This window comes from Ooceraea biroi, chromosome 11, assembly GCF_003672135.1.
Source record: "Ooceraea biroi isolate clonal line C1 chromosome 11, Obir_v5.4, whole genome shotgun sequence".
Taxonomy (NCBI): Eukaryota; Metazoa; Arthropoda; class Insecta; order Hymenoptera; family Formicidae; genus Ooceraea; species Ooceraea biroi.
Window position 1 is genome coordinate 6,011,015 of NC_039516.1, and position 60,948 is coordinate 6,071,962.

At 47.8% G+C, this 60,948-nt stretch overlaps 1 protein-coding gene across 1 annotated transcript; it reads right to left on the reverse strand.

Moving 5' to 3' along the window:
• Positions 1–4,189: 4,189 nt before the first annotated feature.
• On the reverse strand, positions 4,190–55,867 carry LOC105275855 (T-box transcription factor TBX20). Its single transcript, XM_011333014.1, has 6 exons — positions 55,090–55,867; positions 45,059–45,464; positions 34,325–34,598; positions 21,945–22,112; positions 21,532–21,608; positions 4,190–6,134 (listed from the first exon to the last, which is right to left on the reverse strand). Exons 1-6 carry the CDS (start codon positions 55,271–55,273, stop codon positions 5,657–5,659), a joined length of 1,587 nt encoding a protein of 528 aa, XP_011331316.1. The 5' UTR covers positions 55,274–55,867; the 3' UTR covers positions 4,190–5,656.
• Between the last annotated feature and the right edge of the window lie 5,081 nt (positions 55,868–60,948).

The window sequence follows — 60,948 nt, forward strand, 5'->3', positions numbered from 1 at the left end:
AAATATTTTTGCACCTAAGCGTTTGTTTGCATCGCGAAGATTAATAATTCTCGTCCATGAGAGAGATGCGTTCAGGACGCTGAGGATGGTGGTTTAAATATAATTTAGAAACTCTCGGATCTCTCTCCCATCCAGAGCGTCTTCGCGGCGATCTCGTGATCGACCGTAATCATTTTTTCCGACATTTTTCTCCAGTGATATTGTGTGTAGAGCGGGCGAACCGCGGTTGGTGGCGGTATTAGCCGGATGCTGGTGATGGTGATGCGTATGTATATGTATACATACAGAGAAACGCGGAGGACCCGATCCGGACGCGGTCCCGCGCGCCGCTACTTACTGATATTTATTGCGCCCAGAAATGTGTACGGGCCGCCATAAATCTCCGCATTCACACGGAGTTTCTAATTTACATATTCCTCCGTCGAGTGCTCTCTCTCTCTCTCTCTCTCTCTCTCTCTCTCACTCACTCTTTCTCTTTTTCTTTCTTTCTCATCTTCTCTTCGAGGAAGAGAGTGCCCTTCTTCTCGTTCTCTCATCCCGATGTTGCATTTCTTTTCCCTTCTATGTGTCACACTGCGCTGCATCGTTTTCTTACAAGTCTTCGAATTTTCTTTTCCTGTATACGACCATGCAGCATCGACGCAAAGTTATTTCGTTTAAGTAAAAGGCCCGTTTGCGAGCTCATGAATGGGTTAAAATGTTCCCTAACGTGTGAGCTAATGACACTAAGAACATTTAGGAACCATTTATCTCGTATCTCTATGCGACTCTGTTTCTTCTGATTATTCCTTCATGGTCATTTTTCAAAATCGTATATCTTCCTTGGACCACCAAAAGTGGTGAAAAATTGTCATTTAGCGAGAAAGGATGACCGTAATGGATAAAGAGGAAACAAGGAAAGCAGGAATACAAAGACAGACATTCCGAGAGATGGACAACAACGGACAACACAGATACCGCCTTCCGTAAAGCGCTTCTTAATGATGCATTAACCTTTGCCGGCCCTCGAAATAGCCCGTTCAATTGCAATTAAGGTATCGATCGTAAATTCGCTCGCCCCCGAAGAACAACTTGTAACGACGCGAAACGAGCAGCCCGTAAGAACTCGCCCCCTTCTCGAGGCTTTCTCCGCCTCGGAGATGTCAGAAGCGGCGAGACTCATTTTTACAAACCGCTAAGTCGTTACCAACTTTTATCACTGTGCGCGTAATTGCACGTCGCTCCATCGGACCTTCGTTCCGATCCTGAATGCTTTCAATGTTCATCGATCAACCGCGCATGGCTTTTAATCTCTTCCGTATTAACTCGCGTATGTCTCGCATTAAATCGCGATCCTAACTTTTATCAAGCTATACGTGGCTGTACGTAGTTGTACGTCTTTTTTCTCAAATGCCTCATATTCGCGTAATGAACAATAATATTTCGTCTTCCATCTAATTTTGTAACGAGACGTTCGAGTGATTAAGTGCCATAAACGCCCAACGATTACGAATATTCGAGGACACCGTGTGCGTGTAAAGGCACGTTTCGCGTGATTTATGAAACTGCTATCAGCGTAAAAGTAGGAAACGGCTGTTAAGTTCGTCGTGAGCTTCGTGTTACATCGATCTCATCGCGATTTTATCGCGGTTAATCATCGGCATTCGCGACGAATTAATCCCCCCCGCACATGCTACGCAGGAGAATGAAAACGCGTCTCTCTCGCGCGAGGTACGTTCGAGAGATGCCAAGCTGGGCAAGGGTTAATACCTCACCTCCATCGTTCCCGCCGAAATCATCGCGAAACGAGGCGTGAGAAAACGATTATACCCGGCAAGACCGCTCTTCCTCTCTTTCCCTCTCGCTCTGTCTTCTTCTCTCTTGCTCCCTCGTTTCGAGGGCACCCGCCGATACATTATAATGCGTATTTATGCGTTCGATATGCACGCGTATGCGCCGCACGCGTGTGCAGCCGAGAGAAAGGGAGGAATAGAAGGAACGCGCGAGAGGAAGAGATGAAGCGATGCGAGGGGGGGAGGGACATATACAGCGACAAAGAGAGGAGAGAGAAAAGAAGAGAGAGAGGAACGGATGCAGGACAGGCTGCGACTACTCGGGGGTGGGAGTGGACGCAGCGCAGCGGGTGGAGGAGCATCTTCCCCGAGAGCCTCGTAAAATGGAAATCAATTACATCTACACTTAACCACTTAAACTGGTTTCGCCACGGTCCTAAAGCCCGGTCCGCGGTCTCTCTCTCTCTCTCTCTCTCTCTCTCTCTCACTTTTTCTCCTTTACTTTCTCTTCCTCGCTCTTTCTCTCGTCGCGTGGAGATGAGCAATGCGCACGGGTGGATGCACGGAGGAGCGTACACGCAATGTCAAGCGAAGAGAGTCGAGGAGAGGAGAAAACGAGGGGAGAAAAGTATCGTTGAGCGAGAGAGGCAGAAGAGAAAGAGAGAAAGAGAGATGAAATGTGGGGAGCATGTATAGAGCAGCCGGTAAGCATCGCTAGAGGCCTCGGCTTCTCTGCTTCCTCCTCCTCTTTCTCGTTCTCCTGCTCTTGCACTTTTCTTCTTCTTCTCCTGCTGCTCTTCGTCGGTCTGCGGCGAGCCGCAGATCATTCGTATCAACATAATTACAAGCTCGGGAGCCGCCTCTCTGTTTCTCTCACCTCGCTCCACCCATCACGACGTAACACACGATCGCTTTCGCGCCCCGGTGAAACCTTCGTCGTCGTCATCGTCTTCTTCTTCTACATCCTCCTTTTCCTCTCTCTCTCTCTCTCTCTCTGTCTTCGCGTTTCTTCTGGCCGTGGATTCCTTCTACCTGGCCGCCGTGGCCCCCATCGTGGATTCAACGGATCCTTAAGAGACTCTCTCCCGAGTACTCGGCGAGTGTCTTTGGCGAGCGATTGGTAACTCCTCGCGTGCAATTTGGGCGTTTAACCGTGGTGTTTCTGTTTTTGCGAATGAAAAGGGAGCCATTAAACCGCTCTTGAAGACTGGCGAGGATTTGAGATTTGCTCATTTAACAAGTTCGAAGAAAAGCACGCCGGGATCATTATCTTTACAGAGACGTAAGAGAGAAATCCTTTCTCGACGCTGAATTTATTCGACGAAACAAATCATTCACCCTCGAATATCATTTTATGCCAATATTTTAAGAAAGTAGAAAAACTTCATATTTTCAACCGTTTCAAGAGTTCCTTAATCATTCTTCTACATTTTACGTTTGTGTAACGTATAACAAAACGTTAAGGTGAAGCGTACTAAATTATGCGATATGTTGTACCGATCTATCGCTCCCCGTGGCTCATTATCGAGCAGTCTCGTTTTTCCACCTCGGTTAGCTATCGTGCCCAATCATCGAGTATGCATCACGAAAGACTGTGTTCCCGCCATTGGTATATCTAGTTTAGCGCTTTATTACATTTCGCTTCGGTCGAACAAGGGCCAAAGGGCATCGCGTGTCGCCGCGGCTGCGCTCGATCGCGCGCAACAGTTGCGGCGCAGCGACCCGGCGCGCCCAACGGCGCGACGCGAAGCAGCCATCGTCACGACGAGGAGAGCTACGACGCGATACGGGCAATAGCGACGTGCTCCCGGTGCTGGACCAAGAGAGAAAGAGAGAAATATACAGAGGGAGAGAGAGAGAAACAAGGAGGTGTTAGTCATGGAACGAACCGGCGTCTTAAAGCGGCCGCATCTGAGAATAATTGCTCGCTGACAGGCCGTGAAATGAATTTATTTAATTTCAGATAGGTATAACAGAATTACACGGCAGTTGGAGGTGTGATGAAGCCTGGGTGGCGTGGCGAGGACGTATATCGGGTGAACGGAGGGCGGAGGGAAAGAGGCACGCGGTGGAGCGTCTCGGTTCATCCATGAAAGAGAGAAAGAAAGAAAAATATGGTTGTATTATATATACACAAAAGATACGGGAATACCCCCCGCGAAAATTAGACGTTGAGCGTGCAAGGAATGATATCGACATGGTAATTTCTTTGTGAAACGTAAACATTCAACAAAGAACATATAAAAGAAGAAAGAAATGTCTTGTCACTACTGAATTATAAATATAAATCCTAATTAAATGTTCCGCGTAATAATGGTGAATAATTGATTCATGAAGATATATACATAAAATATGAATAATGAAGGAAACAGGTTGGTAAGAAACGTAAATTGCGGGTGAATGGATAAGCAAAATCGTTTAATGAAAATTCATTTATTTTCGTCGTAAACATCAATCATTGAACTACTCACTATCATGAAAGATTTCTTTATGTACAAATTACATCGTCCTGTGTAAGACGCTTTAATACTATCGCGGTATATGATACAATTATACGCATCAATGTTACATCTCTAACACTCGCACGTACTCTCACACATACGTTCACATTTACATATTCGGAGACGTACACGGAACATGCACCCACACACACATACACATATACACATTTGCAATTGTTACATTATGATAGAGCTTGCTCATTCTAACGCGCGTGATATCATTTACTATTTACAAGTCGAGCGAGATCGGAAACAGAATCGGAAATTCCGCGCGTACTCGCGCGGCTTTCGTCTCTTCTGGTACTCTCGAGCAACCTACGGCGAAAATCAGAAAACGGGAAAACGCTTCCAGTTCCTGCATTAATATTGATGAAATGTGAGACATGTACACAGAATTACATCTAATATATTATAAATATCTACGTGTTATACGGTCCGCGATTAACACTGAGCACTAGGGATAGTTCTTTGGCTGCACCTGGATATTAAGGAGAAACACGGACGCAAGAATGCTGAATACGGTGCTTAACTCACCGTCGCAATCATCGCAATGTACCGCGGCACATCGCTTTCCGCACACGTGTTTCGCGATATGGTACCAAGTGACACTCGTCACGAATCGAGAAACGTGACGAATCAAGCAGCTCGAGTTTCAGTGCGTGGCGGATCTACATCGATCTCGGATCTACGTCCGACAGCCAGAAGCTAATATTCCCGGTTTGTCTCCAAAACCCAGCAGTTCACGAATATACAGTTTATCCATTTATTATAATTTATTAACAAAAATTGCTAATATATCATTGAAAATAAAAATCAACATAAAAAGTATTTAAGCAAAATATCACATGTCATAAATAAACTCACACGAATAAAAAAGTATGAAGAACACAAATTTGTGCAAATTTAACACATTATTAATTAACAAAATATTAACATATATAAATAAAAGAAAATCTGAAACAAAAGCTGTAACAGCTACTAGTAGATGCGCCACTTTTAGAGATAATGATAAAGAATTAGAAAAAATTTTTATTGAAATTTTATAAAGGTACGTTCGACCTGTCATACAATACAATATCATTTTTACTTGCATTTCATTGCATATCATTTATCTTATACAGTGTAGCACCTATGCCGCTAAGCGGAAAATGTCATTCAAATCTGCCGTTCAGATTCAATTTAATCAGCAACAGGCAACAGCCCGAAACTGCAACGAAATGCCACTTACTTCCACATCGCCTCGTCCGCGATCCGAATCGTCCGACGAGGCGAAAGCCCGTCGTCGGGGACACATGTCCCGACTCGGTCCCGCGATCACAGACAAAGGGAGGAGGAACGATGATAACGCCGCGGTTGGCGAGTCGCTAACGCCAGAGGGGATCGCTAATTGGGGCTGGTCGGGCGTGCCCGCAACGGCGGGGGTGTGCTGGCCGTCGGCGGGTAGGGCGCGTACCTGAGGCTGGTGGCAGTGGGGGGCGACGACCGTCGCGAGATCATCGCTACAGGGGGTGGTGGTTGCCAGGGCCACGGCAGCGCCGCCGGATACGGAAAGCTGGGGGCGGCGGCGGCAGCAGCGGCGGCGGCGACGACGTTGGAGTAGGGTGAACCTGTCCTAGTGCCGTATAGAAGCGTCGACGGCGACAACCAGGGCGACAACGCGTTCTCGTGCTGTTGTTGTTGCTGTTGCTGCGCGGATGGCTGATGATGTTGCTGTTGCTGCTGCTGCTGCTGCTGGGCGCCAAGAGCGACGGCTGCTGCCGCGGCCACCGCGACCGGCGACGACATGGCCAGGTGCTCGTAGAGCCTCACCGAGGGGACACCGCATCTCACCAGTTGCTGCTCCATGAGCTCCATGGGATCTCTGGAAAAATCGAGAGAAAAAAAGGGTGTCATTGAGTGATCTACGGAACGAGTAACTATACGAGAAATACGCGCAGAATTTGGTAGGATTCGAGACGCCTCGTTGGTGAATCGTGAATCACGTGGAAGGATTATACCCGAAAGTGATGTGCAAGAGTGCACCTTCGATTGGAGATATTAGCCAGATGAGAGAGACATTCCTGCTCCGTCATTAATAGTATTAGCGAACTGATCTAATGAACAAGTTCAATACGAGATATATTTATAATATCTGAGATACATATAGACGTTTTAAGATCCGATGCTTGTGCTTGACATCGATATTGGAGGATCCGGCGCGGCGCCGTGCCATCGTGCTCGAGAGGTCGCGATCCTGCGGCGTTCGTCCCAACGAAACGGTGCAGAGATCGAGCGAATAAATCCTCTGAACCCGCGGGAACGCGAGACAGCGAGATAAGATCGTCCGTCCTTAAGGCGAGAGAGGCGGCTCACGCCGGTCGGCTGATTAATCGATCGACGTTATCGGCATTAATGGCACTCTTAAAGGGGAGTAAATCAATGAGATTCCTTCGCGGACGCAGTCGACAGACACACAGAGAGAATGGCGGATAATTAAGACGAGCTTTTCTCTCTCTCACGGAGACGCGCCAACGAGGCGGGGAAATGACGATCGCGAGACTCTCCTTCTCCTTCCACGTCTCCCTCCGCCCGCGTCATTCCCTTGGACAAACGTGATGGATGATTTCGTGCGTTAGGCGCGGGCTTAATTAGGGTTAATTACAGGCGATTGTGCGCGGACGCGCCTTCGTTGCTTCGTTACTTATCGCGCGGCAGAAACGCTAACGAGCGGATTATTGGCCGATCGCGGGTGAAAATCGCGTCGCGCGCGGCACGAGGGGAATACGTCTCGCCATCTCTTTATTTCTCTTTACCTCCGTCTCTTTCTTCGCGCGCCGACGGGTAATTAACGACGCAGTCTCATTGCGCACGGAATCAACGGCGAGTCACTTCCTACTTTCGTGATTACGCACAGGAGCGGCGCGTAAGGACACGCCGATTATCGATCGATCTATCTCGATTATTAAGAGCTCATTACGATATCGCGAGGCGAGAGACGGGGGCACTTTAATTGCTTTCGATTTCAGGCTCGCCGCGGTGAGGCCGATTGCATAAGGCGGTCTGAAGAAGCGAATCTGAATGCTTGATGGACTCTCGAAGTCCCCGAAGGAGTATTCCGCCGCTTCGAAGCGAACGAGTCGAATCGTTCTCGATGCTAGAAGGATCTTACTTAAATGCTCGTTATTCGCGCCCGATTAGTAAATTGCAGATCAATAATCCGCTTCGTTACTTAAATTTCACACTTAACCAATTTCCTGTAATCTCTTTTACGACGTTTCACTTTTGAAGGCATTAAGAGTCAAACAGAACGGAAACGCTGATGAGCACGGAAATTTAAGAGGCATTTCTTGGTATTTCCACTCTCAGATTACATAATTTTTCATAATGCCATTAGTTTCTCGCGCTTGATCGTGAATGAAGAATAATCTAATACAAAGTAATGCAGCTCTCAATAGCTTTAGCTTAGGAGAGATATAAGGGGATGAATCGGTTACTATGAATGTCCCGAGATATTTTGGGAAAAGCTACAGCGGTCTGAGATTTCCTCCAACGAACATCTCATATGAAAAGATGACGGAAACGGGTTCTTCTTGTAAAAGTCAAAAGCTACATCTATTGAGAAAAGAAAAATTCTCGTCCTACGCGTTTTTCGGCATCTTTCGAAAGTTCGCCATCTCGTTGTCTATTTACTCTCAAATCTCGAGGGGAAAGGTAATAGTTGATGGATGGCCGCCAGATCCTCGCGCTTCTCGGAAGTCAAGTGGTCACGAGACAACTTGATACTAGTATCTTGCTGGATAATTTGAGCGCGGGGCCGCCCACGCGAGTGATACCTTCTATCGATCATTCGAGTTCCGCGAACTGGCAGCCCCGCATCGAGATGTTAGAAGAAAGAAAGAGAGAAAGAGAGAAATGTGTGTTCGCATCCAATAACTCGGTGTTTCAAAATAATTCAGCGACTTTGCATTACAGAGAGGCAGATTTCGGTCATATATACGTATATTTATCTCCACTCTTACTTATAGGTCGCGCTTTCGATCTAATGAATGTCAGACTGGTGCTCAATTCATACACTTTCGATACCAATCGATCGTTCCAAGCACTTCATCATCCTGCATCGACCGACGTCGTCGGCCCTATACAATTCAATCCCGACAGGGTTTCGTAATGATTCTGTCCCCGTGGACCGGAACCGGGGGACTGGCTCTCGCGGGTCTAGTTACCCCGGAGGTCACCAGAGCAGGCGACACCCGGCCAAGGCGAGTAGGGTCAGCCTTTCGCGCGGTAGTTGCGAGCCGACACGTCGACGACGAAAACCAAGACTCATAAAATCGTAAAATCGTGGGTGTGAGGGCGAGACGAAACCATCTCACAGAGTGCAAAAAAATATAAGAAAAAGGAGCAGAGTTACGAGGAGGCAAGCTCGCTATGTCAGAAAAGAATCTTGACCTGCTTTCGACGAAATGCTCGGTCGTTCTGCAAACGTACCGTACTTTTGACATTTTGCAAAATGAACAAAATTCAGAATTTCGAAATAACTTCAGGAATTTCTCGAGAGAAAAAGAATGTTAGATGTAACAATCGGAAAATTAATATAATTATGTAAAGATGATACCTAAAGATGATAACTAAAGAATTAAAGCTCTTGTATTAGTGTTATATACTATTACAAGATATTTAATTGGAGTGTATACTTATCGAGCTATACGATCATCGATCATATTCTTATAAAATATCAATAGTTGTCGGAAGTTGTATTCATATCCGGAGCTGCGACATTCCATGCCGGTTGAATATAAGAATTGATGCCCAATCGAATGAAGAAATCGTGAGCAAACGAGATGGCAAAGGGCAGCAAGAGAGACTCGGATCAAGAGGTCCAGTTCGCCCGAGCAGACCGAGAAGCGCGACGAACAAGGCCGGGGGAGGACGAGGGATTGCGGTGGCTGCCGAGGGAGTAGAAGGGAAAGGGCGTATATAGGAAGGCCCGGGAACAATGGGTCCGGTGTGCAGTTTGCGCGTCTCGGTTACCGCTCGGCTGTACCGCTTAGCACGTAACACGACACCCGAGGAGGCGCATGGGCACACGCGTACACACACCCGCGCATCGTACATGCACACGCGCGTGAATGCCTGAGATTATAAGCGAGTATGGCACATAGATATGCGTGAGGGCGAGCGCGAGCGCGCCTTAAGCGGAAAAGAGGAAGAGGATCTGGTGGAAGTAGGAGCCCAGGGCCTGGAGGGTGAAACCGACGACGGGGAAGGAACGAAGGGAGAGAGGGATTAGGGGGCCCGGGGCTAATCGCCGTCCACTCTCGGACGTGTTCAGACCACACACCGACCGCGCGTTCGTCCGCCATTCCTCCTATCGTTCTTGTGAAATATCGCTGTCAAGGGCCCAAACTCTATTAGCCGAGTTCCACGAGTGTCCGGGCCTACATTGATCAGTATCGATGCGCTCGGATCGATTGCGATCTTGCGGATAGATGTGGACCTTAAAAAGAGGGTGGACCAGTCGGTGATTTAGGCGGATCCTCGATCTGCTGGATCTCCAAATCGCGATCGTGAGTGCAGGCCTGGTAGTCCTATAAGAGCGCGAGATTCTGGAAGAGTCCGTGCAACACTCTGTACATTCTCGCTGTGATTTAAATGCATAAAAAATATGAATGTTGCATAAATTCTTTTTTTCGTATTTCCGAATATAAGAATACACAATTAACTTTTACATTTCGAGTTTACACTCTGTGCAACTTCATCCATTTACCGACGCGAGCAATGCCGCATGAAAGAATGGCAACTATGATAGTGAAGCAGCAGCTATCTCGATCATTTCTCCCATAATGAAGTTCCCATAATGAAGATCACGTTGGTTTTGGCATCAGACAAGCAAAGCACGGAGATGTAAATCCAAAGGCGCGAAAGACGTTACGCGCGCGCTACCATCCTCCAGCAATGTTCTACATCTACCTCTCTCTCTCTCTCCCTTCCTCTCTTCTTCCTCTTTTTCTTTCTCGAAAATAGCTTAATCACGTGGCTCGCTGAAAAATCCAGAAATCAAATTACACCGTTCGTTCGCCGGCACAGAACAGGTAGGCAGCCTCGCCGCGCTCACGCCATCGCGCTCGCGTCCATACGTGCGTGTGTACGCAAAACGGAAATGACGCAGCGCATGCGGTCTCTCCTGTATGCATTAAGAAGCCAAGCTGCAATTGACGGCGGCGCGGAGCGCGCTAGCGCGCGCGGTGCCTCTCCCGGCCTTGAATTATATCCTTAATGTTTTCATAAAGCTTCCTTATGTACAGACAATAAAAGCCCTAATTACAGTCGTTCAGCCGGGCGTACGGGCGAGAGAGAGCGGCCTCCGGGGCCAGCCGCCTATTACTATTCGCGCTATGCCGGGGCTCCCGTAATTGTTACACCGCGATAAATATTCCTCATCGATCTGACGAGTCTGCGTTTTCCCCCGTAATGGCGCGGTTACGGTCGAAACGTTCTAATTAGAGGCCACCGCCGTTACCCATTAAAATGTCCATGACGTTTCTCGCGGCTACACCCCTCGAATACTCGTCATCGGTTCGAGAGAAAGAGAGAGAGAGAGAGAGAAACCAGTCTCTATAAATATAAGAAAGAAACGTCCGGCACAGTCGATTCGAATTTTTACATTGGCTGCGTTCGTGTTCGGACAAATTAAATCTATTAAAAGAGTGATCGCCGTCGCTCTAGAGTGGCTCAACGACTTGCTCGCGGATCTCGCCGCGAACTTGATGACAGGGCGTTTTAAACGAACTCGGGTTATTCCTCGGGAAATGTGTCGACGAGGCTAATATTCGATGTTCTTGAAGATGCAAAGCTCTTGTTTTGCATAGTAATTTAACTCTACCGTATCCTCGTAATCCGTAATCAAATGAAGCTCATCTGCTTCTCGGAAATTTATTCAAAAGAAAACTGAGCTAGAGATGAAGCCGTTCAAATCTTTTTAACTTGGAAGATACAGTTTTCTCATTTTAGGTGATAATTAATTAATTTTAGATAATGACATTCATAGTTAATTAACAAATTCTTATTTCTTACATCAATATTGACAAGAGATCTCACTTTAAAGAACTTAAAAATTCAAAAAATATTCTATTTTACAATTTTATTAAAGTATGACTATCAAGTGTACATATAAAATTCAGAAATAAATTTTTATATGTACATTAAGCTAATACATCTGACAAATGTCTCTCACCTTTAGCCGGCTGACAAAGATTCATTCATGTCAGTATCAAATTAACCAACTGACAACTATCATGTTGAAGAAAAAGAACGCAATCACCTCGCCACAATATACCCCACCTTTTATGCGCGATCGCGCATGCATTGCATGCGATCTATCGAGGAAAAGAGAGAATCGATTCGTGGAGGGTTAATTGGAGCAAAACTGACGGCATCGTGACGGCTTTTAGCGGTTAATGGCCGCGTCCGTAATTTTCGAGCGTATCTGCTCCTCATTTCTCGAAGCCGCTCTGACAAGGAAATATGGTATCCTCGCATGACTTAATGTCCCGTAATTTCTTCGAAGCTCTTTCCTCGGCTGTGGTCGGGCCCATGGTGCCACTCAGGATGCTGCATGTGCATCGAGGGGGAGAAACGGCCCTTCTTTTCGGGAAACGAAAATCCGCCGCGATTCTTTCTCACGCGAGCCTCCTTAGTCATCCTAATCGTCGCGAAGGGCGGCTGGCGCGGCGATGCCCTTCCGCGCGCTTCGTCCTCCACGCGTCGCGTGATAAGTTCCCGACGTAATTCAATTAGCGATTCAATTATACGCGGTGCCGCGCCTCTCGCCTCGGCCGCACAAAGATCATGCATATTTACGCCGATAATTCGCACATAATATTTGCACGCTCGTTCCGTGAGCGCGCAAACAACGGAGAGTTACGCCCGGCCGACAAGAATGCGATTACTTATACGCGCCGATGACCGCCGTCGCCGTGCCGATGTTAATTGCCGGGAATCGCTACCGGTGATTATCGCGCGCCAAGATTATCTTCGGTTAGTTACGCAGGTAGCTGCCAGCTAAAACGCGGCCCTCGATTTTCAAAGGGCGCTCTCGAGTGCGCGTTAATAGAACTCGATCTCCTCGATCGTCGGCGCTGATACCCGCGTTACGCACGCACTGCTCCGCGTGCACGGGCGACCTGACGCTGATATCTCGCTTCGAATCATGGTCCTCTTGTGCAGCCCGGCGAGACAATGTCGTCACAGGAAATCAATGCAACGTGCGTTAAAAATAGATTCGAACGGTGAACGATTTTCTTGCGATGTGATTGATAGTCAAATAATGCAGCGGATAGCATCCGCGTTCTTCAGGTATGTACATGACCAAGCTACCTTGTACGCCGCGATGCAATAAATTCCTTCATATTTCAAAAAACTCCTCTTAATTGATCATCATTCTGACATGTTGGGATCGATAAATTTCCAGAAATCGCGAGCGGTGCATTCCGGCGACGTGAAACTGCTCGCGATAATAAAGCGCGAGGAATTCCGCGTCGAATGGAGAAAGAGAGAGAGCCTGTTATTCTCCTCCGCCTATCCTGGGGCTGACACAGGGCATTAGGTAAGTGGTAGATAATAATAGGTTACACCCATCGCTGATGGCCGAAGGTAGTTCATCGAATGCTGCGGTTTGGCCCATCCCGGCTCCTCTTGCACGCATCACACGGGTACTATCGAGCTCTCGAGAAATACCTCGGCGTCTCCGGTGATACCACCATGTGACTCTAAAAATGGAAACTAGTTTGCGACTGTATCCCCGACAGACTTCTTCGATTAAAAGATTCATTGCAAGGGTGTCTTAATCATATTGTTTTTCTTCTTGAAAGATTAAAATGATTAAAATTTCATTTAAGTTTAGATTACATCTCATAAAGTTAATTAATGCGTGAAGTACAGTGTTTTGAAAATAACAAATGCTGTATGACTGTCTGTAACATAAAATAAAGAATCCTAACAGAAAAGAAGCCATTGTCATAGTCAAGACAAATTACTCTGCTCGAGTCAGCGAGCGAGCTGTCGTCGCCCTACGCATCCCTACGAGATGAAATTCCGCGATGGCGGAACGAGAACAGAGACAAAAAGCGGTATCCACGAAAGAGAACATAGCTCGCGGGCGCGTTGAGTGTCTCTGGAAGCGAAAAATCGCGTGAAGACTTCAGTAAAAGAAGAAACCGACGACGACCGGAGGAAGGGTGAAGAAGTCCCGCGGATTCTCTTCGACGTGGAATGCTGTTAAAGGAGGATATTAGGAGGTAGATGAGAAAAGAAGGGGAGGAAAGGTGCAGCGAAGAAAGAGGGCAGAAGCCGACAGAAAGAGACACTGGGGCGGAGGGGCAGCGAGAAAGAGAGAGAAGGAAATGGCGCGAATTGAGGGGAGAGGCAAAGAAAAGAATCACAGAAAAGGAGAACGAGCCAGTGGGACGGAGATAAGGGGAGCGAGACGATGTTAGGGAACGAGGTGAAGCGAGAAAGGAGGCGGTATGAGAAGGGGAGGAGAGGGTGACGAGGGGGTAGAAGGAGCGAGTGTAACAGCGAAGAAATTAATAGCCATAAAATATGAATAGAAATTAGCAGGTTCGGGGTGGCGTGACGCGTTTGCTCGCTCATTTCCTTTCGGCGCGTTGAAAAACAACAAGACAACACAAAATACGGTCGAGCCTGTAATTTACCCGGCTGCCGCCGAGCGGGCCGACGCGCGATCACCGCCGCTCCGCTTGCTCTTGCTCGGTGTGTGCGAGCGTGTTCGTGCGCGAGCGTACGCTTAACACACGCGGACGGACGGACGTGCACGTACACGAGCGCGAATCACACGAAGACACGAGGCGTTAACGCCGAGAAACGGAGCTCTAGCCTGTGAGCGTGTGTAAGAAGGATGTGCGTTGCGTATATATGGGCGAGAGGGCCTGTCGGTGGTGCTCGCGAGTCGGGCCATCATCGTCGTCGCACGGTAGGTATGGTAGGTAATGATCCGGTAATGACCCTGACGCCTCGGATAGGCGGCCGATACAAGGCGCGCGAGACGCATGTGTGTACATGTGTGTGCGTGTCGGTTGGAGCGCCTTCTCTCCCTGTACCGCCTCCTCCCTCCGTCGCTGCGCTCTTTCTTCTTCCCGCGGATCCCCTCCGCGCAACCCCTGGCTGGGCCTGAAGTCCCGATGATGCACGGCGAGACCTTTGTTTTTGCGTTTTAAACGGCGGTTATTAGCTCCGTAGCAGCCACGGCCACTGATGCTGCCTCTCCACCTCCGGTGTCTTTCCCCCTCCAGCTGTTGCTTCCTCTTCTTCTTCTTCTGCGGCGGAGTCTTCTTCATCCTTGTCCGTCGCCATGTCCCGCGACTCGCTCTGTCCGTTTCCCTCTGGCACTTTGATAATGCGGCCCGCTAATGGGCCCGGCGAGGGGAGGACCAGCGGTATCGGTCGAAGGTGTCTGCGTTGTCGGGGTTGATGCTGGTAGTTGTGTCGAGAAGCGAAGAGAGGGGAAGGGAAAGAGAGACAGAGATCGAGCTGCGAAGAGGTGGAGGAAGGCCGAGCGAGACGGAAAAGATAGAGAGACTTTGAGGAGGGTAGGAGAGGAAGGGGAGGAGAAAGAGGGCCAGAGCGGCAGCGGTAATGACAGGCCGTCCGCTCTCGAAGCTAATATAGATGAATGCCCTGCCCTCCTTGCCCTCCGGAACCGGGGGAACGTGGAATCGCTCTCTTTCTCCTGCGTCCCCGTCGCTCGTTTCTTTCTCCGAGGCGCTGCCACGGTGAGCCGCGAGCTCAAACGACCGGGTCCAAAACTGCGACTGCGTGTGTGGAATCGTGCGCGAATATAGCGACGAGAATGTACAAAACGTACCGACAATATTTGTAATTAATGATATCTCCATATGGAAAACCAAGCAATGCGTAATGGATGGTTGATCGTTAAAGACATTGACTATTCTAAAACATCTATTCATATCGATCGATGCGATGCGATCAACAGCTGGTTTCTTCGAGTTTCGACGAGGTTTGAACTTAAAGACTGCGCAACGCTCAACGAATCTAAGTATTCCCTTGAGATGCGACATTTTCAAGATGATTCTGACGAACGTCCAAGACAGAGGGAATCGAACGTGCATGATTTCTTCTACGTTTTCTCCCAAATGGATACGATTTAAAATCGTCTGTTCAGGCAATGTGCATAACATCACGCGGCTCTTCGAGGGCAACTTTTGCCACATATCTTAACGACTTCACCTAAACCTGAACCATCAATCTGTACCGCGGAACAGCACCACTCAGCCGCCGCCGCCGCCATCGCGTTCTCGCACAGCCGCAGTTTCGCAGTCGCTGCGAGGCTGCTCGTGCTGATTCCCGGCTGATGTTTTCACGACGTTGACGGCGATGCCGTGTGCGCGCGCGAGCACGTACGCGCGGAGGGTTGTACGGTAAAGGGAGAGCGAGAGAGATGGGGGCGGAGGGAAGAAGGGGAAAAAAGAGAGAAAGAGAGAGAGAGAAAGACGGCCGGAGGGGCATCTATCTATCAGCGCCGGCGTGAAGTGGGCGGGTGCATGCGCCGTATTGCTCCGTACGGCCGCTCTCTCATTAACTCCGGACGCCGCCGGAGCGGCGCATCCGCGCAACAGCCAACGTGCTGGATGCGACTGCCGGCGTTCCCCATCCTGGTGAGGGTCCGACCGGGGCCCCCTTCGCGATCGGTGTACGTGCTTATCTGGACCGGCAACGACCGCCTGGTCCACGGTGACGTCTGGAGAACGTGATGCCACAGTGTGGAATGATGCCCGTTAATGGGTACAACGCACACGTAGATTTCCGCCCTCGCTTTCACGATATTCGCGATAGTCCTCGACCACGATTGACATCTCAAGACGATTTTGGTTTTCCGCGCCAATATATTGATCGGAATTATCGGTACACGGATTGGATTTTGATTGGATTGATTGGGGTTCTATATTGTGCCTGTAGCTGATTGGATTTGAAGATTGGTAGATTCCTGATACCGCGCGTTCTTTCTATATCGATCGCGTTTCGCGAGTTTGTATAGATCTTGAGATTGGATCCGCCACCTGGAGACTGAGAATAACTTGATTCATAGATCGCCAAGTTCCTGATGCTCATATATCTTTCAAGTATACATCACCGCAGTCAATCTTCGTAGATTGTTGGACGATACAAGCTTGCTGTACTGTTCATTTATAAATCTTTTATATTTAATTTGATTATTAATGATAAGCCGATCCCAGACGCATTCGCTTAATACCTGTCGCGAAACAGAATCGCGTTATGCAATTATCTCAGGGTTTGTTAAAGTCCTGCATTCTGCGGTAACGAGTGTTTACCAAACAAGCGAGCGGCGCAGGCGGGTGAGATGACGTTGCAGGAAACTGATAAAGAACCCGCATGAAGCCTCCGTGCTCCAAATTAGTTCCGCGATAACCCGAGCGCTCGGAATGATCTTCGCCTATCGATAATTTCTGATCAGCTATGCGTGCGCGCCACGAGTGTTGCTGAACCGAAGCGGAGTTTAGGAACTCGAGCGGGCACTCGCCAAGAGCGACGGCGTTATCGCCGAAGCGTTAGTGACCCTAGGAGATTTTATCGGCGGTCCCACGGTAGTCTATCTCGAGCGAGTTTTACGGGGATGTTTCCACGCGCGGCAATTTCGGAAAACGAGGGGGATCGTAGTAGATAGGGAGGTATCGATAGTGGAGCGAGAAGATTCGATGCGGCGTCTCTTCACGACAGCGGAATGCAAAGCGGCGAACCGATCGACTTTCCGATAGAGAAAGAAAGAAAAAGGGAGAAGAGAGAACCAGCTGGAGGAGCTCGTAATAGTGACGAGTCAACGAACGAGTCTTAGAATGACGGTGCGGGATTTAGATGGCCGCCTGTTAGGCAGGTGCTGATTTGGGGAGGATCGTGGTGTGGCAGTGATTCGAGAACGAGATCATGCACGGTGGCGCAACCCGAGACGCGAAGTCATCGAAACGCACACCGCTTTCTGCTGGTCGTTGTTTGACTCGCCGTGAAATCGCTCTGCCCGAGTTGAATGCGTGCGCAAACATGTCGATCCTTGAATCAATTTGAGGTCGCACGCAATCATCAAAAATTCCATCACTGGAATAAACGATGAAAAGAAAGCTTAAATATATAAGTTTCCGAAAACCCGCGGATCGTCACGTTTTAAATATTCGAATATTAGAAGCCTTCGAAACAGAGATCAAGGATTCTAGCACATTCAGGGGCTCCAGGAGCCATTATCATAAATTCCTCGCGACCTTCGGCGTTTGCATTCCGCAAAGCCGCGTTTTCCCATCGGTCTCCCACGCACGCCTCTCTTTTAATAGCGAACCGGCATAAATTCACTTTGATATATGTCCCGGACGGTAGCAGCGCCCGTGCATGAAAATATCGCGCGGCTGGAACGTCTCGATCCATCATGGAACTTCTCTCTGCGCCATGCGCGATCGCTCGGCCGGCCGAAGCAGAAGCGAGCGCGCCGCGCGCTCGCGCGAGGCGAGCAAGCCGCGAATATGGGAGACGGCCCGCTTCGGCTATTAATAATCGTAAACGAGAAGTTCGCGTGTTTTTGCCACGCCGTGCTCTCGCGCGACTTAATTTTTTAACGACCGGCCTCGCTGCTGCAACGATGGGGGCCCGAGGGGGGGCGGCCGGAGGAGACACCGGGGGCGCGAGCGAAGAGGAGCGAAACGCGCGAGACGCGATAATCCGATGTGCATACTTGACAATAAACGCGGCACCGCGCGTATCGCTTTAATATGCGCTCCAAGGGCGCGCAGCGGGACGACGGTGCTGAAATCGGTCCGTAATTAAAAGCCGCGTTAGCTTTTTATCGTCCTCCAACTTCTCTGCCTCGGCAGCGTGTAAGACTTTTCTCGACCGGATCTCGGTTCCTTTTTTGGCCCCTTTCTCCACCTCGAGCTGCGAGCTGGAGTTGTCCGCGTCAGCGACGATTATCGAGTCGTTCGGGCCCTTATTTAATAAGTAAGAACGACACGCCGATAGCCGGGCGCGCGCAACGACACGAGCACGCCCACTAAATTGTTAACGGCGACGACTCGCGGCGATCTCGCGGGATCGCGAGATTTTATGCAAATCGACTAATGCGCATCCGCGAATCGATAACGGTTACTCGATAAAGTCATCTTCTCTCTCATCCTGACGGCGAGGCTTCCTGTGCTCTCCTTCGCCGTGCCGAGGTCTTCGATTTCTTCAGCTTCTTCTATTTTTGCATTATCCGAGGCAACTCTGTTGCGTAATCTTTGCGAGATTATCCACGTTGCGCTAACGTAACGCAATGTCGATTAATCTTGCATGCAGTGCATTCGCGATAAATTATTACATTGTTTACACATTGAGCTAAGTGTGAAGAAACGAGAGATCGAGGTTTATCGAGTTGAAAAGGAGTTCCACATTCAAGTTTCACGACGTTCCGATGCGCGGCTGAATTAAAGCGCGTGTATGCGAGATTTAATATTCTGGTTTCGTGGGGTACACGCCTGGGAATTAATAACTGAGAATTAAGACTTTACGCACGAACAAATCTCCATTGGAAATTATTCTATCTAAATTATCCGTTATCTGAAATATTGTGCATGTTCCCCGAGAATTAAGTTGGGCTTAGAGCATTAATAAATTCTCCCTTTCTCTCCCCTCTGCTTCCCTTCCTGCCTTACTCGATTGCTCCCGTTCGTCTTTTTCGTTTGCTCTTTTCGTCGCTCCGGCGCGGCCGATCGCGGCGAGAGAGTGACGGCGGTGCCTGTCGTGCGACACCTGCTTGGCGATACGCAATTAAATTGTTTATCCGATCGTAATGAGGCGGTAATCGCGACACTTAAATGCGCCGTTAGGGTTCGGTGTCGATGGAGAAAGTCATTAGCTACGATAACTACGGCCTCCTGGCAACGTGGCGGGTTTCCGAACGGGCCCCGCGGATTCCCTCCGGGGCCCGCCGAAAAACACGCGCGCCTTAATCGCGCGAGTTACGAGCGGCGGCGCTCTGAAATACGAGCTAATTAATCGCGTACGATCTCACGCGAGATAGGCACCTCCGCGGACGCGGCCCGAGTTTTTCGTGAAAGTTGGCGTCCAACTGGCCCAGCTGCGATCACGTGCAAATTGGAAGAGGCGTGACACGAAGTCCTGCCTCGCTTAACGCGCCCCGCGTTCCTTAATATATTTCCGAGGATCGGTGGGCGGTGCGAGGGTACCAGACGGTTTTTCGTAAAATATGGTACCGAATCCAAGACCCCCGCGACCGAAACCCTTACCTTCGCTCCCTTCTCTCCTACATCTCTCTCTTTTGCTCTTGCGGGACGAGCTAATCAATTTTTAAACGCAAACCTGCGGCCAGACCTGGAAGTCGAGCATAAAACTCTCGATCTAGATACGGTGGTGTAGTTTATAACAGAGCGTGGAGGTGTGTCCGCGCGTCTTAGTTTCGTAGTTGCCTCCAGTTCCTGTGTAAAATTAATCGATTAACCGTACTAATTTTGCAATTCTGTCTCTCTTTGGCATTTCAATATTGTTATATTTTTAAATCACTTCAAATGTCTGATGCCAAAAGTTCTCTTTTTCTCTTAAAGTATTTACGTTTTATCATCTTGCTTGTCATCATGGAATAATATGTTTTCCGTAATTTGCGCATTCTTCGCGATTTTGAATCAAGAGATCTTAATCAATTGAAATCCAAATTAATTCGTTCTTTAAATAACATCAGTTCACCAGTCATTCTTAATATTTATTTAAGTCGCAAGATTCGAAGATGTTACCGAGATATGTACATACATATTGACAAACGGCACCAGGTGAAAAAATTAAAATGCACTTTCTCATGTAGGCTCGATGACGGGCGATAGGCATTGATAATCGATTAATCGTAGGCCACCGGTGCCAACAACGTCGGCATTAACAGTGATCCCGCGACGATGGTGACATTGAATGAGAAAAGGAACAATACATATTCATACACATTAATATCATTTTCTGTCACGCGTGTATCCGCCTCAATCGTAAACGCCAAGAAGAAATAGAGAGAAAAGGAGAATGCACAGGCAGGTGCATCGTCATTCATGCAGATAGATGATCGCGGATAACTCGAAATCGGCCGCGTGCGCGCACCCATTTCGGCGCGCTCGAATGAACGCTTGATCTTGCACTCGACATTTAACGTTGTTGTAAATTTCCACCTCGAACGAGCGAGATCTAAGCGATAATTCGGTCGGCATAGCGCGCGATTAAAGTGCCGACGTTCTAATGAGATGTAATGACCGTCCGTGACGTGCTACGATCGAGGAGAACCGCATGTCGATAGGTCGAACGTTGCAAAAGCGAGGTAGAAGCGAAACGGCACAGGGTCTAAAAAGATCCGTCACGAAAATGTAGAATGAAGGATGATGTAGCCGACATGCGATGTGTAATATTAATATTACGAAATAAAGCGAACGTTCAACAATGATGAATAATAACAGGCCAGGATAATAAAGAAGAACTTTAGTGTACGACAATGAAATTGTCGACACGTTTATTATTTATTATACCCTATCAAAGAGTTATATTTGCTAATATCCAAAAACTTTTTTCCAAATATGTTCATTAATTTAATTTTAGCAACGGCCAATAATTAGCCCTCGTCACACGTCGGACCTTTGTTGTCTGATCCGGCAATTTCGTTCGAGTCGTTTTAGACAATAATTAATCTGTTTGGATCTGGGATAATTCGCGCGAGAAGAAATCGAAGAAATCCTCGGGGACGGATGACGTATGCGCTGACACTCTAATCGCGTTTTAATTAACCCCTTCCAGTAGGACGTCGACGCCGTGCCGAGACACGGGAGTTATAGATATTTCATTCGAAAATATAGGTTTTAATTTAGTGGCCGCTCGATCAACGTCCGGCCGTTATAAATGGCTGCTATGATTGCTCGTTACACCACTATGCAGAAAAGCGTTTGCCGCTCGGCGATCGGACGGTTCGAAACAGCCGTGAGGAGAGACGAACAGCACAGAAACAGAGCTCTAGTCTAGCAGCTTAAGTATATTTTAATCGAGTTTTGAATTATTATTCGATCGCGGCTACCGATACGATGCCGCCGCGAATAATTACGGGTTTCGAAGCCGGAAACGTTTTATTCAATCTCCTTTCAGCCCCCGATTCGAATCTAGATATCTAAGAAAATATTACCGTCGTATTTTCTCACGGAAATCGAGTATCACAAGATTGAACTTACCGATCGAAGTCGGTGAGCCTTGACGAGTCTCGGAAACCTTTGGCGAACGGGTTACTATCGATCTTCAGTCTCGTTATCTGCAAGTGTAATGTCATTCTATTAAAAATTAATATTCCGTTAAATCTGACACATTCTTCGCGGAATCTTTGAATAATACAATCAAAGTCTGAGTATCAAATTTTAATTAAATAATTAAGCAATTTTTGTGTGTTAATGTTACATTTTGTATCAGAAAATTCAATATAATTGAGAATAAAAGATTATTTCTCTTTAATGCAATAAATCGAAAATTAATTTTTCTAAAGTGAATTATTTCAAATCTTGTAACTAATTCTTTCGATTTAAATGCTCTTCTACTTGCCGAGTTAATGCCACGCATAAATCGACTGTTATTGCGAGACGTCTGCACTCACCAGCTGATTCTGATATGCCGTGACGGCGGTGAAAATGGCCTCCGGGAAGATAAACGTCTTGTGCTCCTCCTTCTGCAGGTCGGTGATGTGCAGACCGCTGTCGTCGGTGTGTCGACAGCGAACCAAGTGTATCCTTGGCTGATACCTGTGCATCGAGTTCAGGACGATCTGCAACAACGTGGCGGGGAAGCGCCGCTCGATTATCGCATCTCGACAGGATTAAGCGCGAAAAATTGATTCCACTTCTCTTAATGAATTTCACGAGCGGATTCGCGGGAAGATCACGATGTTCCCGATAATAATAAAATATGATTATCGGCGCGATCGGCGGGGCTGTTCCGCACGAACGCGCGCACTTTAAGTCGCCGATTATCGTAAGTTATCGCGTAATTACTTAGCGTATGTGTCTCTGTACCTAATTGCGCGCCAACATATTTCGTATCCCGACGAGGGATACTGGCTCTGATTATCGCAAGTAGATTAGCGGCGGAAAGTAAAAAGTATTCTTCCATCTTGCTCGCTTAACTTTTATGTTTTTTAAAAATAGGTCACAGTAATTTAGTATAGTGTAATCTTCGTAACGGGTATTGGAGGAAATGATCTCTCTCTCTCTCTGTCTCGTCACTGCACAGCTTTTTTCCGGGATACACTGATACGCGAAGCGTGTCGCTCGGGGAAATCGCGCGTAGATATGTGCGGGTTAAAGTTTCAAGCGGGAATCCCACTTCCGCCGAGAAACACCCTCTGCCGCAGGTAGGTGCCATAGATAGCGCGCGGCGTTACGGCCGGAGGGTGAAAGGGGGCGAAGTCCCGTATCGATTTCCTGTCCGAAACAATGTGGCGCGACGAAACAAATTCCCCGCGACGGTATCGTCGTAACGCGCGAGCAACCGCGCGCGCATCCGATATCGCCCCTATCCTGCTTTCGCCCCCTGGCTCGCCGTTCTCGCGAAGCGAAATCCGCGCAACGGGACGATGGTTGACCTGGGGGGGGGGGGGTGGTTCGAATTAAGATCGACTCCCGAGGGGATAATCAGGCGGCGGCGATAAAGCGCGACGTTTGCGTTTCTTCGCGAGTCCCGCGAGATTACGTATCGAAATTGAACTTTCGAATAAATTACGACAGTTCAATCGGTTGCTCGTCGTTTCCACAGTTTCGAAAAAAATGCTGGCGATCCTAAAACACCTCATAGTATCACGGAGTGGAAGATAATGTTTCACGTATAACATTTTACGCAATGCATTTATTTTAACGTGATAAAAAAATCACAAAATTATGAGATTACGTGCTGTAGCTTGATTGTACGAGACGTATCTTCGGGAACGAATCTACAGCCCATGGACCACCGGATGCTGCGCGGTTAATTACCGAAATCGAGCAGCACGGTCGGACGGGCTCGTTAGCATACATTGGGAATGATCCTAGAACGAGAAGGAACGATGGGCGGACGCAACGAAGAACAAGAGCGAGAAAGGAGAATAGAGAGGAAGAGAGAAGGGGAGAGTGTGACGGTAGCCGGACTTATATATTACCGCTAATATGAAATATGAAGGCGGCTGCGGTGCCGCAACTGTTGAAACTTAACGGCTGCAGGTGGCCCGACCGAGTCTTTGGGCATTTCAGGCCCTTCTCGATTGGCCCCGAGACTTTTCAGTCCCGTTCGCGCAACCGGCTTCGGCCCAGCGTACATACATTACACATACACGCGCGCAAACGAACGAGAACGCGATCACGTATACGCACGAATACGACACGGTGTACGTCTGATAAACCTGTCGTGTGATGCACACATCCAATCTTATCCAATCGGATAGCTTATTCCGATGAGAGCGAGCGACGAGCTCTTCACACTGAAAAACTCGATTATCTTGACTTCCCAAAGGCACGCGTGCGAGCAACGACGGATTTTCCTCTCGACGAAGTCGCTATTATCAATGACGAGCGGCAGAAGAAAGACATTCATTCTGCTGCGATTTCTCAGTTTGTTCGTCATTTGTCTTCTCAGTCACTTCTTACTGGTGCTTTCAATCCAATGTGAGAAACTTCGCGAATTACGATGTGGTTAGCATGTTTCAAACTCGCATTGCTCTCGATTATTAACTTTTTATCGCGCGTCCGTTTGCAAGCACGTTATACTTTGACATATTTATTTTGTCCATTTTCGCCGTGGAAGATGCGGGAAGAGACTCGATGCGGGCGTGCATTTTATCTGGTGAATCGTATCCGTAGGAGTTTACGACATATTGTGGATTACAGTCGTAAGGACGCACTTCGTCGATGTGCCACGTCCTCGCCGCGATCATTTGCATGCTCGAGTATAAAATACACAAATTGCCGTGAAACGCATTGTACCGGCGAATGTATATCGAATACTAGGCACAATTTATGATGCACAGCTGATAGGTTTGAATTTGGAAACGTCTTTCCATCGATTAAAAATAACTATTTTCTAGAAAGTAATAAACGACATCTAAACTCTAAGTAATTATGTTCCAATAATTCTTCTACGTGATAAATTATGCAACATTAATCATGTTCCATTATTGTGAGTGTGTCCCGAAGAATATATTAAGACTAACATTTCGTCTAAATTTTCGAGTTAGAAATAAACTTCTTTTTCGTAAAGTGTTACAAGAATGCCAAAATCTAATAAAAATTGGACTATGACATAATTAGAAAGAAATTGAATCAGCAGAGAAGGTGTAGAACTCAGCTTTAACAATTAAAATTACATTAAAATTTAATAATTCTAAAATTTTAGTATATTCAAAATTAAAAAGATATTTAGAAAATTGATACGTTGTTTATCGAAACATACAAAAACAGTCCAAATCGATATAAAATTGCACGTATCGAACAGAGAATGTCATTCTATGAGATCTCCACTTGGCGTTCCGCATCACGGATTTCTCAAATAAAAACGTTTCAGTAGAAAAACTCTCGCTTTGCGTGTCATTTGCGGCGCACAAACACCTTTTTCTATTCACTCTATTAGAGCTCATTTGTAATAATTAGCCGCGAAAGGCTACCGAGAAACCGATCCGCTCTCCAACGTGATTTGCATGTGGCGATTTATCAAACATCGCGTCATCTACGTAATACATGTTGATAGCGGCATTACATGGGCGATTTATTGGTATTTTTATCCCCGCGTCCGGTAGATCGCAATCACACCGGAATGCCAGGTTGATCGTTAATCCGACTCTCATTTAATATAAACATGTTTCTACTAGATATGACGTCGTAGATATGAAACATATGAAATATCCAATTCACAATTTAAGGCCAAAGTAAAAATTTGAATATCTTTCTGAATTAAAAGAAAAGATCATTCCCAGTAGGGCTTGTGCGATGATTCGGAAATGGTCATAAATATTAGAATTCAATAAAAAAAATAAAAATCAAGAAGCCGCGATTCAGAAGTATAACAAATCCAGAATTTGAAAATTGTAACCGAGACGCGAGAATAATCCAAGAAGATTAAATATTTAAGACACAGATATTTAAAAAGCATTGGGCACGCGTATATATTCATTTAAAGTGCATAAAATTTCTAGAAACATTAGTATGGAGATTCTGAGCATTCCGAGGAACGCAGAATTGGAATTCAGGAATTACATGCGCGATTTCAAATATCGCTTCCACGATCGCGTGCACGATCATAATCCGGAATTCCGGATCGTTCCGAGTTGAGTCCTAAGGAGCGATCGCAAAAGATGTAATCGCCGAAAAGCGCGATGGCAATGGAAATTCCCGAGTGTCTCGAGCGGGATAAATGACAGACGTGGTCGCACGAGGCCGTGTTTCGATTCAAGTCGGCGGAATTCACCTCGAGCGCGTCCACTTTGCCGGTAACTCCATATTAATATCACACGCGATTCGCCGTGCGCAGGTCGCACCGCTGGTAGTACCACCAGAGCAGAGAAACAAACCCGCACTTCGGCTACCTGTCGCGAGCATTAAACCAGTTTCAAAAATATCGCCGGCGATCTCGCGGCTGCAGGCGAAAAACAAACGTTGCGTCGCGACGTCTCTCGAATATGCACACACGCGCGTCTGGAATGTTTGCAAAAGCGAGTTCAGTTATGTCGGCGACGGAAATCTTTTATTTTCTCTCTCTCTCTGTCTCTCTTCCTTCTTTCCTGGACCTCGTTCTTCCTTCCTTCCCTCCGTTCTCTCTCCCTCGGCCGGTTCCTCTCGCTCGGACGCGAGAGCACCCGGAGCAGGCCACGGATTATCCGGATCTACGCAGGTATCCACAATGTGAGCGTATATAATTACGCAAAGGCCGCGAATTATAGGCGTATTAATTAAACGGCCCAGGGGCGTAATCGAGCGAGGCCCCGCTCGTAGAGAGGTGTCCCTGTGCCACTTCATTGATTATAACGCGCGTTAAATTCACGCGGTTTCGCAAATCGCGTGAGCCGAGGGCCGCCGTTATCGGGCGTTTCAGAATTTCCCGCCGACGATGTCTCTCTGTGAGAAGCGATGTATCCTTGATCCGTGAAGTTTGAAAACGTAATTAATTAAGATTCAGGTATACCCACTTCGATCACTTTCAATTAATGGCAGAAATTCTCGTCAAGCTGCTCCGGATGCCATTAGATATGCGAAAATCAAAAGATCGAACGAGTAACGTGAGTAAGTGCATCACATCAAGCTGAGCAAAGTGCGGCGTATCGTCGCGAATGTCGTTCGCGCCGAGGCGTTGGTCGGGAGTAATGTTTCCGGCGAATTAAGATCCGAATTTAATTCCATTCCCGCCGCAGGAACTGGCTTCCAGCTTGGAGACGTCGTGAAGTCGTTTCCAAGGTAGCAGCTTTATGGCGAGAGAGGTTGCGATCGCGTTGCGGGATCCCGGGGTGTCCCTATTCGTTTTCTGCGCGTTGCTGCTGCTGCTGCTGCTGTTGCTGCAGCAGCATGTGGGACAACCCGCTGCAACCTGTCAGGACAACAATCCGATCTGCTCTGTCCCTCCCAGCACATACAACGTATTCTGTGTGTGCACCATGGTAAACGTGTGAGTACACGAGACACGCGTGAAACGGTGCATTCGCATAACTTTTCGTTTAATTTATCAACCCCGCCGCGCTTGCTCAGGCATTCCCGCGGGATGCCGAGACACGAAACCTAATACTCGGCCTTAAGTGAGGCGATATTCCTCTTGCGAGATCGTGAGAACACTTTTCTCGCGCCTGAAGGTCGCTTCTTCGAGCGCATTTTCCCCTCGAGCGGATTTTCGCGAGAAACGAGCGACCGGCGCGCCTGCTTCTGGTTCTTTCGCCATTTCTGGATTTATTATCGAAAGTTCGCATCCGCATATTCAAATTACATCTGCGTCCGAAGGCACGTAACTCTGAAGAGACAAGATGCGGAAGAGGAAAGGAAAATATATCAATCGATACTTTTACTCCGATAAGCTTAACATAGATGTATACACAATCGTTATATCATGTAAAATGTATATTACACACCGCAGATTGGACTCTCGGATTTATAAATCCATAAATTTCCAACGCTCACAAAGTCGCAAACATTTCAGGTTCCGTGTATTCGGGACTTGCTAATTCATCGCCTCGTCATTACGAAATCGACTTGCCCATATAACGTGTTCTCCATAGCGGCCAGCGAGACTATCTAAATTATGCGTAATACGATAGGTACACACCATTGATATTTATTTATTAGCTGTTATTTATGTACTGCGGATTTGAATACCGCATTCTGCTCGCTCTCCACAGCCGGCTCGTAAAAATTCCGCTGCTTGAGAATGACTTTCTCCCTGTGGCAAAAGTTAAATACTGCGAAAGGGAGCGAGAAAAATGCGAAGGAAAGAGAAAGAGAGGAAAGAGGAGACTGAGGGAAAAAGAGAGGCAGAGGCAGAGAGATGATAGCGACCGCGACGTGAGTGTTGAGAAACGAGTATAGGACAATCGCGCTGCTACTTTTTCCCCACCTGTCGATCAGCGTTGCACCGTGCGCACTTTATCCGCGTGTTTACCGAGCAACCCGCAATTACAGCAAATCCTTCTTGTCCGCGATATTTCAAGGAGATTAACTTTACATCTCTCCCGCGGTAACTTCTTTTCCGCGCCCGGCGAAGTACCGGTTTCCTCAAAACTGGACGGTGAAACGGGCAGCGCCCGTTCGATGTGCAGCTTCTCCGGTGTCGTTTGCGTGTGATTGTGAATGATACTTGTTTTGTCATCATTGCACGTCACACACGTCCATATACGTGGTAGGTGAGTGCAGGCAATCGAATTGAAGTTATCACCGCTCGTTAAAATGCTTTTACCTTTGATTCATCCAATCAATAATAAAAAAAGCGTGTTTCAATTAAAATTCATGTAAGAAAAAGCAAAAATCAAGGTACATTTATTAGGGCTGTTCTCCGTTAGTGCGTCGAGGAAAATATGAAAAGGGATGTATCTATCTACCGGTCTTTATCCACCTCTTCTGCCATAAAACGCAAGTGTAGCACTGCCAGCACGCCATGCGCGTAATCGAGGAGCAAACGATGACCGGAGGCGCGGGGGAATTAACATTCATATATTCCCGCGATACGAAAACACGCGTCAAACTAACAGCTGTACAAGTAAATTCTAGGCGGAAAAGTAATAGCGGTGAAATAACAGTGGCAATAACTACGGGACACGCAAAAAGGTAAAAGAAATAGCAGCGGTAAGAAATAAATTGCGCTTTTTACACGCGCTCACACATACCGATTACGAATTCCGCGCCGCGAGAGAAAAGGAAGCTTCGCGCGGAAGAAAAAGATCAGAGAGAGATCAACGAGAGAACTCGCGCGTGCACGGCAGGTGGATGGCCGCTTTTGGACCACCGTGTAGTAGCTGGAGTCGCAGGCGGGGGTCTTATAATATCGCGTCATACGAAACGATGAAATAGTGGCCGTAGCGAAGGAATGTTCCCTACCACTCGAGTCGTCGAGTTGAGTTGACTGGCGTTGCGTGGTTCGCCCGGCTCGACCGACCGCTTTCAACCGGTGTGTCTGTTCGTTCGTTCGTTCGTTCCTTCCTTCGTCGCCGGTGTTTCTCTCTCCGCCGCGTGTACGGGGTGTTTGGCAATTGCCGGTACAACCGGAAAGGAGAGTACGTCGTTCCTCGTCACGAAACCCGGCTTACGATCCGATCGCTGCGAGAACGACCTTCTTTCTTCGGTACCGAGCTGCACTCACGAATCATTGCCGATCGCGGATCGTTCAACGCGAATCGACCGTGACGGAGGATCGAAACCGTTTTGAGGATCGTTTCAGGAATGATCGAACGATTTTCTTGCTTTCTACTCTTCAAAGAACGTCCATCCGTTGGAAATCGTTTCCTTGATCATTTCCTGAGCGAATTTCCTGATCGCGCGCGATTTCTGTTTGTCCTTTTGCTCCTATTAACAGTTTACGCGCGCGTGTTTCTTCGCCCACTCGGTGCATAAAGATCGTAGAATTCATATACTGACACGTATTACGACTGCTTTTACCGGCGGTATCAATGAACGAACATCACGATGAGGATTACGATACAGATAGCGATACCGCCATTATGGATAATGCATGTGTGAAGTGTCGGGATGGCGATACCCAGTCGAGAACTGTTATATTATAATATCTTCCTGATTCCCTCGTGTTTAAGCGTCACATTGATATACATATATGTAAACGCAATTTAATTACATAAAAATTAACTTTAAAAAGAAGAAGATCGCATGCATCTACAATAAATTAAATTTTCATGACAGAAGCTAAGCAATATTGAAATTTTTAAACAATAAATATATTTTTAACTTTGATTTCTTTTGCACCATAGACGAAGTGAATAAAAGTGCTTGGTCCACTTTGCAGTAAAGATATGATCTTGAAGAGATCATAAGATGCAGTAAAAGCTGCATGAGATACGTTGCTTTGTACGTATTCACAAAAAAAAGACACTCGGGTTTACGATGCTTCCTCAGATGTTGCAACGTTAATAAAAGCCCACGTAGCATTAAAATGCATTAATAGAGAAGCGCGTTTGCACTTCGTTCGCAATGGTGGTGAAGTACCGCGATCGCAATGATTACCATTCATTCGCCTCGATCGAGTGTAGGAAGAACGGGAGAAAAAAGGTAGAATTCACCACAGAAGAGAGGGCACCGGAACTCGCCCATCGCGATTATCATCTCCGCGATTTATCCTCCTCTCGGATACAGCTCCGAAAAGCATTTCGTGTGCGTGCGCGCGTTTACACGCATCCTCTCCTCGTCGTCGTCATCGTCGCCGTCGTCATCGTAATCGTCGTCGCGGCGTGGCGCAGGGAGAAACAGGCCGAGGCGAGGCAAGGGATACGAGTCGTCTCGAGAGAGATTCAAAAGGTGCTCGACGGGGCCAGGCGTGGGCTACCCGTGATCATCATGACAAAAGCGCGGGGCAAACATCCGTTCAATTTATTAGCTTATAGGCAACACCGTCTTCGTACTACCTACTATACGCCACCTACGACACCGGCCATGGACCGCCTATAATGCCCGCAACATTATGGGCATGCTCCCAGGCTGGAGGGGGCCCTGCACCCTCACCCCGCTACCCCTCGCCTTCATCCGGCTGGCCTGCTGCTCCACCCTTCTGAAACGCGCGAGCCGCGTCGTCCTCCCCATAGAGTCCCATTTTTTACGGTTGCGAGGGACCCGTGATATTTTCTGGGTCCTACCCGGGGGTAGGAGATCGTCGTGGCTCGTCCGCTCGTTCGAGGATTAACCGCTCCTGACCGATACGGGGTGTTTGACGACAGACGTGTCTGATCAACTTATTGAACGATACTTGTGTCGTCGAAAGACGAGATGACTTTTTCTCTTCATAAAAGTGATGAAGTATTGATGGTTTCCAAGTTGTAGACGAAGTTGCAGATCATGATTGTTAATGGCACACGCAAGACGTGATCATGAAAAAGTATTGATACTGATGAAACAGTATAGTGTACGTCAGCATGTATTGTGTGCATTGGAATCAATTTAGATTTCAACTCGGGACAGGGCGTAATTTGTATCGACGACATAAAAACTTTTCTGTCGTCTCAATACGGAGATCCATACGTGACAATCATACAGATAGAGACACGCATATACCTAATTCCCTCTTAAACAGCGTCTTGTCGTTTCTTGTTATTCCGGTTGTATTATGCGCGCCGAGAGTCATAAGTTTCGCGTCATCAAGATTGTTTCCGCGGAGAAATCAATACGCCTTGGATTTAGCAATCCCGTGATCGTTCTCCTCGTCCGCGCCACGCGGAGACGCGCGCCGTGAAACACGTGCTTCCAATTAAGGAATAAAAGAGATATTTCAGGCCGGGGATTAACTTTTATCGGGCGTTTACAACGGGACGTCGAGGGAGGGGGGAAATAGCGGAATATTAAGTTTCGCGCGGTTTATCGCCAATCTCGTGATAAAGGCGAGAGTCGCGTCGTAAATTCGCGCATTTATTCTCCGCGGTTTCGAGTTCCCACGTTAATAAGCGGAAAGACACGTCGATGCAGAACCGATGCGTGTATCGCTACGTATTCTTCACGAGTTAAACCGCTCTGGTGGCATCGCCGTTCTCGAGATATGTCAGGACGTCAATTCTGCGCTTGAGCGTTTCTAGTAACGCGGGTACCATGGAAGACCTCCGTATAATAAAAGATGTTAAGTGTGAAAGCTGAGTGGTAGTATTTCATTCGCCAATATTCATTCATTTTGTTTATAACTCGCGACGTAGTGGCGTAAAGTTTGGTCTGACAAGCTGGTCTCTCAGGATTAAAAGTCTGCTAGTTATGTTTCAATAATATCGTGTTCTGTTTAGAGATAAATGCTATTTATTTACGGTGTTCTAAATTATTGCGCAAACTGCATAGGTTTAATATGTTCCATATAAAAATTTGCAAAGCTTTCCAAGAGAGGGTGTTCGATTTAAGACAATTAGAGGTGACGTTTAAAACTGTTCGTTTCCTACAAGAAACCTATCCAATTAACATTCTTCGCCGTTGTAATTCTCGATTTCTACCGGCGAGCGCCGTTACTCCACCTCTTTCCCATGAACTTCAACTTTTCATTATCGCGCGACGACTCCGCGCTTATGACGCCTCTTTATCGAAAGGAGAGACGGCGTTTTATCGCCGAGCCGGCTCGCGCGTCTCAAATTTTCTTCTCGACGTCGGCTTATCGGCGTGGCGACTTCGCGCGTAAATGCTCGAAATTATAGTCGATCTGCCGCGCGGCAGAATTTTCGTCCCCTTAATCGCATGCGTAAGTGCGGCTTGCGCGCTTTACCCGCCTCAGATTGCGTACACGATCCGCGACTTGTTACCCCATTCTCGAGATCGTTTCCCTCATGGAAATAATTTCTAAAGGGATTTTGTTGAGATCTTCTCCGATATCGTAGACCGTCTTCTTCCGGAACAGACAGCTTTCCGCGGACGACGAAAGATTGTCCTGCCAGCGATGATGGCGAGGAGGAAACATCACGTTCCTGGCGACATTGACGCCCACGATTAACAACTCGCGACGATGATAACCAGGTCCACGTTTCCTGTGATAGGGTGATATCCCGTTGCATTCGTTTTACGAGGCCATTTTCGGCGCACGCGCGCGACGACGACTACTCGTCAACGATCACGCGAGCGAGCGGGCAAGAAGAGAGAAGAGATACGAAGGTGTGAAAAATGACACTACACATAAACGTCGTCGATGTCACCGCATTTGTGTGACAATAGTCGTGTGTTAAAATGACCCAGACGCATACATCGTTCAGTCAGCCGTTGAATTCATCGGGGGGTGACGACTGGTATGCCCTGGGGTATCTGTAATGAACACGAAGAAATTGGTACTCCGAGAGTAAAATCTCCGATGACAGAATTTGATCTAAATCGAGCTATGAAATTCGCGTTGCGAACCAGAAATTGCCCTTAAAACCCGGACATGATCATCGGAAGAACTGTATCCACACGGGTTACATCCGCGGGGCACAATCGAGCGGGCGCGGGAGCAGGGCGAGGTGGTTGCGCCACGTAATAACGGTAGCGTGTCCAACGAGCCCGACATTTCGCGTCCGGCGGCCATTGTGCGCTAAACTCCGAAATAAAGGGGAGATACGGCCGCGGCCCGGGAATTACGCATCCGCTGAAAGGCAGGCGCAAATTACAGAACGGCATAATGGCCATGGTGCATGAAGCGTCTTATCGCCGACAATTTTTGCGTGCGCCCGGGCCGCCCGAGGAGGAAAATCCTGCGCGCGCGAAATTATCCTTCAGGATGGGAGATTATACCAGACCGGTGGTCGACTTACACGCTTCGTGTATGCGACACGACGCGTGAATGTTTCACCGTTTCAGATGATTAAGCACCTAACACTGCAATAATTTGTATAATGTTGAAAAAGTTAGAAAAAGTTTGTAAAGCGAGAACTTTCCGCTCTAATATCGCAGAGTTAAATGCAAGAAATTCATATTTAATTAGTGTCTTCAGTTTATATCTTCATTTTAGATTAAAGTAGCAATATAGTAGTAATTTTATTTTAGCTATTAAAACCAAGAAAGGAAAACTTGGTTTACATACTCATATCGACTAAATATAATTAATATAACATATTAAATACATAACCTGTGTAATATGATAAATATAAATACTCTTTTTTCAATCCATAACATAAATTAAAATAACAAAACTATTATATAAATCTTCTACATCGCCCCAGCCCCCCATCACTACATTGTATTATTCCTATCCAATTTCTTTTCCTTGTCATCTTAATCTAATTTTACAATATCATTTCTTTTTCTTTTTTTCCTTAATCCTCCTCAACATTTTATCTTTCTCTCTCTCTCTCTCTCTCTCTCTCTCTCTCTCTCTCTGTGTAGTGTAGAACTGAGATTTTCAGGCGGTCATTTATTTGTGTTGCATCCAGTATTTGGAACAAACTGCCCTTCGCAATGCGTAAAGTCGATAAAGGCACAAATTTTAAACGGTGTATGTATGAAATTCTTAATGGGGAGAATGTTTCTGTGGCGGCTCTCTAGGTATGCTAGGTATATGCTGTGTTTGCGTTTTATTCTTTTTCTGTAATTCTAATACTGCAGGTATATTAGTATATTATGTTTTTAAATACTGCAGGTATACTATTATATTATGTTTTAAATGATTTATGTAACTTATATATTATGATTTCATGATTTATGATTTATGTAACTTATATATTATGTTTTAATATAATTGATTGTATGTAACTTATGATGTAATAGTCAAACTTGTACATGCATTTTGGTTGCGCTTTAGGGGACGTGTCCCAGAACGCCAATAAACAACGCTTTCTCTCTCTCTCTCTCTCTCCACAATTTTCTAGACATGTGACAGTTCTCTTACCTGGCCATGCTTGTCCATGTCATTGTTCGTCAGCTTCACCTTCTCGAAGGAAACAACCTGCTTCCGTAACTGCTCGCCGGTGAAGGGGGAGTCGGGATGTACGTAAAGTCGCGCGGGTGCCGGCGGATCCGCTTTGCCAGCTTCCAGCCAGCAGCTACGATGATAGGCGTATCGATACCTCTTGTTGTCGACCGGCACGATGTCCATCAGCACGGCGTAACGGCCCTCGGACTTAAGCCCGCTGAAGGACACCCGGCACGTCGGGAACATCCGTCTGCGAAAAGATATGTGTATAAGAAACAAGACAGTGTGATGAATGATTAATAATCACAGATAAATCCGATTAAAATTGAACGAAGACTTGACAAATTGTATTTCGGGAATAAGAATCTCACTTCTTTATCTCGACTTTAGTCCAACTGATTTGCGGGACAAGCTGGTATTACTGAAAACATTACATTACTTCAAAGAATTATATAAAGCGTAATTTAATTTTAAAAAATTATTATATAACAATTATGTAGCATTTATCGTCGAGCACAGTTGCATGTGATCGTGTGATTAAACAATGTAAAAGTGAAGAACGAGTTTCGATTTTTCTCGGCCGATGGATGAACATTCAGTGAGTGTAACCTCTCTCAGGTAATCATAAATGACGTAGTAAAATTAAACGTTACACATGCCACGTATATATATGTCGCAGGATCTCCGTGGTAATATCAGTTTTGCTAAATGTACGATTAAACCGCAGGCAGTTTGATAAAGAGGGAACGCTCGTTCCGGCAGCTCGGGCTTCGCTGCAAAGCCGGGAGCCAGCCTTGAACCCCGGGGAAACTGTACATGCAGTCGGATTTTCAACACCTGGAGGAGCATCAGGACGCACGCGCGGATCGGACGCGCCTCCGCGTCGATGCGAGCCGCGCTGGATTTCCCGCTGGTGTAACAGCGCGGAAAGCATAAGCTGACCTTCGTCCCGGGTTCCCGACCGAGAGCTTTCACCCGGTGCGCAATGTACGTCCTCGAACGTGTGCGAGCGCACGCGACGCGACTCGCGCCCGTGATTTACGCGCCTCGGGAGAGCGCGCCGGCTATTTTCTGCGGTCAGATGGCAGATATGTCAATGGTGATTTTTTCACGGTGAAAACCGGGTTTCAGTTAATTTATCGTTGAAAACGCCCGCGCGATGGACGCGACAAGGGAATTATTCCGAAACGCGATCGCGCCATTTCGCCCCGTGATACTCCGTTACGTACTCGCGAACCCCGTGTAGAATCAAAACGAGAGGGAAACACGCGCGTAACGCCGCCAATAATCCCACGCGGTTCAGCTCTGATCTAATTGTTCTCGCCAGACTTGCACACGCTCGATCGATCCGGCGAGGAAAATCCAAAACCGATGATGGATCCGCCTCAGCATACCTGCCGAGGTCGACGGATGGTGTGCACGGGGCCCTGCAATCCACTACGGGCTCATCATTATCATCGTCATCACCATCGCCATCATTGTCAGAGACCCTACATGACTAGTGACGTTACAGAGGAATTTTTACCCTTGCCCGAGGAATTTATACCACTGTCGCTGCTGAAATCCTTGAAACCCGACAGCCCCGTTGCAAGCGTCACTTCGACAGACGACAGATCGACTTCCGGTGCGCTGTCTTATGGCAAAATCGCGGTGATCAAAGTCTCTTCCGTCTCGAAAATTGGGCGGCCGACGAAAAAAACCGACGATCCTGCGATTCTAAGGAAGATCCGGCCGGGAGAGCTCGCGGAGATGATCATGGAAGGTATGAAAACAGCTGGCGAGCCCTCGAGGGTGGTGAGAAAGGGCGAATTGCCGCCACTGCTTGCGAAGAAGACCGTGTCGACGACGAGACTGAGCTCTCGACCGAAAGAAACGACTGTGAGGATACCCTATTGCGCACCAGAGATTCTGAACAACGCGAAACACGCGATTATGAGAAGACTGAACGGACTGACGCCCAAAAGAGCGTCTCCGTTGTTCCAGTATCTGTTGATCCTGTCTATCTACGTTGGAATCCACGTATTACTGGCGGTGATCGCATGGCGGACACCTGCGTATCAGTTGTTCGCGTCCAGCCAGATCTGCGGGTTCTTCGCGTTTCTCATGTGGAGGATAAGCGGCACGATATTAATCTGAGCCATCGCGAATAGATAATACGTCAAGATATAATAAGAATGTATTGAGACGAGCATCGAAATTGATTGACGTGTCTTGCACTAATTCATCATAATTACATATATGGAGAACGGCTCGACGCGCCGTCTCCCGTCGAAGCGAGAACTGATTAATCGGCGATCGCTGCGAAATTGATGAGTTCTACAATTTAGGAAGAGCGAGATCCAGCTATCATGGGCATGAGAGACTCCGTGCGAGCGCGAGGATTACATCGGAACGCCAGGAATCACGAAGCCGGGGGACACTCGATCCGTCAATATCTCTCACTTTGCGATGCTGAATAACGTCGTGACTAATGACGCGTCGCTACTGAAACAAACGCCATTTTTCATAATTCTCCGGTATCTGCAGTTACAAAGACTTCCTAGTGCCGAAATATCATGCTGTTTCAGAAATATATATCTTCGTATTAAATATTATTCTTTTAAATTATGGATCGCCACTGAAACTCCCATCCATTAAATCGCTGATCCTAATTTTCAGTAAAGACTGTTCCCCATTGCGCCTTTTATGCGGGGCAGTCAAAAGCGCAAATCTTCTCTCGTTCATCTCGTTCCGCGCGAGCGCTCCCGTTGTTCCTGTTCGCTCCCTCCGATAAAAGGGACCGCAAGAGTAATCGGTCGCGGTTTTCCAGATCTATATATCCGATGACAGGCTTCCTTCTCCCGCGAAGCGACGCCCGGACTTCGTTCATGAGGAGCTGGACGAAACAAGATCGGACTCTTTAAGCAGGCTCGGATAAGAGGATCCCGGTTGCGTCACGCGAGTGCTCTGCCGCCGTCTCTTCGTCTCTCTCTCTCTCTCTCTCTCTCTCTCTCTCTCTCTCTCTCTTTCTGGAGGCCGCAAGGTCCCGGAGGACGGGCCCAGTCCTCCACAACGCGATCCTTGCCGCCTCGGAGCGGTTTTTGCGGTTCGAGCTCCTCGAAAACGATCCTCTCTCCTTCCCGGCACGTATGCGGCGCGTTCGGTTACGTTCGTGCGGCTTTTAACAAGCGCATTGTCCAACCACGCGGTGAATAGTATCGTCGTTACGTCGCCCCGGGATCCGACACACCTTTAACGACACGATTGTCGGCCCTCGGGCGAGGAGGAAGCCCGAGCGTGCGTTTGCATTCGGAAAGCGCGCGAGACGCGACTTCTTTATTCGCGAGGATGACGGAGACGCCCCGTGAATGAATCTCGTCGCGTTTCTCCGTGCTCGTAATTTGACTCGATGGAAGGAAGCAAATTGAAACGTGAAATCCAGTTCCGCCTTTCGATTTCGCGATTATGATGTGACGTTTGATATGTAGAATTATTCAAGTATTAAACGTTTGATCGACAGGATTGCGAAATTTAATTGCTACGTATGAAACGCTGAGAATTATAGCAATCGTAGAATCATAAAGAATCAATTTAGGTAATAGTAAGTAGAAAATCCAGGAAATTCGATTCAGATGAATTTCCTTATTATTAGCGGGTTTAATACGATACTACTTAATATATGTATAATCGCGGAAGTAAAATTTAGCTTTAGCGTAAATTGTTCGAAATTATGTTAATCTAATTTTACTGGTAGTGTGCACATATAATTACCAGTGTTTTATTCTTTCGGCTTGCGCACGATCCATGATGTCATTAGCTTTGTTTTTTAATTTTCCTTAAACAGAGAATACATATTCATATGCCGCCATCGCAATTATCTCCGGGTTGATGTTCTATAAAATCATCAGGATCGTTTGCACCTCCTCCGCACCCCAAGGCAGCTGCAGCCACTCGCTTATCGCCCGAAGTCGGCCTTGACGTGGACGACGACGTTTCCTCCGCGGAGAACCCGGCGCCCGGACTTTCACCTGCCGCGCTCGCTAAGAATAAATTTCGCGATCGCGCACGTACGCGTGTACCAGCCACCACCGTTTTTGCCGGCATTTTCGACAGACGCACACGTGAAAACGAGCGTGCGAGCAACGTCACGTTTCCGTAAGCATGACGCGATAAATCATCCGGAAAATTGCCGCGGGGGTGGTCCGCCACCCTCACGAATAAACCACGACGACCGCTTAAGCATCGATGGCGAGGTGATCGACACCCTCCCTCTAGAGAGATCCGTCACCCTGATTTGTATCGCGCGTTACACTTGTAACCATGGATCCCTGTGTTCAGTGACTCATGTTTCTATCAAGGATCGCGCAACGAACGAGTCAATTCGCGCTGCGCGTGTCGGACACAACGTATATCGATAATAAAATTGGTGACCGTATCGGGGTGGTGGTTCCGTATATTTCGCCCCGTATCTTTGCAATAATGGCGTCGCAAAACATTCATGCGCGCGTAATATTACCCTCTGATGTATTAATGTCATTAGAATAATGTCGCAATTAAATTTTAAATTAAGAATTTCTTAATACAGCATTTATTTGGGGCGCATTTGGTATGCATAAGTCATTGTGTTCTCAATTCATCCGTTCGAAAATTAATCGACTTGAATTTCCTAATTTTCAATACGAAGCAGCTCTGTAATTAACTTCGAAATTAATTCGTGTCGGTAAGGGTACATTTGTTCCTCAACATTAATTTCTCCGGCAATGAAATATATCGCCAGCATGTACGGACTCGGTTATCATAATCGCAATAATAACTGTAATTAAAAGAAAACTAACGTCGCTCGCCACATGACTGCCGTGCCTTGCTCCCGGCAAAGAATTATCGCGATTTAACCGAACCAAACCGTAATTTTCGCCGTCGCGTTTGACGAACGCGAGTGGGGCGTCCTAATCTCACCTGCGGCTAATCTACCTCCAATTTCGACGCCAACGGATCGTTCCTAATTCGCCGGGACGCCTCGCGACGACATTAACGCGGCGCGTTTCCCCGTCAAATTAGACGGAAATGAACAAGCCCTCGATGGCTCGTGGCTAACGAGACCGTAATCGCAGAAACACCTCGACCCGAGCCACCCCAAACCATCTCGAGAACCACTCGTATATCTTTCTCGCTACGCGCGATGGCGGGGAACGGCAGAGCACAGGGGGGCCCGCCCAACTGTGGCCCTCCCGAGGAAGGCCCGCGCCGGTGGAGTTAGTACAAATGGATTACGGAAGCGCGCTGGATATTATACCGATCCGGTCGTCTGAGTCGAGCCTAAATGTTTGTCGAGCTAACGACTCTCCGTACGCCAGGTGGGACCGCCGCTATTGTAATTATGCCGCGGCTGTCGCGCGTTTCACGTCCCGACGATCGTGACACCGCCGGGCAGGATATCCCTGCCCCTGCGTGAAAAATGTAACGTGGAGAGAAAGCGAGACGCACGCACTCGATATGCACGTGAAGTTCGAACTGAAGTTCAATGCGAGAAACGAGTTCTTCGTCACGTCCGTCGGAAGCGATCAATGTACGGGAAGCGATGAAACCGCGTATTTTGCACGCTCTATCGGTATTAATAAATTATCTAAGAGGTATTGAAATTGATATCACTGTCGGATCGTTTGTAAGTCGGCTCGATTATTCAATTCGTTTTCTACTCGCCTTTGATATCGCTTTCCAGCAGTTGATATTCCGTTGCAAGATAATCGACGCTTAAATAGTAATAATAAAATGATGACAGTAATGACAAAACTACGAGGAATCTACACTTAATTAAACTGATTCGCTTAGAGCCATTACGAACTTTTTTACAAGCGTTTTTCATATACGCACAGTCACGTTCGGTATCTCTGATGCGAGACGCAGTTTCCGTTCCTTAATCCACCGTAGGTTTTCTTCCAAGTCCGTTATCTCCCGTATTCATTACACGCATTAGTGTGTTTAGTCCACTCGGAGGCCTTCTAAGGCTGTTACCCTGCGTATTTATTACGTGCACTTCGTATAACCGCGCGAAAACGGGGTCTAAAATGATGAGATGTCTATCTACCCCTCCCCGCTGTTCTCCACCTTCTTTCGCGGTCTCTTTCTCTCTCGACATGTTCTCTGTGCATGTTCTCCGCGGTGTAACGTGCACACGATCGTCCCAGGCCGGGTCGCGTGTGAGTGTATAATGTAGGTTGCTGGCACCTTGATGAAGGGTTCGCGTGACGAGTACCCTCTATCCGCCGGTATCCTGTCTCTCTCCTGACCTGCTCGTCCGCACCTCCTATTCCGTGCGGTTCACAGTCCACGGTTACCCACTTAAACACGCTGAAAAAAAACGCACGGCCGCAACGACGACGGCGACGGCGACGACGATAGCGTTCTTCTCGTAGAGTGGACCTGGCCATCATTTTCCATTCCACCGCGTACCTCCACGAAGCGTGGACTGAACAGTTCGTATCAGTGACGTGGACATCGGCGGACAAACTGGTAATTAAAACGAGTGCTGCTCCTTTTCTTGAAACTGAAGGGAACAAGACGGCACTTGAAGAGACTCGTCACTTTTATATGTTGATAGCATCGATTACACAAGTTCCATTTAATGGTCTTGTTTTAACATTGTTCCTTCCTCCTTTTTTTCCGTCGTCGAAATATTTTAATCCGAGACCGTTGGGCTGGTTGCTTGCATCATCCTTGATGCATTGTTGCGACACAGGAAACCTTTCCCTTTCTTCGATGGCCTTCAACAATATTTACCAATTAGTCAAGTCCATGTTAGTTTTTCTTCTTTTGCGCAGCAAGACTTTAAAATGTAAAAGAAAGTGTATCAATACGCAGGAAGAAAAAGAGCCCGGGAGGGAGGTGGTTTTGAAAAGTGGCGAGTGCCAACGTGGGAAAGGTGAGACCCCAAAGTGACTCAAGGTAGAACCTGAGGAGTTTACGGGCCCGGCACCCCGTAGGGCCAGACAATTCCACCTGATTGGTCCGAATTCGTATTGTCACTCGGTAGACTGACGTTCAGCTCGCTCAGCTGGGATTTCGTGCCGAGCTGCTCGTGCTAACGACGCTATTCGTGCATCGTCGCGTTCTTGATATATCGATCGTCGCTCGGCCGGGGACACGGAGAACAGCGACACACCCTGGAATTACGCCGAAATTTTTAAATACACCCGGCGGTTCGTTCTGTGTCAAGAACACCACGGGAATCACTTCTCCCATTCGAATTTCTAATCGAGAACCGATCTGGAAATCGGATTCCATTTTTTGAAATATTGTTTCTCACAACTGTTCAGTCAGATTCATTATATTTCCTAATACTCAGTTTTTTCGATAATTATCCGACTCAAAAACCCATCGATGCTCGGACGTTCTCGTTAAAATCCTCATTTATCGGCTAAATGCATCACGAGCGCTCTGACATCTCGTACATTAATCTTGTTTTATTACACATTCGCGCTTCGGAGCTTTAATCCGAGCAACATTGTGAACGGATTCCAATCTCAGCATCGCCTTCCGCTTTCCGCCGAAGTACGGGCGCTCTGACACTCGCTCTGACGCTCGTTCCTCGCCGCCGCGACGTCTCAAGGTTGCGCGGATTGCGGCGGTTTATTCTCAGGCGATCATCGCTCTCCTCTACGCGGGACTCTTGCAAGCGTTTTGTAATTACACGCCGTCCGTCTTATCCGAAATCATTCCGCGCGTAGCCGCGCTTATGCGCGCGGCTTATCCAATTATCATCTGCTTTCCGCGCGCGCTTGGCGTAAACATACACGCCGGCGAGTGCGCGCGAGTGCTGTAATCGCGGCGGGGTCGATTCTCGAAGTCCGCGCCCGCCGGAAGGTAGCCCCCCTTCTCACCCCCGGCACGTTACGTTCGCAGATAATTACCCGACACCCCGCGCGAGAGAGAGAGCCGCTAAGTATTTCGTAATTACAGGCCTGCCGGCTTATCCGAAATCGCACTCTCGATTACAAGCGTGCGTGGCTTATCGATTATCATCTTCACCTCCTGCATCGCGCGCAAATACTCTCTTGCCCGCCGCTCTTTCCTCGCTAGCTTCTCGCGCGCGGCTTTACCCTCTTTACCGTGAAGCGAAGCGGCAGAGGAATGCACACGGAGTCTCCCAATTCTAAAGAATCGTTCGAGTATCAAGCGTTCTTCGTGGAGATCCGCGGAGAGAACCGCCGGATAATCCTCCAAGTGTCCATACTCGCGCGCGTGTACTGATCGCGACGATCAGCGCGATCGCGATCGAGGTGCAATGACGAAGTCAAACGAGCCAGCGCGCGATTTATCTGACACGCGACTTTCTCCTCGTCTCGGCGGACGGCGATGTAATAGCAGCGCGTGTCATGTGTCACACATTGTTGCACATACGAGGAGGAATCGTGGGCGTTAATGGTCGATCCGCGGCGCTTATCCGGAGTACATCTAATACCCGAGCGAGCTGGACAAATACACGCGCGACGTGTAACACCCGACATTGATCAGCTCGGTAACGTGCTTCAAGGCTGCGTTGCGCTTTAGTAACAGCTACATTTCTGCAGCCCGAGCCCGCAAACAGCCCGAGGTCCGATGAACCCCGGCGCGACGAGGCAAGCCGAGAGAACCGAGGAAATACGCGCGTGCAAGCAGAATTAGCTCGCACGACGGTCTTACGCAGGTCGTAATGGCGTGAATTTATCGGGACGACAATCAGAAGTCGCCTGAGCTTCGGGCTTTCGTCCTGTACCTCTGCATGTCGCTTGACCAACAACTTGAGTGACAACAATACGGTGCGCGTAATGGTGGCAGGCCTTCAAAATAAGGTGGTTTCTAGCGACTTGCAGCTCTTTTTTTCGCGTGTATATTTCGAGCAGCACTAATCCGGGATACCGTAAGCAGATTATAGGTAATCGCCCGACGCGTCCGGATTACCAACTCGAATCGTAGGGCGTAGGCACCTGTTTGCGCAATTCTCGAAGCGCGTCTCATAATTGCGCACGGCGCGCGGCTTATCCGCAATCGCGTTCGCTAGTTACAACCGACCGGCTTATCGGATTATCATCTACTTTCTGCACCGCATAAATATGCTAGCGCCGTACATTTTACATCGCGCTCACCGCAAACGCGCCACACGAGATAAAATACTGAAGCTGTGAGCGAAGTTAAAGCGGTGTCCGGTGAAGCGCGTGTGATTAATACGCCGTTTGACCGCGAGTAAGGTGCTCGGTTCTCAAATAAATTAGACGAGGTGTTATGCGTGAATTTCAGATTCCAGAAGGACAGTAATTGTCGATAAATTTCATCGATAATCGGTGTTCGGTCAGATAGCTCCGTGATATTATGCCGGAAGGCGTCGTAATCGAAGAATGGAAGACGGAGTGTCAGAGAAAATGCCAGTAATGACATTTCTACATTTCAATTCATGCAAGAAGCATAAAGAGACTTATATTTCTACTATTGCCTTCATAACTATCGATTTACATTCGAGATTATTGAAAGCACTGAATTAACGAATGACACTTCAGCTTTACACGAATTTTGAAATGCCGCCGAGCGAGGGAGATACATCACGAGAGCTAGCCGGGATAGCGCGCGGTATTTCGCAATTAGCCGGGCGGAGGTTTATCTCGATCGCGAGGCGGATCATCGGGAGTGGTTTCCAGCTTCGCGTTTCGCGGGTCCACGGATTCGCGGTCGCGAACCCGGAGCGATAATGCGGCGCATCGCATCGATCGTCGCGCGATAGCGCTTCAAGGTTGCGCGTGCACGCATGCACGCGCTCAGGGATGACCGGTGGCAGTCCTCGAGCAGTCGACGAGCCTCCCCTGCGCGCACGAATATCTCATAATTCCGACGTGGTCACGCATCCCGGCCGCAGCTGCGCAGCCGGGCCGAACTTTATTAGCATACCTATAAAAATGCGCGCGTCCGCGCGTAAACGGGCGCGATAAATTACGTCTAAAACTCCCTTAAATATATCGTAAAACGTCAGTCAATGAAATCCATTAGTTCAGGTTCGTCGCTGCCGACAACGTTAACATCGGGGGGTTCTTGCCCGCGGCTTTTCTCGCTATTTGCTCGCGAATTAAAGACGCTCGTCCATCTCTCGCGTCGCGGTCTTTAAATACGGTCGATTAACGAGCGCGTGAATATGGTAAGCAAAGTCGCATTACGATATCGTAAAGTTAATTGCGGAGCGTCACACAGTCGGCGTAGTTGAAAGAGCGGGAAACCGAGGAGCCTCTCCACGCCGTCTGGGCTAAAAATGCTCTTGACGCGACTTCGCGTCTCGCAGTCTGATACTCGGTCAGCATCAATTTTGAAGGAAGGACTGCGCTTGGATGTACGTTTAAACACTTGTAAATATATCGCTGTCGAGAGAATCATAAGCGAGTTGCATGAATAAAATTAAGATTCGTCTCCGACGAGATTAAGCGAAGCAATTTATGAAATGGATGTGCTGTATGTTTTACTACGAATATCTCACAATTTATACAGAATGCGAAATCCTCAAGTCGCAGATTCTATTCCGATGCAGATTGAAATACAAATTTTATGTTCTTTAAAGGAACAATATCAGATGGACTAAGCGCTACAAAAACTACGCTTATCGTTTTCTTCAGCAACCTCTCCAAGTTTCGTGCGAGTTTGCACCGAGCGACTCGCATCGGGCTCTCCTCTTCGACAGCCCCCCTGCGTCTCTTCTGATCGACATGCGTCACTTACCGGCCGGTCTTCGTGATGATCATCTCCGTGCCAAGGTCATTGAACTTGTCCCAGAGCTCCTTGGTCTCGAGGTGGCACTCGACGTCACGCAGCTCCTCGGAGTTGCAGCTGGTCCTCAAGCGCTGCTGTTTCTTCTCGTCCGCGTTGCAGCCGTCCACGTTGACGCTTTTGCGCTTCCGCGAGGGCGCCCCGACGCCATTGAGGTCGTCGGCCAGCACCCCGTGAACCGGGCCGTCGTCGACGCTGCTGCACTCCTCCACGTCGACGTCCACCTCTTCGTCCTCCTCGTTCGCGGACTTGCCCTCGCTCTCACCCTCGCAGTTCTCCGCCTCCTCGTCGGCTAGGAGGGCCTCCTCCGTCACCACCGTCGCGGTCGCAACGATGTTCACCGGCGACGACTGAACACCTGTGGATGATCCTTCATTAACTCGTGCAATTCAATTATTCGACACGGATGCATAAATTGCGATACTATTTCAATTTCCCTTCGCAAGTGTTATTAACGACGAGTCGTCTGTCGTGAGAAGCTTTGCCTCGCCTCGCCGACGATCTCAGTGAGATCGCGATAGTCGATCGGACCCATCGGATCGAGATTTATCGCGTGATATCGGTAACGGCCGCGACGAGACGCGGAAACGGAATCTCCGGTGCGGCCGAGCGATTATCGCGAACCGCGTCGATTTAAATGGGCGAGATGAGCTCGAACGATATCGGATAGGGGCTGCCGCTCCTGTTAATTAATCGACCGGGCCCCGCATCTGCCACAAGGTGGCCGAGCGGCGCCTAATTAAACCGTCAGATTTTCAAGGAAGCCGATCCGCCACCGTGCCGCGCGCGCGCGCGATGTGTACACAATGTTAATTGCGCCAGGTACGCGATATCGATCTGTTAATTTGTACTATTCCGTGCGAACAATGCGTCTTCCGGCGCGCGTTTATCTCAAATTGGATCCGCCGTGGGCCGTGTACGTTGTCCGCGGTTGCGCGCACACGCACGTGCGTGGCACTACTGCCACGGGAAAATTTATCGACGCGTTGTCGTCGACGGGGAACGGCTCGCCGACCTGCGTTCCCGTTTCGAGCGAACTGCCCGTCTGCACGAAAGAAACTATCACGAGGCCCGTATCTATCCTTGCTCCCATTGCGTCGCGTTGGCTAGATGCACGACTGCACGACATATGACTTCCGATACCGGAAGTTATTTGCTGGATACGAGAACGTATTGGCAGGAGATTGAAAGTCGGCCGATCATATGTATTAAATGTTAAAATCATAGTGCCTCATTCGTTTCCAAGTCGTTAAGCTTCGAGATTTAATATTGATACAAAAACCGTTTATATAAAATATGAAAATAAAGAATAATTTAATAATATAAAATATCCCCATAAGAAGAATTCGAAAAGTATTAGTTATTCGCGACATACGAGTGCATTCGTTGCATTGCAGTTTACAGGCGGTCCTCCGACAACGAAGGCGAGCACCCAAATCCCTTTGATTTTTCCGCGGGAAATAACTCCGCGCGCTAACAACTTAATAAGTCACTGGGCGCGTTTCTTGCCGCTTCACTGAAACGGGAAACGACGGAGCAGGTTTCTACATGAGCAGGGTAATCCGACAGCTTCTCTGGCCGGAGGATGGGGCGCGGGAGGTGCATCTCGCGCGGCTCGCCAAGGCAGAAAACGCTCGTCGATCGTCGCGGAAATGAACGCGCGAGCCGTTACGATGATCGTTCGTCGTCGATCGCTCGATCGTCACAAGAGGCGGCACTAATTCGACACGCCAGTTCCCGGTTTACTTCGGCGTTCCGGCTTCTGGTTGCTAAACTACACCGACTTCGTCGCCTCTTCCATCGACGCGTGTTGAAACCGGTTTCGCTAAATTTTCGACGATGACGAAGACGTGCACCCAACGCCGATTACTTTCGCCGTTTCGTACGTGGCGCGTTACGCGTTGTTTAGGAGTCCGTATTCCGCTTAGGCAAACGCGAGCTCCTTTACGGTGTTTTACGAGCGACTATCGAATTTCTTAATCTGCTCGAAACGATCTTCTCTCATCATTTGAAATTCGTCGAAAGTCATATGTCTTGCGTAAAGAGCTTTACGTTATCCTGATTTAGGATTTTCTAAATTCGCATTTTTGGGACACGTCTCTTGCAAGTCAAATGAGCGAAAATATACTTCTAGAATAAAGTAATTCATTCTGTAATGCATTCAAAAATGCAAAGACGTTCTGCAAAGAATGTCAGTGTTCCGAACATTGAAACATCTAGAGAAGAAGATTGATATGAACTTAACAGCTAAATTACAAATTCTTAAATTTAATTTTTTCATACTTTGTTTATACTTGCTTGTACTATCCTTTATCTTGTTTACTTCAAAATTATGATAATTTAATAATTCAGAATATAGTCAACGTCGAAGATATCTTAATTCCTCTAATACGTAAGTCGAGAAAAAAAAATTGTTTGTGCTCGTTTCTATCTGTTCTTATTTTTTCCGTACCTATAAGGATTTAGAGTTGCACAAGTCTCAAAATCCGCTGAAGTAACTTGGCGCCTTAAACTGCGCGTAGTTACGCGCATCGCGTGCTGTCGCGCGTTGCGTGCGTGCACATCTGCGTGCACGCACGCATGCACGCACGCATTCGCGCACACACGCGGATAATAATGCACCACAGAAGAAGCCGCGTCCGTGGTCCGCGCTGCGGCACGCGTGTCACGTCGCTCGCGCGAATTACGTGCAAGAGGCGCGAACACGCACATTTTACATACACACGCGTGTGTATTATCCCTCTCTTTTCGTACCTTTTTGCGGTGTTTCAAAATCGCTCGATATGTCCTCGTATTATTGAGCCATCGCGCGCCGCTGAGAAACGACTGGTTCCTGGTAAAAAGTTCGCGCGCGGGAACAGCCGGTGAACGTGCGCCTGATAGGGGGAAAAAACAGCCCGGTGTGTTAAAATTAACACCTCGACGCGCACGTCTCTTGCGTGAGTCGCGAACGCATCGTCGTCGTCGTCGGCCTTCCGCGACGTCACGCACAGCGAAATTGCTCGGGCGTGCACCGTGCCCCGGTACCACTCGTTAATTTGCGAACAATCGGCTCTCTCCACCTGAAAATCTAGCCACTCCATCGCCCCGACGTGTTCTCTCTTTCGTGATATAAATAAATTCCCTATGGTGTAAAAAATACTGCAGCAGAAACGTGGCGGTATTCAATTAAGAGATTGTATGAGAGAACATATGTGATACGCGCGCGCAATGAAAGAATTTTTAAGCACAGGGTTAAGAAATTAATTAAATAGTTTTAGATAGTTGAATATCCAATATGTTACTACTTCAAAAAAATGGGGAAAAGATAGGGACGGATAATTCATCCATTTATAACTTTTCCATTATTATTACTATATCGTCTTTAGTACAACGGTATTAAAGAATGATTATTTGAAGATGCATCATAAAGACGCAAAGCGAGTAGAGCGAGTAGAAATTGTTTCAAATTAAATCACACTTTTACTCTCTCCCTCCTCCGTTAACAAGAATAAACGGCAAATAACTTCGGATGCAATTTTGGAGTTGTGCGAGGCATGCGACGTGTCGCATGAAAAACGGGCACGGTCCGATTGCTCGGCCGGGGCTCGAGGCAGGCTGAATCTCATATATACAAGCACACGCGCGCATAAAGCAACGCCAGGATGAATGCTCGGCACCGGAAGCTTTCCGGGCAACACAGAAGGAGTTAGAGAGTCCCAGCCCCACCGGGTGCGCGCGCTCGCTCGCTCGCTCGCTCGCGAGAAGGTGGTCCCGTATTCCACATGATCTTTTAAGGCCAGAAGAAATATGACCGTGCTACTGACGTCAGCTTCCTTTTGCCGCGACCGACGGTCGACCACCCAGAATCCTGTCACCACCCGGACCCCGCTTCGAAGGACGTCGCTCGAGAGGATCGACAGAGGCGCGGCCCGAATAACGATCGCGTTACCAGAATTACCGTTTTATCCCGATGCACGGGGGCACGCAAAGCGAGTCCCAGGTATCGACTCGGAAGAGCTACAATCCCGCGCGCAGGCTACGCCCGCCAGGAACGCCGGAAAGAGATCGGTTCATTCAGGATCGAGCACCCCCCAGGTGGAGGCTTGGTGAGGCAGGTGGAGACTTGACACCGCCTTCGACGAGAACCGCTCGAACGTGCTGTCTTAATCTTAATTGAACCTGGCGAATTCAATTAACCGCTTCCGTTTCACATAGATATGATTGGAGCCATGATCCAGTTGTCACGATTATTTATGGATCACTGCCGTTCGCGGGAAAAACAATTTTCACGCTATGTCGTATGTAGCCGTGTGTGCGATGCTGTGATTATACCCACTATGCAAAATTGCGTGATAATTATTAGTTTAATCGCGTTCGCGGCGAACGTGTTATTTCGCACTCGTGTTCGACGTCGACGTGATCCGGTGGCGAAGCGCGATGGCTCTTAATTAGGGTGCTCCAAGAGGATAAATCGACACGCGCCGACGGAAACGGCACGAGGGGACGGGGGAGGAGGAAGAAAGAAAAAATTGCAGCTCGCGCGCGTGTAAGATCGATATTACCTCGCTTCGCAACGAACCGTCAACGTGACGCCATTACAATTATTGCCAACGGATTAGAGGCGCGTTAAGAATAAATTGCATTTCATTTAGATCGCGAAACACCGCCGCTACTCGATCACGCGAACACACCGAGCTCCGTCTCGCAGTTAATTACTTCGCAATATCCCAGATGGAGAAGGGCTCTAGATTAAGTATGTGGCACTCCTCTGTCAAGATTAGATTAGTTTTAAGAGACTGTACGCGTGACAATTAAATTGTGCGCGAGTTATTCTCGACGCTAGTTATTATATTTTCGTGCCGAGTAGTTATTTTCCCACGAGGCTGACTCGATCGCGAGTGCATCTTGTACCTACATTTTGCAACACCGATCGTGAACACGAAAACAACTACCGCGTATCAAGGAGTTTGAGAAACAGGAAGCTAAAGCTACTTTCACGCGTTTGCCCCTCACGCTCTTCTGCTCCTGCCACAAACATTTAAATCTCTACACAAGCAACATTTAAAAGACATTTCAAATCTTCTTCAATGCAATTAAGTCAGTAGAAAAAATATAATCATCACCATCAGCATCATCAGTGAATGTAATCCACTTTATACATATCTGTTCTATGAAAATTCTTACGACACAGTTTGGTTTGTCATTCTAAAGAGCGTACAGTTGTGTTGGGTATCCCAGCAGCATAATACGTGAAATAAATCTATTCCTGTTTATATATGTATATATAATTTTTTTTTTCTATTATGCTATGTATATTATATTTAGCTTTTCTTGTTGTTGAAACCGACTTTTCAAATTTGTCGCTTTAGATATCACGGTGTTCTCTCTCGTAACAATAAACTTGATTGTTAACGGGAAGTGAAAACTCGACCGTTCAATCTGAAAGTTTATCGAATATTAACTTAATTCGCGTACTCTTCTTGAGATGCGTGGTCACTCGCACACGTATCGGGCGGGAAAGGGTTTAAACCGGTTCGTGTGTAACGGATCCGCTAATTTCGCACATGCGAGACGCGAGACGTAGGTACACGGAGCGGGGCCGATTTCGCTAGCTAGAAAATTAGACGAGGAAGCGCGAGGATAATATACACCCGGGTGTACGTATATGCGAACCGGTTTTCGAACGCAGGAAGCTCGCTCACGAAAATGACGGGAGAAAAAGAAAGCGAAGAGGAACGCGATCCTTGAAGTCGGGAACGGAAAAGGAGCAGAAAAACGCGAGGAGTTGCTCACGCATCGGCCTCGCCTCGTAATCAATTCAAATCCGGGTTAGCCGGCGATCGTTACTCGCGCCGCGGCGCGCCTTTTTGCGCTAACCGGCGCGCGGAATAATGCATTCGCCGGTGACGGACGCGATCATGATCCTCCTCTCGCGGGCGGGAGATCGCGGATCCCATGAATCTCTAATTGCGCGCGACCGGTATTTAATGCTCGCCCACTCCGAGGCCGCAGGAAGCTCGCGACGAGCGGCGGCGACGATCAAGAATCCTGCAGATTGCCGGCGGCGAGCGTAATGGCGTCGTTAAATGCGCTAATGTGATTACTGGTTGAAAGACGGTGGACGAGTACCTGCACGCCGACAAAAACTCACTCGCGCGTCTTACGTGCAAAGAGCGCAAGTTGCATTTGCAAGAACGCGATCCGCGTCTTTTTCGTCTCTGCCTTCCTCCTCATTTTCCCTCCTCGTTTCTCTCTTATCGTACTCCTCTGTCCTTCTTTCGCTCGCTTCGTGTCCATTGATGCCTTCCGATAAGGCGGAATACAATACTACCAAACCATAGAGCCATTATAAAACGCGAATGCATGTATATGACTATTAACGATCTTCATTTAAATATGTTAGCACGTATGTTATCTCATAATTTTATAATTGCCTTATCGCGCGCGCGCGCGCAAGCACAATTATATAATTATACCACATCGATCGTCGGCGGACGGCACATTATTGCGACCACGAGGGAACACGCGCGCGACAATTTGCTTTCGCAACGCTGACGGCCACGCTGAAATACGCGTTTAACGACGACAGTTTTGCAATGGCGGATGACACGCTACGTCCCGCATTACGCGATTTTTCTACACGTGCGAGCATCTACCGATCGGCCAATTGTTTTCCACCCGTCGCAACAAGTAATTACAAAATTTCTCATTTTCCACGATTAAACGCAGAATCCTCGTCGGCCGCGATTCTCGGGACGCGAGTTTCTCACCTGCGTTTCTTTACTTGAGTACTCAGAATTTTTTCTGAATGAATTCTACGTTACGCGAAATTTTATAGCACACGTTTCTTTTATGTCACTTCTACAACGCACGATATTTGACTTTTCTCTCGTTTCTCTCGATATACCTGACGTCAATCAGTTTGAGGATCAGCAGCGATGCATGCGTAAGAGCTGGGAGAAGTCTTTCTAGGTCTCGAAACAGCTCTCTATATAATCTCTCTATTTCTGCGGCACAATGCTCTCGCACTTATCGACGTTTAGTGTCGTAAAATAAAACACCAAGCTGAGAGTTTGAAACTGCCATATTCTTATACGTATTCTACTTTATCCTCGACGGCGGTCTCAATACCTCGTAACTCACTCGCATAATTTTTATATGAGTAAAGACACATCGCGCAAAAAGTTGCCTAGAGATGGTAATCCCCTGTTAAGGCCAATCCATGCGGAAATAAAATCTCTCGCTGAATTCTCGGCGAGCCGTTCTTACACAGAGTGTATTGTAAACGGTTCTTACGTAATTCCGCAGTCCCGCATTTACGCGTCTTGGCAATGGGTCTCAGGTCCAATTTACATGGAGGTTCTTTCGTCACTAAAAAGTGCCATAAATTTACGGATTCTCGCAAGGACTCGAGAATCCGATCTCCCTATATCACCATCTGCTTAGAGTGTCCGGCCGCTCGTTAATTCTGGTGCGAACAGGTAAAATTTACGCGCAATTTGCTGGCAGCGGACTCGTCGGTCACCGCCGCGGCCCCGACGTTCCCGTTGCACGAATGCGACCGCTATTTCGGACACTAATTATCACACGGCTTGCCAAGCGACACTTTTTTCCCCCGGACGCCTGATGAATCGCGTATTCCTAATTAATGGGGCAGTACGCGATCAACACTCCCGCTCTAGATCGATGTGCTGCTAGTCCATCGGAGTAAAACTTATTGTTACTGTCGTTGGACTTCGATGAACTTTCTCCGAAAATTACCTTGGCAATATAGGTGCGGGAATAAAAAAAGATATGGTGAATAAAATATTCTACATTATATGAAAATAATAAAATCTCCAGTTCGCGTTTTGTATTTTTGTGCTATTGTTCAGGAAAATTTTGAGGCAATACTTTCCTGGCAATGTCAGCCTCGTGCGCATAAGCGATACTTTTATTTGGTTCCAATTATCGATTTAATGTGCTCTGTGGTTCCATTGGCGTTTGATTATGCGCGGATGATAATTTTTTACGCAACTGTGATACACTTTGAAAAAAAACTATCATGTTTAACACATGAGGATTATAAAAGGTGACAAGGCCTGAAGTAACAAGAAACAATTTAACAAAAGTCATTCCTTAATCAGCATTTGAAAATATATTTGCAAAGATAAGTCATCGAAGATAAGTGCATATGCATACATTTCGGATACACCTCAGCAAGTTTCGCTAGTTAGTTAAGCTAATAGCTAAAATGTTAAAGTTAATGGATGCAAAAGCGTAACAGCGTGTTCGCTCGAGTGAACTACAGGGACCGTCGGATAGAAAAGCGCATCGTAACGTGTACAAACTGAGAGAAGTGCGGTGCATTCTACAGCAGCAACGTGCTCCAAGTAAGCTCGTTAAATCGTAAACCGAGTCAGCTCTAAGACAAACCTGCAACTTAACTTTCTGCAATCCGGAAAGACTTTTATTGCAGCGTTAACAGCCCGAGATAATTCGATTTGTAGAAATGCATTTTCCGCGATGAAGTGAAGATTTTCCAAAATATTAGAAATAACTATCAGAATTAAGATATTAAAGTTGATATTTGTGTAGGAGGAAAAAATTTCAGTTTGGCATCGAGAAAATTGGAGAAATCTTAAAATCTTGAGACGTAGATAATTCGTACTGATTTATGTATCATGATGCAAATGAATCGAATAATCGCTGCACATACAAACCACTATGGAAGCAAACAGAAGGCAGCTCTTTTACGCAGCTAATGTATATTGTGTATCAGCCTTATAATGAATTCCTTGGTCTGAATTATAATTCCTTGGCTCTACATTAGTCTCAAAATTGCTTCAAAATTACGTAACTTCTTAAAAAATCACTATCTTTCTCGTTAATTCCAAGTGGAAATACAAAACAAGAATTTAAATTACCGTTAACAATCGTTAAAATTCTACCATGATTCTGTAGTCGCGAAACTAAATTATAGCGGTTGTCTCAAAGACAAAATTTGACAATTTCAAACGTGAATATTGGAAAAACAGCAGCAACAGCAGAAAAGTGAAGAGGGATCAACGAGTCTTCTCTAATATACGTTTTCGTTCTCGACTGTACGAAATTAGGAACTGTCTTCGTGACGGACTACATTACGGCACCCTCATGACACCATGAAGATACGATTAAATTGTTTTACGACGATGTTGCAAAGTGCGTTCCATCGTTTACGACCATTGCTGCCGGCAGCGGCGCGCGAAACGAGCCGCGTTCGCGTTTATCACTTCAGCGTCTGACATTTCCATCAGCCTGGCGTTTCTTTTTTGCGTCGCGTTCCATTTTCAACAGTTTATTCCTCGTTTTCTCTATTGTCGTAACGGAAGCGTAGCATAGAAATTAGCTTGTCAAATGTTCCAAAATTAGCGAAAGGAAGCATAAAAGTCTCAAAGTTCTTGGGGATATTGAGACCAATCCGTAAAAATTCACAAAGTGCTAACCAATGACGAACGTCTTCCTTAATTTCTGCTCGTGCAGCATTTGCAACGGTCCAATGTCTGCGAGATTGTAATTACTGACTTCCTGTTTGTCAACTTTCTTATCTTATCGTTTAGATTGACTGGAATTACTTCAGCACTCTCTATGCCGATATAAACAACTTGAGGGATTAACGTTAAACAGATAATTATCGTCGATAAGCAATTAAATACTGCTGCACACAGATTAACCACAGATTACTTCGAAATAATCACATGCGATGTGAAAAATGCGCACATTTTACGTACCATTTTACACACGATTTTATTCTACGTACTGTTTGCAATTTTGAGTATATTTGCATGAATGCTGTACATAATATAAATAAAATTAATTAGACTATATTAAATTAGAATATGCACACTTAAACAATGTTTAAAAACTTGGTAAGAAGTTCGCGCCCCTGCGTAGACCCAAAAGCCAAAAGGGAGTATCTTCGCAGAAATCATGGGCAGTTATAGTTCAAAGTCCTGTTTCAAAAAAGGGGAAAAAGTACTCACGATCGTCCAGCGTGGCGTCAGCCACGAATCCTTTGCCAGTTGGGCATTCCAGGCTGGTGTCAGCAGTGGCAGCAGCGTTGCCGATGCCCTGCAGGTGGTAATGCCCGAAGGACGGACCCCTGGGCGCCATGATGGCCGCGATGCTGAAGTCCGTCGCTTTTCCCCTCTCTCCCTTCGTAGGCATCCCTCCTCGCGCGCGCGACGACGACACTCTTGTTCGTACGTCTTTCCGTCTCCCCCGATCAATCCGTTGTTCCCTCTTTCACCTCCCTCACTATGCTCCGTTCCTCCACCAGGATCTCCAGGACCTAATCTCCACTTTATTGTTCTTCTCTTGGAGAAAAGTCAGAGAAAAATCACCTCACTCGCGACAAGGCATACCAGACGGTCCTTTTGGTCCTACCCTTCGATCCTCACCTCGGATCCTCCTTCTGTCACCAGGTACTCAACGTTTGCGTCGACATGACCTGCGGCAGCGAGAGAAGCGCCTCCAGCTCCCGCCGGTACAGTCCTTCCTTGCAACAACAACCGTGAGTATCCACTGCGATATGTGGTTATCGCGAACGCGCACGGCTCCTTCAAGGACCCATTAATCGTCACTGCCCACCGATGACTCGTCCCGCTGATCGCAATCGTTACGTCGCAACGTTGGTTGCCACCTTCGCTGTCGTTGTCGTCGTGTTGTCGCTGATCACGGCTGGTCGCTACGAGAAGAACGCACAGTGCACGACGCGTCTGCGCTGCTCGACTTCCCGGACTCCACTGGCTTGGCGTTCCTCCTCCCACGCGTACCGACTACCCCACCACAGCGCCACGCAACCACGGTGGGTAGCGTGGCGCAGGCAGGGTCAAGTGGGCCCATTGCGTGCGCAATATCGACCAGCCGTGGGCGGAGCCTGGCGCAAGGCAATCGTCGCTCAACCGATTGGTTCGCTCTTCTTCTCGCTCTCTGTCTCTCTCCGTCACTCCTCCCTTTTTAACCCCACCGAGTCCCCGAGCCAACCCGGTTTTACGCGACCTGACGGAGCGGCGCGTTCAGCAACCATGCGGGAAGGCGGCGCGTGTGGCGGTCGCTTTTGTCACTTGCCACACCCCGAGGACCAAGCCACCACCACCGTCGACCGCCGATGTGTCCTCCGCACCACCACCCAGCGCGCCCAGCTACTACGACAGCGACGTGGGTATCCCGGAGTGGCGTGGCAGCGACACGGTGGTCGCGCAAACGACGAAAGAGAGATCGATCGACCTCTCGCGCCGGATGGCCGGCGCTCGTACGTATCTACGGTGCGTCTACCTCCTCCGTCGCGCAGTGGCGTAGGACGGGTGTTGCGGGTACGCACAAGGGTCGCGTGATTCGCCGTCTGTTGATTAACGCGGACGCTTAAATCGCCAAAGCACTCGGCCCGCAGATGCACTCTGATTGAACAATTTCACCTTACGCGAGGGAAGATTGGAAGAATGTTTAAATCATTGACATTGTATATTCGCAAGGACCGTTGTGCGACCGTTCAACCTGAGTGCATCGTTGTTCGATTGAATATGAGAATCGATTCGCGTAAAACAAAACTGGGAATATTTGTTAAGAAGAAAAAGGAGGACTTTGATAAGCGCATTACGCTAGTGCGATCGGTTCGAGCTATACGTATCTATATATTGTATAGGACAGTTGCATCCTCTAACGGAGGCGTACTCGGCGTCGCTGCATTGATTTTAAGGAAGGCAGCGAGAGCGTCAAGAGAATTTATTTAAGCTGCGCCACGAAAATGGTGGGATGCGCCGGCACGTGATACGTAGCTAAAAGCTTTCGCGAGCCGTTTTGGGAAAACGCGGGGTGAGAGCCGCGGCTTGTGCCGGGAATAATCATGAGAATCACCGTGCTGGAGGGTGTAACCGTCGACAGTGTACAACAATCCGCTTATGCCACCTGCATACGCCGCAATTTGCACGGAAAAGATCGTATCTTTGGAAAGAGTTGCCTAGACTGACGCAACACACCCTTCTACAGTTCCCATTTGACGCTAACTCACGTGTCCCGTTGTTATACTAGGATTACGCCGACCTTTCCATCACTTGCGACATGATTGATAGTGCCCTCGTCGCGATTTCCATCTCCTACAGGTTACGAGACCAACTTGTCTACTTTGCTACCACCAAGTGAACCTATTCACGCAGCTTATCTTATTTGTGGTAAATTTCTATGATTAATGTACGTATAGCATTATAGGCAAAGGAAACATTGTGTTCTATAAAAGCAAATATTTTTTCGTCTCCTTCAATGTAACTCGTTGCAACTCGCCTTAGCTCTCAAAAGCTGTTTTAGCTAATCGACTTTCTAAATTTTACATTATTATCATAAAATTAGCATTTTTTACATTTAAAAATTGATAACTATTGCTAAGTTGATATTTTATCTCACTCTAGGCTAATGACTTTGCCGCAAAGCTTTTCACAGGTGAACTTTTACTCGAGACACATCTCCTCGGTAGTAAAACACGCGAGCGAATATTGCGAGCATTCAAGTACAGAAGACGAAGGAACAGACGTTACGACAACCGGCTATAAAACCATCACCGAAGGAAGCGATCGAGGACGCAGAACGCGGACCGTTAGAGTCAGCATCCGAGACGCATCTCGATCGATCAAACGTCACTGAGCGGGCCACGACGAGACAATTTCGACGGACCCGATCGCGCAGCGTGTGCGTTGTCTCACCGCAAGTATCAGCGAATAGAGCGGGGTTTAGGCAGGGGAGGTAGATTTACGACGTGTGTTTAGGCACTTAGGCGCTTTACCTAGCCCCCTTTATTATACTAATTTCTCGGGCATGTCAAAATACCTATCGTGTATATACCCGGCCTTCCGAATTCTATTCGACACGCTGGGTGCCCCCGTAGTCGAGCGCATAAAGGGGCCCCCTAAAGCATAAAATATGAAGCCCCGGCCGTCGCCCACCGTCGTCCATCTCTCTCCGCTTCTCTTCCATCACCGAGTTGCCTTCAGGTAGCTGGAAAGGAGCCAGCTCGCGCGCGAGTCGTCAAGTCGTCTCTCCGTGAACCGCAGGAACGAGCCTGGGGAATGATCCCCTTTGCTCCTCACCCTCCTCATAAGCCTATAGAGCGCTTCTCAGTGTTTTTTTCAAGGCAGTTGCCGGGACGTGTCACCGTCGCCCTTTCACAGTCGTCACCCGTGGTGAGGTTTGCCATTTAACGGACTACGACTGTATCCACTTAACTGCGCGCGAGCGGCCGTGCTCAAAAGTCGTGTGGGGCTCTACTTGAGGCGCGTTGTTAAACGGGCATTATAACCGCGCGGCCGCAAAGTGTGCGGATTCTCTTTCTCTTCCTCGGGGTGATCGTCGCGCGAACGGGTTTCGTCACGCGTGACTACCGAGACCTGCACGGGAAACGCGCGACCGTGTACCTCGAGATTCGAATCGCCGCGTTATTATGGACGTTTTATCGTGAGTACAAAAAATTTACATATTACTTATCAATGCGATACTCCGATAAAATATCGATCCGAAAGTTGGTACAGCGAATTTTCGCCTGGTACTTACTTGATCGCAATAATTTTTTATCATTTATCATCGGGGTCTCACAGTATGAAGGCTGTCAGCCTCCTTTTGTCTTGAAGATCTCAACTTTGGATCTGAAGCGCGCGTAACGTAACGACCTCGTGCTTCGTAACAAGTAGACATCAAGTTTAGTCATATCGGCGATTTGCAATCTCGATCAAATTAGCAAAATTCCCGTCTTGCTGACGACAATTTTCCTCTCCTGATAAGTCGCTCGCTTCTACGTCGGTTGTCGCTCGCGGCAACGACCAGCCGGGACAGCGGCAACAGCAGCAGCGGCAGCAGCTCGGATGCAAATTGCATCTCGACGGTTCGCGGGTGGGAAAAATAAACGAGAAATAAAACGAGCGAACGCTGGTGCGGAAGGAGAGGAAGCGAGCGAAACCCGCCCGAGCGAGGCCGCTCGATGACGGGGCGGGAGATGCAGGAGGGGAAGGAATATCACAAGGTGGAGTGGAACGCTCGGAGGGAGGAAAGGAGGGACGGCAAGAGGGGAGGACGGACGGACGAACGCGTTGGCCGAAGGTGGACGCCGAGGGCCGGTAGGACCGCGACAGGGTGCGAGCCGCGTAGGAGGGGGGTACACGAGGGTCATTCATCATCCGAGGAAAAGAGAGGCCTGCGCGAACACACCACCATATAGCACATTGCACGGCCGCGCGATGGTGGTGGAAGGCCCCGGTGTTGGAGGAGGTGGAAGGCCACCCACGCGGAACGATCGGGTTTGGTGGCGATCTGGAGTCGGATATGTATACACCAACGCCAGCGAGAGACCGATCCCTATCGCGGATCACTACGTACGTATACGTATGTACGTGTTATACGTACGATTGGCGCCAGGTGATCAGTGTGTTACGCATCGCATCGCATTGCGTTACGTTAGTCCTCTGGCGCGCCATTTACTTTCGGGTTATCTGAAAGCTACGTACGTAGATGAAGGGATGCAGGCTGTGAGTCAGGGTAATAACTGAGACGCTGTATCGGCCATGCGGCCGAACCTGATGAGCGTACGCTGAAATAAAAATGTTAGTAGTCAACTCTAAAGTGAAATGTATTACTCCGGGAGAGGATTCAGTAGCATAACTGATGTTAAAGATATGACAAGATTATACGCAGCAGGGTCATGCAGAGTCCTTACTGAAATTATTCTACATCCTGTGCTATTCTACATGTAAATGGATTCCGAAATTAAAATAAACGAATTCTGAATGTTCGGGAAATATGTACTATTGAAATTAAGATCGGAGGCAGCTTCTGAGGCAGCCTATACATATGCTGAGCAATAAAGAGACGTTGCTCTACCAGTCATCCTTAAATCAGTCCTCTCCACGTTGGAACCTCTCCTTCCCAAAAAGACCGTCAGAAACCAGTCGTGCAGAGTTACAAACTCCGAGCTCTCATGGCACGAGCTTCTCGGCTGGCTCTCGAGTGGCTTCTGGAGAGGGTAAACACACGGTTCCTCTCTACAGCCACCCCCGCCTGGCCTCAGGCGGTCCTAATAATAACGACGAAATTGCCGTTCGTGGCGGCGATAACGAGGAGACGATGTCGGGGAAAGACACCGAGTATCTTGTCGGGAGAGAAAGAGAAAGAAACAGGGACAGAGAAAGACAACGAGGACGAGAGGGTGCGAGCGGAAGCGGGCAGGGTATAGGAAAGGGACAACGTCGGTGACTCGTGGAAAGACACGGGCTTCCGACGACTCGAGGGCCGCTAAGATCGAGGACTCAATTCTGCTCGAGAGTGTCGCGGCGCCAGCCCTTTCCAGAAAGTAAAACATAACGTTGCGTAAAATGAGAGCTCGTATACATACTTTTCAGTGAACGTCTCCCGCGAGAAAACCGTAACTTCGAAGAAAAGACTTCCTGCCGACGGCGTTTTGCTTAATACTTAGAAAATATAATCGTAATAGTAACGATAGTTTTTCGGAGAAAACGCGTAAAAAAGAATTTTTTATGCTAATTAAATTAATTTTGAATCTGTAAATTAAATTACATTTTGAATCCATATTAATTAGTAAAAATCCTAAGAGCTCTATTCTTAAGAAATAATTCTCATCGGAGTCACGTAACTCCTAGTATCAAGTATCACGTCAATTAAGTGAATTGAATTCTCAGGAAGAGTCTATACGAATAGCCCCTTATCCGCAATTCCCATTTTTCACGGAATACTCTGTATATCGCGGGGAGAAACGTTTTCTCAGGGCGAAAGACCCGATAACTACTCGCATAAAACACGTCCTCCACGACCGCTCTTTCTTCGCGGGTCGCACTGTGTAGGCGGAA

Coding starts and splice junctions, on each gene's coding strand:
- LOC105275855 (XM_011333014.1), bottom strand. CDS start 55,273: ATGCCTACGAAGGGAGAGAGGGGAAAAGCGACGGACTTCAGCATCGCG. Junction 34,599..45,058: donor ATCATCACGAAGACCGGCCG/GTAAGTGACGCA, acceptor ATCTTTTCGCAG/ACGGATGTTCCCGACGTGCC. Junction 22,113..34,324: donor ACATGGACAAGCATGGCCAG/GTAAGAGAACTG, acceptor ACGTTGTTGCAG/ATCGTCCTGAACTCGATGCA.